This window comes from Antechinus flavipes, chromosome 5 (genome assembly GCF_016432865.1).
Source record: "Antechinus flavipes isolate AdamAnt ecotype Samford, QLD, Australia chromosome 5, AdamAnt_v2, whole genome shotgun sequence".
Lineage (NCBI taxonomy): Eukaryota > Metazoa > Chordata > Mammalia > Dasyuromorphia > Dasyuridae > Antechinus > Antechinus flavipes.
The window spans coordinates 100,610,417-100,682,505 of NC_067402.1; the positions used below are offsets into that span (position 1 = coordinate 100,610,417).

At 36.1% G+C, this 72,089-nt stretch overlaps 6 gene segments (V, D, J or C); all 6 read right to left on the reverse strand.

Moving 5' to 3' along the window:
• Positions 1-12,930: 12,930 nt before the first annotated feature.
• On the reverse strand, positions 12,931-13,679 carry LOC127538881 (T cell receptor beta variable 7-9-like). The segment is given in 2 exon segments: positions 12,931-13,474; positions 13,568-13,679. Coding segments are annotated over 2 exon segments (471 nt in total).
• An 825-nt stretch (positions 13,680-14,504) lies between these two features.
• LOC127538596 (T cell receptor beta variable 18-like) lies at positions 14,505-16,168 on the reverse strand. The segment is given in 3 exon segments: positions 14,505-14,570; positions 15,539-15,933; positions 16,049-16,168. Coding segments are annotated over 3 exon segments (537 nt in total).
• A 12,059-nt stretch (positions 16,169-28,227) lies between these two features.
• Positions 28,228-30,097, reverse strand: LOC127538882 (T cell receptor beta variable 18-like). The segment is given in 3 exon segments: positions 28,228-28,379; positions 29,043-29,444; positions 29,550-30,097. Coding segments are annotated over 3 exon segments (453 nt in total).
• An 894-nt stretch (positions 30,098-30,991) lies between these two features.
• LOC127538597 (T cell receptor beta variable 28-like) lies at positions 30,992-31,815 on the reverse strand. The segment is given in 2 exon segments: positions 30,992-31,311; positions 31,413-31,815. Coding segments are annotated over 2 exon segments (396 nt in total).
• A 20,627-nt stretch (positions 31,816-52,442) lies between these two features.
• Positions 52,443-53,379, reverse strand: LOC127538598 (T cell receptor beta variable 20-1-like). The segment is given in 2 exon segments: positions 52,443-52,804; positions 53,144-53,379. Coding segments are annotated over 2 exon segments (393 nt in total).
• Positions 53,380-70,369: 16,990 nt separating this feature from the next.
• LOC127538599 (T cell receptor beta variable 4-2-like) lies at positions 70,370-71,052 on the reverse strand. The segment is given in 2 exon segments: positions 70,370-70,677; positions 70,805-71,052. Coding segments are annotated over 2 exon segments (357 nt in total).
• Between the last annotated feature and the right edge of the window lie 1,037 nt (positions 71,053-72,089).

The following is a 72,089-nucleotide window of genomic DNA, read 5'->3' on the forward strand; positions in this document are numbered from 1 at the left end:
CTCATTTGTCTGGCTTCTGACATATACTGGCTGTGTGACCCTGGCCAAGTAATATGATTTCTTATCATTCCAAGCAATTATCTAACATTATAAACTGTAGATCACTTGCTAAGCTGCATTGGGGGGTGGGGGGTGTTCTCGAGGGCAGTTCCTCATACTAATTAAATCTCAGATTTTGACAAAAAAAATCCATCCAAATATGTTTGACTTGACTTTCTTAGAGATATTCTTTTCATCACAGAAATTGCCATTTCTATCATGTAGACTTCCGTCTCCTAATTTGGCAAAATGCCCGTTCCCTTAAAGTCCCTGTCAAACTAAGCCATACAGATAGACACACACACACACACTCTCTCTCTCTCTCTCTCAAGGACACAGTTTAAAATGACCTCCCTTTTCAAGAGCTGTGCTCTTAGGTAGCAAGCAACCAAAAAAAAAAAAAAACAAACAAACAAACAAACAAACAAACACAACTAACATCAGAGTCTAATTTCTGCTCCAGATCAAGTTGAAGAGAAAAAGAGGACTAGCTGGAATCAGTACCTGGAAATAAGCCCAAGCTGCCCTATTCAAATAGAAAAATGGAAAGCTGTTCTAAAGTCTGCACAAGATCAAGTGGAGTGAGGCATAAAAAAAGAATATATAAACTTGTTGGCTCAAAGATGGGTCAATAACATGGAGAGAATACTTGAAATATTAATAAAAATAACTGAGGGCCACTGCAGTAAGAATTTTAGCAATTCATTAATTCACTCAACATTTATTCATTCATTTAGCATTTATCAAATATCAATTACTTGCAAGGCACCACACTAAGCACTATGTCCCAAACAAAGATGCGATTAGAAGGAATCTATAAGACCTGAAGATGGGTGCTTTATTGTCATGGGATGATGAATCAATTATTAACAGATCGTGAATTTTTCAAAATAATTTGGAGGGTGAGAAAGTAGATATAGTTTACTAAAGCTACATCACAGCTTTATGGGCATCGAAGGGCACAGTGAATAGAATACTAGGTGGAATCAGAAAGAATCTTTTGAGTTCAATTCTAATTCCAAACATTTATTAGCTATATGATTCTAGGCAATCATTTAACCTCTGTGACCCTTAGATACTGGTCTAGAAAAAAGAGGAGGGGGCTACTAAATAGTCTCTGAAGTCCCATCTAAATCTTAGCTATAAATTTATAATCCCATGATTTTTTTAAAGTCATTGGCTAATAGCATTATTCTCTTCAATCAAAACCCAAAGTACCTGTCAAGGCTATTGAAGATGGCTGCTTTGGTCTGAGATTTCCATTATGGATCCTTAAAAAAATGGATAACAATACAACAATACAAGAGATATATCAAATTATGATAGGATTAAGCAAATAAAACTTTTTGCTTATTAATTGGGACCTGTGGGAAAAATCAAATGAAACCTTAAAACCAATGACAAAAATCTCCATAGAAAATTATTCAAAAGATTGGAATGATTAATTATCACTAGTATTATTTTTAAGTAAACAAATTTACACAAAGGATTCATTTTTGTCATTGTTGAAAAATGAAGAATCCATTATTTTAATATTATAATTACTATGTGTTGTTATATATGTATATTACAATTTGTATTTCCTTTAATACCAAATATCACTTATGAATGCACAAAGTATTTATCTTCATCTTACAGGACAAAATAACAGTAACAGAGACCCACAAATCTTCCATCTAGATTGCCAGGTAAACTAAAATATTACAATGTTCCCTAAAATAATAGAAGAAATGTTTCAAAGAGCACAAAAAAGAATCTAAAGAGATATGAGTAAATTCTGACATGTCAGGAGGTTGGAGGATGGAAAGATTTGACAGAGTAAAAAGGGAAGAATCATCAAATACTGGAAATTCAGATAGGGATGAGCTATTTTCATAGACGGTGGAGTAATAAGGATACAAATACAAAAGCAAAAACTGTTCCTGTCTTTAAGGAAGAAGATTACAGTAATGATGATGAAGAAGAAAATGATAAACATCTACTGCTGATAACATTATGAGAAAGTCTTGACCAAGGAAAAGCACTTTGGTTTAAGAACTTACAGAGTTGGTGAAGAAAGGATAAATTGACACACCCAATCCGGGAATAATTGTGCAATTGTTTTGATTGTGGTTTAAGATTCCAGAAATCAGAAGGGGGTGAGAATGTGGAAGGGAGTGATAATGCAATTGGTTAGGAGAAGATGACTAGAGATTAGGGAGTGAAGTGAAACATGTAGCTGTGGCTTTGCTAAAACAATGGTCTCAACAATGAAGTCACCAATAATATAGACTTGAGCAGATTTCCCAAGTAATAACTTACACAATATGTGACTAAACAACTAGCTAAATATTTATCAACTTTACCAACACTAGTTTCCATCTTAACTGGGTGTTAGAGTGTTCTTTTCAACTGTAATGCTATTGTGTTCTTTCACCCAGGGCAGTGATCCTCATGCTTGTTGAAAACTCTCTTTAACTTCCTCAAAGCCTTGACTTTGAGTTATGTGACCCCTAGGAAAAAGGTAGGAGGAGTATAGACTTTAAGGTTGAGTAAGTCTAATTCAGAAGGAAGTCAGTTCCCATCAGTCAGAGAAACTAGTATTCTTCATGAAGATTTATCAGATTTCCACTGGGGCCTTATGCAAATGATATTTGGGGATAAAAATATGAAGACAGCCTGAGTTTGGAGGATCAGTATTAGTTCTGGCTTTTTCTTACACAAATGACTTATTCCAGTCTCCAACATATTCTAAGATAAAGAATTCTTTCTATATTTATGAAAAGACTTTACTTTTACATTTCAGTGTTACTGACTTTTCCCCTTCTGACATTCAACATAATTGACATCTAAAATGGTATGCCTTCATCTTTTCATTTGTCCCTTTCCCATTTTTTACTGTAAGTTATTTGGTTAAATAATCAGAATGGAATTATTGAAACTATGTTATGGTATCTTTTAATAAGAACACTAGTCCCCTCATGCAGATATTATATTTATGTCTTGATAGAATAGAAAAAAATCTTTACTTCCTGGATTCAAATTGCTAACATAGCTAACATTTAGTGCTTTCATTTTATAACATAACTCCCCTTTATCAAATACACTGTAACAAAGTCTCAAGACATAATTCCTAGCTCTAATTTTGAAGACTCCTGCAATATGTCTGTGGAGTACATTTTCTTCACTAACATAAGTATTACTGTATTGTTATTTTGTAATACAATTCACTTTCTGTAACCCTCAGCTTCTTAAACTGTGGTTTGTGATCCTATATGGGGTTTCAAAACTGAACATTGGGCTCTGGAAACTGATTTATTATCAGTAAATGCTTGATTTAGATACTGTATATTCAAGGTTATGCAAAAATTTTCTCGGGTGAAAAGGGTTGCGAGTGGAAAAAAAATTAAGAAGCCCTGGCTAACCTATTTTTACTTTTAGCTCTGGGTTTCTTAATATTTCGGATGTTTCATTTCTAAATAATTTTTATTATTAGGTTTAACTGATAATTTACCTTTGTTTCATCACTCTTGGGCTTTCCCAGTTCCCATACTGCACATTGAAAGAGTACTATAATTAGATAATGACTTTTTTAAACAGGAAGTTCCTACTGCTGAGAAGGGCATTTCAGCAATCTTATCATATCTTGATTGAGAAAGAATACTGAGATCTCTTTGCTTGTGATATTATGTTTATCAAAAATCTTTGGGTCAGTTAGATGGTGCAGTGTTTAGCATACCAGTCCTAAAATCATGAGAACCTGAGTTCAAATCTGACATCAGATACGTAACACTTAATAGATAGGTGACCCTGGGCAAGTCCTTAACTTTCCCTCATCCTTCCTCCCCTCCCCCCCAAAAAAAAGAATAGAAAAGAAAGAGAAAATTTTTCAACATTTGCTTGATCTGTAGTCTCATAAACATAGATATCCTGCTCTCATAGCTCAGATGGAAATCTTTTTATTTTGTGTGTTATTGACCATTTTCTACCATAATTTTGTGGGCTAGAGCCTCCCAGCTAGATCTTTAATATTCCATAAGTCATCCTTATTATGCATCGGTTGCTTATGTTGAATATAAGGTCTGATCCTAACAAGTTAGGACACATTTTCTTAAAGGTATATAAACTATCTTCAAGTTTCAATTTGTTCAGCAGACTTAGGCTCAGGGTTTTTATGTCGCTTCCTGATTTGGGTGATACAAAAAGAGTCAAGATATTAGGGTCTGAAGTCCTTGCTGTACCTCCACACTAACAGTATGAGCAGGATAGAAGAATCTGCTGAGTTTAATCATCTATGTCCCTGATAAATACCCTTTCATTTCTATGATTGCCTTTCCTCTGTTTTGCTTAGATGAACTTCCTTTTATTGATGGTTAGATGGACTGTGAATGTTTCATTCTATTCCAGTCATAAAATTGATCCACCAGACTGGCCTTTTCCATTCTGTCCTATTATAGTGTGTATGTGCTATCTTTTGCTATTGCTACATCATATATTTAATGGATGATATCTATTATATCACATCTTACAAGCAATTTTCTCCTGTACTGCCTTGTGTAAAATAAGATATTTGTACTTTTCTACTGTGGCAGTTAGATGACAGAACATGGAGTGTAAGATCCAGAGCTACTCAGACTCATGTTACTTACATATTACTCATAAGACTACTTACTAGCTAGTTGACACTGTCTTTGAACTCATAAACATGAGTTACAAATATGAGTATGATTTATAAATATGAGAATTCACACTTACTATGTGAGCTTGGGAAAGCCACTTAATCCTGGTGTCCTTGTCTATAAAATGAACCAGAAAAGTAAATGGCAAACCATTCATTACAGTATCTTACCAAGGAAACCCCAAATGGGGTCACAAAGAATCAGACACATTGAACAACAATTTTCATCTATCTTCCTCCATGACATTCTGCAAATAAATTTATGTTTTTAACTAATTTGGCAAAAAGACTGTTTTGATGTTAGTTAGACAAAGTAGTAGAAATAGTACTGGATCTAGAATCAAGAAGATCTGAATTCAAAATCACTCTCAGATTCTCACTATCTGCGTGACTCTGGGCAAGTAACTTTAATCTATCTTTACCTTAGTTTCCTCATCTGTAAAATTGAGATAATAATAGAATTTATCTTGTTGAGAAGAAAATTGACATTATGTGTAAAATACTTTATAAATCTTAAAATTCTATAAATGTGTTTGTTATCATCAGCATTTTCAGACTGGGGCTTTTTCAGGATTCTTTGACCTGTTCATTGAGACAATTATCTTATATCAGTTCAAAACTTTTGTCAGAAAAAGTTGTTTTTTCCTTTGTTCATTTTCCATTTTCTCTATAAATCATTTAGTTTGATGAGTCAGGCTGGAGCTATTGAAATTCAATATGGTATCTCATAATAAAGAGCAAACAGTTCCCTGTGTAGGTACTATCTCTATGACTAAGAAAATCAAAACTATATTCTTTTTTTACATTCTTTTTTAATACTATTTTATTTTTCCAAATACACACAAAGATAGTTTTCAATATTCATCTTTGCAAAACCTTGTGTTCTAATTTTTCCCCTTTTCTTCATCCCTCCCTAAGACAGCAGGCAAACTGATGTAGGTTAAACATGTGCAATTCTTCTAAAAATATTTATATATTGACATAGACATAGTACTGATACAGGTAAGACAAAAACAGAGGAAGAAAATTATAGACCAATCTCACCAATGAATATTGATGCAAAAATCTTAATTAAAATATTAGCAAAGAAATTACAGAAAATCATCCCCAGGATAATACAAAATGACCAAATAGGATTCATACCAGGAATGCAGGACTGGCTCAATGTTAGGAAAACTATTAGCATAATTGACTTTATCGATAACCAAATTTAAAAAACCATATGATTATCTCAATAGATGCAGAAAAAGCATTTGATAAAATCCAACATCCATTCCTATTAAAAACACTAGAAAATATAGGAATAAACAGGCTTTTCCTTAAAATAGTCAGTAGCATCTATTTAAAATCATCAGTTAGCATCATATGTAATGAGGATAAATTGGAACTATTCCCAACAAAATCAGGAGTGAAACAAGGTTGCCCATTATCACCATTACTATTCAATATTATATTAGAAATACTAGCTTTGGCAATAAGAGAAGAAAAGGAATTTAAAGGAATTAGAGTAGGTAATAAAGAAACCAAATTATCCCTTTTTGCAGATGATAGGATGATATACTTAGAGAACCCTAGAGAATCAACTAAAAAGCTATTAGAAATAATCCACAATTTTAGAAAAGTTGCAGGATACAAAATAAATCCACATAAATCATCAGAATTTTTATAAATCACAAACAAAACCCAACAGCAAGAGATACAAAGAGAAATTCAACTTAAAATAATTGTCTATAGGATAAAATATTTGGGAATCTATCTGCCAAGGGAAAGTTAGGAACTATATGAGCAAAACTAGAAAGCACTTTACAAACAAATAAAGTAAAATCTAGACAATTGGAAAAATACCAAGTAGTTGGATATAGTTGAGTAAATATAATAAAGATGACAATACTATCTAAATTAATCTACTTATTTAGTGCTATACTAATCAAACTCCCAAGAAACTATTTTATGGATCTAGAAATAATAACAAAATTCATCTATTTAGCTGTACCAGATCTAAAACTATATTATAAAGCAGAGGTCATCAAAACCACTTAGTACTGGCTAAGAAATAGAACAGTCGATCAGTGGAATAAGTTAGAGTCCCAGAACAAAATAATCAATGACTATAGCAATCTAGTGTTTGATAAACCCAAAGACCCCAGTTTGGGGGATAAGAATTTCCTGTTTGACAAAAACTGCTGGGAAAATTGGAAACTAATATGGCAGAACAAGGCATTCATCCACACATAACAGCGTATACTAAGATAAGGTCATAATGGGCTCATGATCTAGATATAAAGAATAATTATAAACAAATTAGAAGAATATAGGATAGTTTATCTCTCAGATCTGCAGAGGAAGAAGCAATCGGGGACCAAAAAAAGAACTAGAGATCATTATTGATCACAAAATAGATAATTTTGATTATATTAAGTTAAAAAGCTTTTGTACAAACAAAACTAATGCTGACAAGATGAAAAGGGAAGCAATAAACTGGGAAAAATATTTTTACATTCAAAAGTTTTGATAAAGGCCTAATTTCTAAAATATATATAGAATTGACTTAAATTTATAAGAAATAATTCAAGCCATTCTCCAATTGATAAATGGTCAAAGGATATGAACAGACAATTTTTAGGTAAAGAAATTGAAACTGTTTGTAGTCATATGAAAAGATACTCAAATGACAATTGATCAGAGAAATGCAAATTAAGACAACTCTGAGATACCACTACACACCTGTCAGATTGGCCAAACTGACAGGAAAAGGTAATGACAAATGTTGGAGGAGATGTGGGAAAAGTGGAACACTGATACATTGTTGTTGGAACTGTGAATGGATCCACCCATTCTGGAGAGCGATTTGAAACTATGCTAAAAAAAAAAAAAAAAAAAAAAAAAAAAAAACCCTATACCCTTTGAGCTAGCAGTGTTTCTACTGGAATTATATCCCAGAGAGATCTTAAAGGAGGAAAAGGGATCTACATGTGCAAAAATGTTTGTGGCAGCCCTTTTCATTAGTTATTATGGTATATGAATGCTTTGGAATATTGTTCTATAAGAAATGATCAGGAAGATGATTTTAGAAAAGCCTGGAGATGAACTGATGTTAAGTGAAACGAGCAGAACCAGAAGATCATTGTACATGGCAGTATCAATATTATATGATGATCAATTCTGATGAATGTGACTCTTTCCAACAATGAGATGATTGATGGCTAGTTCCAATGATCTTATGATGAAGGGCGCCATTGACACCTAGAGAGAGGACTGTGAGAACTGAATGTAGATCACAACATAACATTCTCACTCTTTTTGTTCACCATATACATTTGCATTCACCATATACAATGTATACTTTTGCACATATTTTACCCTCCATAACTTCAATTATTATAATTTTTTGAGGATAGAGATTGCCACCTTTCCCCTAACACAAGCATTATCATTGGCACATAATAGGCACTTAATGTGATTTTTAACATTGAATTTTCATTTTTAGTTGTACTGAAAATATCAGTGAAGATTGATGAATGCTATCATATGAAACTAATGAATTCCTTGCAGCTTCACTTGTGGAACAGATTTATTCCTGCCTCAGATCTTTCGCTACCACAATTGGGTGCTTCAATAGAAAGGACATAAAATGCAGAAACTCTGAGTTCAAAATCTGCCTCAAAAGTTTGCTAGTAGTCTAACCATCTTTAAATTTTTCTAATATTATTTCTTATGTCTTAGGGCTATTGTGAGAATCAAATGACACTGACTATGTAGAAAGTACTTTACAAATTGTAAAGTACTGATTAATTCTTGGTTGTTATCATACACCCTGAGCTTTCTAAGTCATTCCAGGTATAAGAGTGATTATCATCTAATATTATACCTGGAACTTTAAGAGTTAATGACTAGCTTCTTCATTCATGGTAGGCATCTGCAGCTGCAACCTCAGGTTTTCCTGTAAGGAGAGATGTTGAGGCTCCTGAAGAGACCGTTGGGAGTCTGGGGAAATGAAAAAATGTATGAACATTTACATACAGAGATGAGATGACTCTTTAACACGGTGTATAAACTGCTAGCACAGAATAACAAGGCTGAGTCCTCTGGTTCCAGGGAGTGAATTTTCAAGCTGGAGAAGGACTGTTTGGGCCATTTAGTTGAATATCTCTTCAAGAACAATAACTGTGCCTCCTCCACCATTTCATTGTTCCTCAAGTAAAAGAGAAATTCCAGCTCTTGACCTTGAGTCTGACGGTACCAGAACAGGGCAGTGTGTGAAGGAATGGGATCACATCTCAGGGTCACATTCTGGTCCTTCCTTGTGACCAAGTGCCTGGGGATCTGGGTGACTCTCACAGCTGTAAGGCCTGTGGGAATAAACGAAATCCTTAAGATAGAACCCAGTTAGAACCAACTTAGAGACAAGTCCAGAATAAGAATTTCTCATAACTTGAAACTCATCCACTCCCATTAGGCTAATGGCCACCCAGTAGAGGAATCTGATGCTCATGGAAGAGTCATGGCAGGAAGGGACCATCTCATCAGTTCAAACCACCAGTCTTCAGAAAATGGAATAAAGTAAGTTGTGTGGCTAACTTTTTCTCACTGATGATTTTTGTCAGTGACATCACGCTATCATTCAACATCCATAGCCTAGCGAGTTCCCTCTATATCTGGAGAGGTACATTTCCTGCTCAGAATCAGAGGCCTTGTTGCAAGTGCTGATATGTGAACCCCAGAAGTTGAGTTTTATTAAGCTCTGCATTCTGATTCTGGTTCACTAAGGGGACATAACTGAGAGTACTATAGTGCTCATATAAATTTGATTGTAGTGAACCTATAGCTGAAAACTTGTCTGGTATCTTCTTCTTCTTTATCTTCCATCATCCATAAGGCTTTGGAGACTGGAAGTCCTGCAGGTTCTTCCATCCCCACCCCACCTCACCCCCATTGCATGAGGCTATAATGATGATACAAATGTCATCTATACCTTTATCTAAGTCATTGATGAAAATTTTTAAAAACTCAGACCCAAACACAGAGCCCCAGGGAATTCTAACAGAAATCTCCTCATGAATTGACATCGAACCATAAATGACTGATAGATCATGGATGATACCATGTGCTGAATTTCCCAAAGTGATGCTGAAAGTATGGTGAATGCTAAGAGAGTCTCTGTACCTAGCACTAACAGTGCACACTGGCAAAGACATTTACCATCTTATCATAGCTAGTATCTGTACATGTAGTGTAGAGGACGGAAACTCCAAAAAGGTATGCTTGAATCAGACAGCAGAATACTTAAGGCTAATTACCTATTCGTTGTGAAATAATGGCTCTCTATATATATTTAGATGAAGTGGTGATGTGATGGCTCTCTTCACCATTGGTGCAGGCTCAGTGTGATGTAACAAACACAAATTGCACATGCAAGTAGTGATATAACAAACAATATAAATCAACATGGTGTTGTAAAAGATTTCCAGAAGTCCTAGATAGAGAGCATGTAAATAACAATCACACATACGCCTCCTTCCACAACCAAGAGATAGTCCAAAACCAATCTATTGTCCATTACTTCATGTGTCAGGGAATCCAATGATTCCTGCAGATTTTGAAGTCCTGCAACAGTGTTATCATTTCTCAGAAAATCCAATAATTTCTGAAGGTTTTCAAGTCCTACAACAATCTTATCATGTCTCAGGGATTCCAGTGATTCTTGAGGGTTTTGAAGTCCTGCATCAGTGTCATTAACAATTTTTGCTGACCATGAGTCAATCGCCATAAGTGCCATGCTCTTTCAGTGATGGGCACAATCAGAGATGGAACCACCTCATGTTTCTTGGGTCTTCTCCTTAGTTTCAAAGGTCTGCTTTTTTTTTGTTTTCAAAATTAATGGAAATGTTATTTCTTAATGCTTGGATTATGGTGATTAATGATTGTGACAGGAGTGGTATATAATAAAAATCACAATACCGGGACTATTTGAACAACAGATTTGCAAAGAAAAGATACTCCAGACTCCAGAATCCAGGATACATCTTTGGCAAGCCGCATGGCAGCTTGCCTGCCTCCTTCACTTCTCCCCCTAAAGACCAACAACTTTGATTAATCCTAACTTTGACTGATCCTGAGGTCCTCCAGGGAGCTAGACCGGACATTACATTACAGTTTGCAAATTCCTTGATCTGTTATCTCATGTGGGCCTCACAATAACTTTGGGAGGTGGGTGCTATTATCATAGTCCCCATTTTATAGAAAAGGAAGCTGAGGCAGGGAGAGGTCTCTATTAAAATGCTTCAGAGCTCTATGCTTGGATCTATGTTGACATTTTTCATCAAGGACTTGGATATAGGTATAGATGACCTTTAGATCAACTGGTTAAGGGGAATAGCTTGAGAATTGGATGGTAAGAGTTGAAAGATTCTGAAAGGCTAAAACACTGGGTTGAATCTGATAAGATGAAATTTAATGTCATAAACATAACCCAAGTATTTGTTCTTCAGTTGTTTCCAACTCTTTGAAGTTTGATTTGGGGTTTTCTTAGCAAAGATATTGGAACAGTTTGTCATTTACTTCACCAGCTCATTTTACAAAAGAGAAACTGAGGCAAACAGGATTAAGCAACTTGCCCAAAGTCACACAGCTAGTGAATGGTTGGGAAAGGATTTGAATTTGGTAAGATGAGTCCTCCTGACTCTAGGTCCAGTGTTCTATCCCCCTAGCACTACCTAGCTATCCTGAAAAGTGATCTACACCCTATTAAATTCTTCAAAACAATCAGGACCTCTTCTTTCTCTTTAAACTGTCTTGCACAGCACATGCTTTACACAAATTTTATCCTCCATACCTCAACCATTAGATTATAAATTTTGAGGAAAGAAACTGTGACATTTTCTCCTAACAAAAGAACAATGCTTGGAACATAGAATATTCTTGAGATATGATTTTTAATTGAATTTTCTGTTTGAATTGAATTAAAAATACCAGTGGAGATTGATAAATGGTTGGTTGATTAGTTAAATTAAGTAAATTAATGGTTGATAAATGATGTTATAGTTATTTAATGAATTCTTTGCAGTTCCACTTTGGAAACAGATTTATCTCTCCCAGCCCCAACTCTTTGAGTACCACGCTAGATACTTTAGGAAAAAGGTCATGAAGTCCATAAACTCTAAGTTCAAAATTTGCCCTATATGCCTGCTAGTCATACCCTCTTTAAACTTCTCTCAGCCTCAGTTTCCTTTGCTAGAAGATAAAGGTAATGATCCTTTTGTTTCATGGTTGTGAGAATCAAATGAGATAGTCTGTGTAATGTACTTTGCTGCTGAATAATTATGGGCTGTTATCATGTACCCTAAGCTGTCTGAGCCATTCCACGATTTATTGTCATCTAACATTTTCCACCCTGGAACTTTAAGTGTTAGTGACTTCACATATGAAAAAATGCTTCACAAATTAAAAAATGAAAAAAAAATCATTATTGATTAGAAAAAATACAAATTAAAATAACTCTGAGGTATCACCTCTCAGATTGACAGAAAAGGAAAATGGTAAATGTTGGAAAAGATTTGGAAAAATTGGAACATTACTGTATTTCTGGTAAAACTGATGACTGATCCATTCCTTCTGGAGAGCAACTTGGAATTATATAACTAAAGGGTTAGAATACTGTGCACACTCTTTGATCTAGCAATAACACTACTAAGTCTGTATCCCAAAGAAATCATTAAAAAGGGGAAATGACCTACATGTACAAAAATGTTTATAGCAGTTCTCTTTGGGGGGAAAGAATTGAAAAGTGAGGGGATGACCATCAATTAGAAAATGACTGAACAAATTGTGGTGTATGAATGTAATGGAGCACTATTGTGCCATTAGAAATTATGAACTCAGTGGTCTTAGAAAACTATGAATAGACATCTATGAAATCATGAAGAATAAAATGAGCAGGACTATGAGAAGAAAATTTTGTTTGAAGAACCACTTTAAGCGAATAAGTCATTTTGATTATTATAAATACTCAAGTTAACTACAAAAGATGCAATCTGCATAGAGAAAGAACTGACACATATTCAAGTGTGTATAGAATGATTTTTCTTATGTGCATATTTGTGTCTAATAGTAGCCATTTCTTGGGTGTTGAAGGAGAAAAAAGGAAAAAAGAAAGGAACTTTCATGATGACTTTATCATATATTTAAATGGAATAGCAAGCTATACATAATAGATTTGCAGTTTCATATGCAATCTTTCTTTTCTAATTATACTATGTTATGGAAATGCTTGTTTAATTTTATGAATAAAAATTTAAATAAAATTTTTAAAAATAATGACTATCTTCGTCATTCAAGATAGATATCTGCAGCTGCAACCTTACGTCTTTCTGTAAAGAGAGAAAAGTTAAGGTTTCCTGGGGAGACTGTTGGGAGTCTGGGGAAATGACAAAATGTATAAGGATTTGCATACAGAGATGAGATGACTCTGTAACACTGTGTATAAACTGCTAGCACAGAATAACAAGGCTGAATCCTCTGGCTCCAGGGAGTGAATTTTCAGGCTGGAGAAAGACTGTTTGGGCCATTTAGTTGAATATCTCTTCACAAACAATAACTCTGATTTCAGCATTTCTGCATTGTTCTGGAAAAAGAAGAGAAACTCCAGCTCTCGACTTTGAGTCTGACGGTACCAGAACAGGGAAGTGTGTGAAGGAATGGGATCACATCTCAGGGTCACATTCTGGCCCTTCCTTGTGACCAGGTGCCTGGGGATCTGGGTGACTCCTACAGCTGTAAGGCCTGTGGAAAGAGACAAAATCCCTGAGGTAGAATCCAGTTATAACCAACTTGGAGAGAAGTCCAGAATAAGGATTTCCCATAATTGAAACTCACCCACTCCCATTTGACTAATGGCCACCCAGTAGAGGAGTCTGACACTCATGGAAGAGTCATGGCAGGAAAGGACCATCTCATCAGTTCAAACCACCAGTCTTCAGAAAATGGAAAAAAGTAAGTTGTGTGACTAACTTTTTCTCACTGATGACTTTTATCTGTGACATCACTCTATCATTCACCACCCAGAGCCCAGAGAGCTCCCTCCATATCTGGAGAAGTACATCTCCTGCTCAGAATGGGAGGCCTTATTCCAAGTACTGACACCTGAATCTCAGAAGCTAAGAGCTCCATTAGACTCTGGGTTCTGATTCTGATTCACTAAAGGAACTTAACTGAGAGTATTATAGTGCTAACATAAGTTTCATTGTACTGAACCTGTGGCAACTTGTCTGGTATCTCCTACTTCTCCATCCTCCATCATCCATAAGGCTTTGGAGTCTGGAAGTCCAGCAGGTTTTTCCATCCCCACTCCACCCCACCTCCATTGCAAAAGAATATAATGATTATTGATACAAATGCCATCTATACCTTTATCCAAGTCATTGATGAAAATTTTAAAAAACTCAAGACTCAAACATAAAGCCCCAGGAAATTCCACCAGAAATCTTCTCATGAATGGACATCAAACCATAAATGACTGATAAATCATAGATGATTCCATATGCTGAATTTCCCAACGTGATGCTGAAGGTATGGTGGAGAGTGTCTGTACCTAGCACCATTGCATCTGGCAAAGACATTTACCATCCTTTCAATAATAGCAAGCATCTGTACCTTATTTTATAGTTTACAAATTACATGATCTGTTTTCTCATGTGGTTCCCACAATAACTTGGGGAAATAGACACTATTATAATGAACCCTATTTTACAGAAAAGGAAGGTGAAACTAAGAGAGGTCTGTGTTAGAATACCTCAGAGCTCCATGCTTGGGACTATGCTTGTTGACATTTTTCATCAATGATGTGGATATAGATATAGATGATCTTTGGATCAAATTGCTAAATGACACAAAGCTAAGAGGGATAATTTGCCCATTGGGTGACAGAGTCAAAGTTCAAAAAGATTTTGAAAGGTTAGAACTCTGGACTATATCTGATAAAATGAAATTTAATGCCATAAGTATAACTCAAATGCTTGGGCTTAAAAAAGTTCACTGGCTAAAATGGAACCAGATAATTCATCTTAAAAAAAAAAAAGCTGAGTATTAGTGAACTGCAAGTCATATTTTATGGCAGCTAAAAAGGCCCATTGTGGTCTTGGGTTGTATTAAAAGAAAGAATTCTCTGGTAGTCCAGAATAACTAGAATACTGAATTCAGTTCTAGGTAACATTTTAGAAAGGTAATTTATAAACTGAAGATTATTCTGAAGGAAAGAGAAGGTTATAAGCATTTATATAGTATCTATTGTATACAAGTTTCTTTTGTCTAATATAGTTCCTAGAATATAGTAGGCAAGTAATAAATGGCAAGTTATAAATGCTTAAAAGGCTAACTAGGTACACAATAGATAAGTGTGCCAGGTTGGGAATCTGGGAGCCTCCTTTTCCTGAATTTAAATCTGGTCTCAGAAACTACAATCTGTGTGATCCTAAGAAAATCATTTAATCCTGTTTGCCTCATTTTCCTCATCTATAAAAATGATCTGAAGAAGGAAACGGCAAACCACCATAGCAGCTTTGCCAAAAGAAACCCCAAATGGGATCACAAAAAATTGGAAATGACTGAACAACAGCATGCTTTCTGTCTTGAATTCTGAAAACCTTTTCCTCAGTGAATTGGAAGTAGTTTCTTTTTTCAAAAATTTGTTTCTGTGCTTATATTTAACCACTTAAAAAAAAAAAAAGCAAGATTGCCTGCCATCTTCCTCAAAGTGTAGATTAATTCTGAGAACCTCCCAGTTCTTGTTAACCTCCCCACTTTTTTTATTTCCCCACCTCCACAAAGCCCCTGGAACTTGAGACCAACCTTAACCCCTCCCTGCTTCTCCCCAAATCTTTTCTTTCCTATTTTCTGAGCAGGGTACTGTTTGTGTATAGAGAAGAACTGAATCTGTAGCTCTGTGTCTAAGCTACTAGCACAGAAATACACAGCAGAGTCCCCAGGTTCTGAGGGTTGGATCTTCAGGATGCCAGGTAACCCTTGGGACCATTCAGTTGAGAATCTATGCTTGGGCATCCCTGAATCATCTAAAATTTGTTCATTTCTTCTGTAAATTAGAAATTTTAATTCTTTATTCAGGACCTGTTGATACCAGTAAATATATGTATGTCCTTCGATGAGGTTGCAGCTCAGCGTTACGGTTTTTCCACTTCCCTTGACTAAGAAATTTGGGTGCTGGATAACTCCAGTATCCATGTGGCCTGTAGGGAAAAGAGACAAAAGATAAGAGGGAAACTGATGTAGACATCAGAAAAAGGTTTGGCCTAGGCTATAGAAAATTCAAAACAGATTTGCCCATCTGTATCTGGGACTCACCTACACCCATGAGACAAATGGCAACACAGCAGAGGAGACCAGTGCCCACTGTCAAATTGTGCCAGGAATTGGGCATCTTCCTGACTCAGATCTATTGCCTTTAGGCATGTAAATAGACAGGACTATGTGGCACATGACACATAAATTATTTGTGATGTCACTTCTCTAAAAGCTCTCACTGAATAGCCTGAATAGGTGGGTGTGCCCTCCATAAGATAAGGGAGTGGTTTAAAATAGACTTGCCTCTAGATATTATCTTCCATTCTCAGACCCATGGATGTGAACTTTGTTGAACACAGGAATATTTCTTTTTGACCTCACCATTATTCTCCAATCACAATCTTTCTTAGGCTTTCAACACTATAGACACTCTTAAGTCTGGGAGACTTATAAGTGCCTAAAAGAGATGGAGTTCATCAGTGAAATACAATAGGAAGTGAAACTAATCTTTTACTGGTATAAAGAACATTACACTAAAACTCTTTCTGCCAATACAAGTTGTCACATTTTTTGCAGTTTACAGTAGACCACTGAAAGGTTAGATGGCTAGTGAAGGATCATATGACAAGAATATTTCTAAAAAACAGAGACACTTGAATTCCATTCCAAAATTGGCTCTTTATTCTCTATGTCATTCTTGTTACATCAATGGAAGGCTATTATTGTTACTGTTTACCTCTAGAAATATTTAGAGAATTCTACTTCATTGGGTTTGGGTGTAGGGTATATAGGCTGAGGTAGTACTATAAGACTGACAGAGTATATGGTCCCTATAAAAGGTGAAGACTTTTCAATGAGAAAAAAATTTTAATATATTCTATTTTAATTATTCACTACTTCCCAAATAAATTTAGATCTTATTGAAGAACCAGCTGTATATATTGATTCTTGCTTATGAAACTGAGAACTATTTGTGTAGGTAGGAAGCTTTAAAATTCTCAAGGATCTTTCCATTTGATGAGTAGTTGAATGCAGACATGAATACAAGGTCCAGATGAGTAGTGTCTAACTTTTACCTAGAGCAGAGCCAGAAACATCTTCCTGTTCTTCTTCACAGTACCCCAGAATGAAGTAGAAGCATAGTACCATCTAGTGGCCAATATGACAGTCATCCTTAGGATTTATCTTTGCTCCAGCCATGTTTTATAGGGAGCTAAAGATCAGAAGGTGCATCTAAATAGAGTAGTTTTTCTTTAATTTTTTATGTGTGTGTATATATATATATATATATATATATATATATACACACAGACACACACATATCCCTTTTGAATCAACTATATCCTTCCAAAGTAACAAGTTTATCATCCCATCGTATTTCATCATATCTATGAAATCATTTTTTATGTTGATAACATATTTTTCTGAGTATTAAAAATATTTTTAAGTGCCCTTTTTTCTTGTCTATCACTATTTACTCACCTAACTCCATGCTTCTACCCCAAGCAGAAGTCCTCCCTGGTAATGAAAATAGCACTACATCTTAAGAATTCACATGAGGAAATCCAACCTTAAGTTGGAAGGAGAAAACATGGTGGAGAGAATTCATATGAAGATCAATGGAGGGAGAAATGGAAGTAATATTGTTTTGGGAATATACAATAGATCTTCTATAAATAAAAAGAAATAGGTCACAAGACAGAAATGGAGGCATAATATACCCAAACTTTTACTGGAACTTTTTATTTACTAAAAGCAGTCCCATAAGCCAGTCTTGATAGCTTCATCCTTCTAAAAAGTTGAGGACGTTATAAGGTCAACTGTTATTCTGGACCTGTTTGTAATTAAAAAGGATAAAGTGGTTGCTGAAGTAGAAACCATAGAAATATTTTGGAGTGACTTTTGGCTTTTTGATTTCTTATAATTCTGTAACTATTACTTTTCTTACTTCACTCTACTTCTTGTTCAGTCTTATTCTATAATCTACTGCTTCAACAATTTGTTTTCATGATCTTTGAATCCCTTTTACCTTTATCCTTCTATTACCCCTGTTCTGATAATATCTAATCCTGGTTCCTGCAAACTCCTTTCCCCTGCTCCTGATTTTGGGCTATGAAACTCTGAAGGAAGAAATAATACTTCCTGATCCCACTACACCTTTATGTTATTTGAATCTGAATTGCTTTATGAATATCTTTTTGTCAGCCTCATTGATTTTCTATTACATTCCTTACGACTCTACTCTAAATTTTTTAGTCAAGGCTCAGCTCTTTCCTTAGCCCTCATTCTTAGAAGATAGCTCACTTTCTATTTTACTGAGATTAAAATCACTTGGTCTGGATTACCTAAATCTAATATTTTCTTAATATATCATGTATATTATCCTCCTTTCTTCCATTTTCATAGAATAAGAAAGCTCATCATTCTACAAGTATTTTCACCCCTAGATCTTCCTATTTCATTTATGATCCCAATCCATCAAACAACCCCTTTTTCCTGAATACTTTCAGTATTTTTCTTTAAAAAAAAAAATCCCCTACTCTATACAAGGTAATTACCTATAACATCCAATCTGGATAGGTAAATACATTCTTTCTTATCTCTTCAGTTACATACCCATTAAGCTCACGCCTCTTTTAAAATCAAGAAAAACAAAAGTTCAGCAAGACCAGCCAACAATGAGTTGAATCTTGACCATGTATATATAATTCTGTACCTAAAATCCCCATAAATCTCTGAAAATGTCTTTCATCATCTGTACACCATAGACAACACTGATTATTATAATTAGATTTTATTTTAGTGATCTTTTCATGTATATTATTTTAGCATCTATTATTTTCTTATTTCTGCTTATTTCAACTCATCTAAGCTTGTCTTATAATATTTCTTGGAATTCCTCAGTTTCTTATGTTGCAATAAATATTCCATTAGCCGTTGCCTCATTCATGAATAATCACCTGGCTTCAGATTTTGTGTTATTATATGTTCTGCTGTGAATATTTAAGTATAAATGTAACTGTCATTATTGTTTTTATCTTTTTTGTGGAAGGGAGGGTAGTTATATATACTGTAGTAGATCTCTAGGTCAAAGCTTCTTAAATTGTGGGTCTCAACTCCATATGAGATCATGAAACTGAATGGACGGGTCATGAAATTATTTATTATCAATAAACATTTTCTTTGCATGCCTTTTTCATATACCTATATATCTGGTATCATGTAAAAATTTCTCAGGAGAAAAGGAGTGAAAAAAGTTTAAGAAGCATCATTCTAGGTCAGAGTATATTAAGAGGTTTTTTTTTTCTCACAAAATTTAAAATAGTTTTCTAGAAGAGATGAACTAGTTTACAGCTCTATCGATAGTATATTTATACATCTGTATTCTCATAGCTTCTCTAATACTATTTCTGTCTTTTGTCATCTCTGCTTATTTGTTGAGTGTGAAGTAGAATCTCAGAACTGCTTCGTTTGGAATTAATTTTATCATTATTATATATTTAGAGAAATATTTCATTAGGGTTTTGGTAGTTTGCAATCATTCTTTTAGAAATTGTTCATATATACACATATATATATTTATATCTTTTACCATTTATTTATTGGGGAATTACATAATGTTTGTTTCTTGAGCTTTCTTTTATAAGGTATATTTATGTTAAATTCCTAGGAGTACTTTATAATCTTTCTGAAGAGTCTTTTGTAAGTGGTCTTTTTTCATCAGATGAATTAAGATTTTCTGCCCCCAACTCACCTGCTGATTCTACAATTTACTTTGTTATCTCAGACAAAACTGCTATTTGCCTGCTTTTTCAGGGTTCCCAGATAGGCCAGCTGTGGGAAGAGAAAGAGAAATGGTTTTTGCTCTAATGTCTCAATCAAGTCACATTCTGTGTCACTGGCACTGCAGAAATAGATGCCACTGTCTTTGGGATCCAAATCAATTACTTCAAGCGTAGAAGATTTTCTATCTGGGCGATTGATGAGAAACTTAGTTTCATCAAACTCCTTCTCATAGCTGGCTGTGGTGCCCTCATTGGCAGTAGCAATCAGTACCAAGCTCTGTTGGGGAAGCTGACGATACCAGTACATGAAAGTTAATTGACTGTCAATTTGATGACAATGGATCAATGCAGAAGATCCTTTCTTCCAGATATCTCTGCTTGATTGCTGAGCTATGAGAGCCCCAAGACCAGAACCTTGAGAGATAAAGAACAACATCAATTATTGCAGGCATCTAAACTAGCAATCAAACAAATATCCATAATGGAATTTTTTTTCTCTTCACTATCATTGTCATTTCTCTAGTATCCCTCAAACCCTGTTTTCTCTCTTTTGTTGATAGCCTGGCCATCCAAATCTCCCTTACCACCCAATTGCCCTCCCTTAATGCTCTCTGGCTCTCATATAGAACATGCACTTCACCCCATCATGACTCCATCCCCAGATCTCCAAGATTTCTGGCACATACTGGGTCCTAGAAGGAACAGAAGACTCAGCATCTTCAGGAAGATTGCACTCCTTTCTCAAAGGAGAGACTATGATGAATTGAAACTCCGGTTCTTTTCTCTTGGTAAATTTTACCCAATGTTCTCTTCTGCTCTCTAGTGGAGGTCTCTCACCAGTTTACTCAGCATCGCCATAATTATAACTCAACTTGTATCAATTCTTCCTTTTGTTGCAGCTATTCAGAATCAGGAAGGTCAGTATTTTCTCCATAAATCCAGAATAACTTCCCCTTCTTCAAATACTACATATCTCACTAAATTGCTACTGCAGTCAATGACGTAGTATTTATAAATCTTTTTCTTGACATAAATCCCATATAAATCAGTCATATTTTTTCACATTTTCATAATATAAGTCCTCAAGGGGCTGGTTTTTTCCTGGTCTTTGTATTATCAGTGCACATAGTAGGTGCTTGTTGATTGACCACTTTTCATAAAGTAATCATGTCCAGAGCATAATAGGTACGTCTAGTAAGAGAATTCTCCCTACCTGGAGGTCGAGGAGATAGAGACAGAAACAGACCTATACACACACGGAGAACTTGGATTCATTTGGATTCATTGGATTCACTGGATTCATGTGTTTGCATTTATATAGCATTTTAAGGTTTACAAAGTACCTTATAAATACTCTGCTATTTTATTCACACAACAACCCTGGGTAATATATGTTGTCTCTCTCCTCATTTTACAAGTTAAAAACTAAGGCAGATAAAAAATTAGTCCCTTGTTCAGGGTTACATAGCCAATCAGTATCTAAATTGGACTTGAACTCAGGTCTCCTCAACACAGGTCCAACACTCTATCTACTATGCCATCCAGATACCTTTCTATCCTCCATTACTCCTACTTCTAGTCATTTGTGGCATTTCAATGCCCAGCAGAGTCCCTTGTTCATAGCAAGTACTTAATTATCATTTGTGAATTGAATAATCCTAGATTAATCAATAATCCATAATCAGACTTTTTATTGCACCTGGGACAAGTAGCAGTGTCTAGGAGAGGAGCAGATTGTAGGTTTAATTGGGGTTTGACCATGAGGAAGATAAGCTTACTTGCTAAGGAGGATTAAGTCTCCCTGTTGTCAATGACACAAGGTAGACTAGGTGGGCAAAGTCATGGGCAGTGTTGTTAGGCATCTTTTAAACATTCCCCACTGATCAAAGATAGAGTCACCCCTCCCTAATGTGGCTCTGGGTGTAGTGATGGACATTTATTCAGTGGCTTCTAGAAGACTGACCTGAGCATGTGTTAGGAATAAATTTGTGTAAAGAAGTTGGGATAAAGGGGGAGAGTGGAGAGGGAGAAGATGCAGGAGAGGATATTCTTTAAGCATAATCACAAATAAAAAGCATTTGGTGGTTAAAATATACTGAGAGCTGGCTCTGCCACCCCTGACAGAGTAGTCCACAATCCTAGCACCTAACACCTTTTGTAGAGGATGATGCAAAAGTTTCATAGGACCAGAGATTTAGAGTGGGTAGACACTTTGGTTGTCATATAATAAACAATCAACATCCCACATTTAAGAGTTAATGCTCTACCCCACTCTCAAAAGGCTACTGAGCTTGAAGCTATAACCCTACTTCCTCTTCCAGGGAGGGAGGAACTGGGAGGAGCCCTGTCTGGGACTAGGAAGAGTGTGGAGGGAAAAGAAAGAAAATTTGTGTACAGAAAAGAGTTGACTCTACAATGCTGTGGATAGATGCCAGCACAGAGATAGACAGCAGAGTCCCAAGGCTTGTGGATTGGATCTTCAGTGTTGATGGTGATGCTTTAGGCCAATCTATAAGGAATTTATGTTTTGGCAATCCAGTAATATCAAAAGCCTTGTTGTTCTGGAAATATGCCAGTGACTCTATTTCTTTCTCTAGGATCTGTCGGTACCAGTAAAGACCAAAGTGTCCATAAAGAGAGACACAGGCCAATGTCACTGTCTGTCTTGCTTTTGTAATAAGCAATTTGGGGACCTGGATGATCCCAGAATTTGTAAATCCTGCATGAGAAAGAGATAGAAGCATTGAGTCAGGGAAAGGAATGTCAATAACTGATAAGTGTAGGGTTTCCAGTGTCCTCAGACCTCACTTGCTCCCAGTAGAAAAATGGAAACCAATGAAAGAACCTGATGCCCATGTCAGAGACAAAGCAAGAATGGATCATCTCACAAGCTCAGGGGTCTGGTATCTGGAAGTAGAGATCTGAGATCACCAGCTTCAATGAGCGGGATTTCTCTCTGATGTCATTATCTCTGTCACTTCCACTTCCAGAGAAGAGCACTCTCTATGGAACAAGGTAGGGAAACTTCAATCCTTTTGCAAACACAAATGGTATCAGTCTCTGGACTCTGTGATTATATGAATACATTAAGACTCTAAGCAATTCATCAAGGCTCAATTCATTCCATCTCTTTCAAGAGCCAGTTCAGTATTTAGCACTGTGTAGATGTAGATTATTCTTAATTTACTCTGTTTCTATTGTCTTTCTAAATCACTTTACATTTGTTATTGTTATATATTTACTTTTAGGATACAAAGCTTCAGGGCATCCCTCCAATAATTAAGTGAGGAAGAAGTTAGGAGTTCTAAACACAACTACTACAAAGAAAACTACAGAGATTAACTTCAGAAGTCAGGAAGTATTGTCTCAGTGGAATTTTAGACAAATATAAAAAAAAGAATTGAAAGTGTTCATCTTTAAAGTGATTAATGGGAAAATGAAGAAATAATTAAACTTAAATTAATGAATAGGAAAATATCTAATTGTAATCAGAAAAAATGTTATTTTAATTTGTAAAGATCTATAAAAATGAGCTAAATTAATTACATATGTTTATATTCTTAAAACTTATTCTACAAAAATCACCTTTTTAAATTTATTGCATCCAAAATATATTAATTAAGTGATTGTTTCATCGAAAGCACTGGGAATACAACAATAAAATAAGACATGTGCCTTCAAAGTTTTCACAATACAGTGATCTTTTATTTTTTCTCTTTGAATAAAAGTTTTATTTTGAAAAAAATATACTCAGAAATCCCAGGATATGATTTTCTAAGACCTGTTGAAGAGATAATGATACTTCTATTTCAAATCCATTTTAGAAATAGATTTTTGTGAACACTGGACAAAATACAGTAGGAGAGAGCTACTAATGCCATATGAGTGATTCAAAGAAGAATTAGACACACTCTGTCTTTATGGAGTTTATTAGGGTAAGTAACATGAGTAGAGATTTTATACACCATAATATAATAGAGAATCTGTATTTTTCACTCTTGGAGTTTGAGTCTCTTTTGTAGGATTATTTGTGGAAATGAAAGCTATTTCTGGGAGTAGGCCTAGGTTGGAGCTATTAAAATAGTTATTAAGACAAGTGACAAGTAGTGACTTTTTCATCAAATGTCCAAGATTTTGATAAATCCTTTGGCAAAGTCTCTTGTAAAATCTGCTTTTCGTGCAGAGATGATGTGCACTATTTTATTAGAGATGTAATTTCTGTAAATTTAGGAAAATTTGGAGAAAAGACAAGAGTAACTTCTTGGATTTTGTTTTTAAGGTCTTTCTTTCTCTTTCCATTTTTGACTTCTCTGGCAAGATAAAAATTATTGCTTGACAGCTGTTTCTGATAACTTATCAGATATTTATTCTATTGCTTTAAATTTGCAAACCTCTATTAAGCCTCACCTGATCTGTTTTTAATATCAGCACTGCCACTCTCACAGATCAGTGGTATGTGTGAAGCTTAGATGTGACCAGATAACTCTGACATTGAGATATGATTGCATTGTTGGGATCTTCTAAGATTTTCCTTCAATTGCCTCATAATTTCTTCCTTGTGCAGCTTTAGAAGCAGTTTCTTTTTTGAACCATTCAATTTTTTCCTATGTTCAATTTCACCAATTTTATTTTTTTGATCATCAATTACTTTGCTGGATATAGCTTTGACATCTTGACAACTTTTGATTTTGCAGGTGTTTGTTGCTCTCAACTTTAACTATCTCAAGATTTTTTGGAGTTTCGTCAATTTCCTCATTTGTGCTTATTTCCCTTTATCTTTGTAAAATACAGTTTCTTGAATTTCTCTTGTGGTTTGTCTTTTGTGCCTCAATTTAAGATCATGTTTCTTATTTTCTCCTACAGTAAGAGCACCCACTTATCCTGCGATAGCTAGATAGAATTTATGATTTGGAAGCAATCTTTAATGTTTAAATTTAACTGGTTTGTTGTTCAGTTATTTGTTTTGTCTGAGTCTTTATGATAATTTTGAGTTTTCTTGGAAAAATAATGGAATGGTTTGCCATTTTCTTCTCCAGATCATTTTACAAACAAGGAAACTGAGGCAAAGAGTTAAGTGCTTTGCCCAGGGCCAGACATCTAGTAAGTGTCTGAGGCCTAATTTGAACACAATTCTTCCCAATTATAGATATATACTGCACCACTTAACTTCTGTCATTAGCTAAATTAGTAAAGAATTATTTTTGAGGAAATTTAGAGAGATGACTCCTAACATAATTACTCTAAATAAACATATCTGGTTATCTTTTCCACTCTTTTTCTGCTTATACTTAAGAGCACTAGTAGAGGACCTTTCATGAGCAAACAAAATTAATAAAAAAATTCTCAACTCCAAAAGACAATTTTAATTGTACTAAGAGAACTTGAAATAAGATTTTATTACCGAGAGTTACTATGAGGAGAAGCAATAATCTTCAAGTCATTGTCACCAAAATAAGAAAATAATCAGAAAAAAAAACTATTCAGAAACTATTGGATTCTCAAATTAAAGTTCCAGTATTACAATCCAGTATTGGATTGTAATTTTGCAAAGTAATTCATGGTAACCCATCAGAAATCATCTGATTACTTCTTCAATGATGACTTAGGCCCTGGGGCTCCCTCAAGTCCTCTGAGTTGTCAATGAGAAATCCCAGAAAAGAGTTCCCATTGTCATTTCCAAGCAACATACCCTGGAATTTAAGAGTCTATATTGAATCTTCAGGATAGAATATAATCCTTCAAGTCATTCAACTGAGAACAGAATCAACCCAATCTCACGTAGAGCTCTTTTATTCAAGAGATACTGTCTCCTCCCCTTTTCTTTGACTTATCAGGAACAAAGATGGCCAGAAATGAAGGGACATATTTCAGGACCACTGCCTATCCCTTCTCTGTGATCAGGTGCCTAAGAAATTCAGTGAGCCCAAAACTCATAAGGCCTGTGGAAGAAGAGAGAATCTGAGAAACATGGTAAAGAAAATGATAAATACTTATATTTACCAAGTCCATGTTGGAGACTTCTCAATAGTACAAAGCTCATCTGTACCCAAGAAGCAGATGGGACTTCCAGAAGAAGGATCTGATACCTCATAAAGGCAGGAAGAGTCCAACTAACCTTCATGATTACCTAATCTAAGACTATCATGATGAAGACCACCATCACCCCTTTTATAGGGAAGAAGCTAAGATCCAGAGAAGAAAGTTATGTTTGCCTTTGTCCCATAATTTGTAAGAGTATTTGAAACACACCTTTTCTAGCCCCAACAAGTCTTTTGGGTAATCAATCTGCATCTCCTTAACTCTCATTGATTATTCCTTTTCCATTTTCTATTTCCAAGCAAATACACATGCAATTCTTCTATATGACATCTCCTCAAATACTTAAAAGATAGTTGTTGTATGCTCCTGAAGTTTTCAGCTGATTCCCTCAACTTAATCAGTGCTCCTATGACCTTGTGTTAATTTAGTTTGTGTCTCCTGATCATATGTAAGATCCTTACATTCAAATATATCATTATTGTAAATTGTATTAAATCCCAGAATTTGAGCCAGTCCCATAGACAGAATTAGAATAGTTTGCCTATTGTATTCATCAAGATGAATGTTTTCCTTTTACTCTGCATTTCAAGAAAAAAGAACAATCATGACAAAACATTTATTGCACCTATAATTCAACATCTAAAAAAACCAATTTTGCCTTTCTTTATTTGTTAACAAACAGTTCTGCCTAGAAGAATCTGCCTAACAAATAGATATCTTTACTAAAGACTGAATTTATAGGAAGTAGACTTCAAATGAAATAAAATCGGTTTGGATTCTGCACTGGGGAGGAAGGCTTGATCAAGAAAAATGATTGCACAGCTTGACACTTCAGAGTTTTAAGAAGAAAAGATATAAAATGACCATCTTGAATAGTGCAGAGAAAACTATTTGGAAGCAAAGGGCTGATGATACTTCAGTTCCTTCTTTTATAATATAAAAGAGGTGTACTAGATAGTCTCTGACATTTCTTATAGCTCTAAATTGTATACAATCTGTAAAAATGGAAATGTAAGGGTTTTGATGTAACGAGACAATTCATTGAAAATATTTCATTGCCCTTACATGTAGAAAGAAACTAAAAAGTCACTGAAGGGATGGCCACCTCTCTTGTTTGAGCCAGGGAGTTGGCTCTGTCTACTATGTCCCAGACCAGGAGACACTCAGTGGGGAGAGCCCTTTACTCTTGACAGATTGAAGCAAGAGAGAAATTCCTGCTTGCTTGAATATCATACTTTCTGAAATCTGAGGTGAAGATATTTAAGGCTTTCTCAATCAATGAAAAAATTTTGTAATACTTGGTGTTGATCCAAATAACAGTCATCATTGATACTGCCCTGTTCTATTGCTTATAAATGGTCCTTATAATTGAAATGGACATTCTATGTAGAACCCCTTTATTTTCCAGAATGGAAACTGCATTTCAGAGAGGCTAAAACAATTACCCAAAGTCATATGGATAATAAGCATCAATTTTTATTTGAATTCCAGTATTAATTCCCTGATCATAGTTATCATTGTTGTTGTTTAGTTAATTAGTTAGTTCAACCCTTTATGACTGCATTTGGAGTTTTCTTGGCGAAGATATTGGAGTGGTTTGTCATTTCCTTCTCCAGCTCATTTTACAAATGAGGAAACTGAGGTAACAGAGTTAAGTGACCTGCCCAGAAACACAAAACTAATAAGTTTCTGAAGTCAGATATGAACTTAGGAAAATGAATCTTCCTGACTCCGGGCCACCTAATTATTAGCATTTAATTAGCACTTTAAGGTTTGCAAAAGATTTTACATATATTAACATATTTTATCCTCACAACAACTTTGGGAACTAGGTACTATTATTATCCTCATTTTATGGATGAGGAAACTGAAGTGGACACAGGTTAAGTAACGTGGCCAAAATCATATAACTAATAAGTATCTGAGGCAGGATTTGAGCAGTCTATCTGATTTTAAGCTCATTATTCTAGCCACTGCACAGCTTAGATGCCTTAAATACATGTAACCTCTACTACCATCTTCTGAAGATTGCTTTGACTCTTAACAATTCTATGATTTTATGATTATGTGAGTATGGTCCCAATTTATAGATGGGAAAACTGAGATTCAAATGGGTGAATTGATGTATTCAAAGTCTTATGAATAGTATGTGTTGTGTAGGAAATATTCTCCAAATAATTCTTTCCCTAAGAGCTATAGCTGCTCCCCATGGAGCATTTTTATATTACTAGATTTCATTATGCTAATGCACATAGGGAATTATAATTTTATATTACTGATTTCATTATGCTAATGCACATAGGGAATTATAATTTTATATTACTGATTTCATTATGCTAATGCACATAGGGAATTATAATTTTTATAACTCTAGTCATTCGCAAGAAAAGAAAACTTTCCAGAAGAACAAAAGATAAAGCAGAAGCCAAACATCCAGGTGGAAGAACCATTCAGTATCTGTTAGAGATGATTACAGTAGGAGTCTCTTTGGTTTTTGGATTAAAGTCTCATTAGTTTTTGATGCCTTCTGTGACAATGGCTGGGGAGTATAAGTTGCTGTGGAACTCCTGTGAGGAAAAACAAAGGAGATAAAGGGATGCTTTTCATGAAGTGATTAATTCTTACAGTTTATATTTAACCCTTTAAAAGATTTGGGATCAGAGTCCTGGAATTCAAATCTTGACTTGCAAACTTACTATCCAGCAGGCCTTACACAAATCACTTCATCTTTCTGAGCCTCACTTTACTTGGGTGTAAAAAGAGAGAGCTGGGCTATCTGATTGCTGATGAAGTTTACAATTCTAAATCTATGACTTTGTTATTGAAGATCATCTGTCTCTATCTCTAATACTCTTTGTTGAGGCTGTTGTATAGTTATTTTCCAGTTATAGTTAATTCTTCATGATGGCATATAGGGTTTTCTTGGCAGAAATACTAAAGTTATTTGCCATTTTCTTTTCCAGCTCATTTTGCAGATAAGAAAACTGAAGCAAACTGGGTTAAGTGACTTAACCACGATCACACCGCTAGTAAGTATCTGAGATCAGATTTGAACTCAAGAAGATTAGTGGTCTTCCTGACTCTAGACTAGTGCTCTGTCTAACTGGTCGTTTCACTAACACTAACACTAACTGCCTAACACTCTGCTGAATCCCAAACCTTTCCATTTCCTTTACTTCCCACTCTAACTCCCCTGGAACCCGGTAGCACAACCTAGTTTAGATACCTACAATTTTTTCTTAATGATTTGTCCCCATCCATATAGATATGTTTTTTCTGTTTCCTGAGCTGGTGAAGATTTGTACATAGACAGGTGTTAGTTTGCAGCACTGTGGTTAAGCTGCTGGCACAGAAATAAAGGGCTGAATCCTCTATTTCTACAGGTTCGATGTTCAGACTACAAGGTAAGCCCCTGGGCCACTCAGTGAAAAATAAGGGCTTGGATATTCCTGAACTATGGATGACTTGTTTATCATCACGATATTCCAACAATTTCAATTTTTGTCCTGTGAGCCATTGATACCAGTACACATAATTATGTCCTTTCATCGGATCACATCTCAGAACCACCTTTTGTTTCCTCTCTTTGACCAGGCTTCTTGGGGTCTGAAAAATTCCAGCATCTGCAAAGCCTGTGGAGTAAGGAGACAGAGATCTAGAGGTTCTAAAGGAGGAAAGTTGGAAGCCAGGTCTGGCAAGTTCAAGATAACGATTTCCCACTTGTGCTCAAGACTCACCTTCCTTCAGGACACAAATGACCAGATAGTAGAAGAGTTTGGTATCCATAGTGGTGACAAGAAAGGCATGAGGTATCGCCCGGCTTCTAGAATATAGCTATTATCTGAGGCTTCCTAGTTCTCCAATTGGTTGTGTTTCTCTGTGACGTGATATTACCCATAGACCCCCATACACATTTAGGTGTTTTATATCTCACAGAGAAATGGAGGAGAGATACTTTCTCAATACATTATAACGCATTCTTCTCATGGTTGCCTAAAATGTACACCCTTTTTCCTTTCTGTGCTAATAAATATTTTAGTGACTTTCCAGGATCTATGAAAATAAACTTTAAACTTCTTAACAAGTAGCTATCTGCCCCAAATTTTGTCCTAATCTGCCTCTCCATCTCTATACCAGACTCACTTTCCTGACCTTTATTTCCTTGTCCTTCTGTATATTCTTTATAAGCTTGTCTATAGTATTTTGTATAAAAGAGAAAGGGCTTTACTGAGAAATATTTTGTTTACATGGTCTTCCTTTTCTCTTCCCTAGTTTTCTTTTTCAGAGAGAAATTACAATTCCACTCCCCTCATCTTCAATTCTTACCCTTACTCCATCTTTTTTTAACTCTTTTATCCAAACGAGTTAAGTGGAAAGGCTCTTCTGTAATGGGAATAGTAACACGTAGGTCCTCACCCTACCAATATGTAGCTTATTCATGATCTTAGACATTTTGGTGTCTTTTAAGGCTTCCATTTTTTCATGTTTGCAAAAGGAACAGGTCACAATAGACAGATAATATTTAGAATCCCGCAAAGCTCTAAATTTATGATTCACTGATCTAGCAGGCTCTTTTGTCTTTGAAATTCTATAGTTCTGAGAATCACAAACTCTGCCCTTTTATTTTATTTGATCTAATATTAGATTATGCTCCTCCCTTAGCACTTTTGCCCTTTCTTCATCTGCCTTCCCTACTTGTTCAATCATTTTTCAGTCATGTTTGACCCTTCATGATGCCATTTAGGGTTTTCTTGGCAAAGATATTGGAGTAATTTGCCATTTCTTTCTCCAACTCATTTTACTGATAAGGAAACTAAGGCAAACAGGGATAAAGGTCACAAAGTTAGTAAGTGTCTGAGACTAGATTTGACCTCAAATTAGTTTTCCTGATTCCAAACCTGGTATTCTATTGCCTGGCTTTCCATCTCAGATCCACAGCCATTCCTAATCACCATACTCATTCATATCAAAACTTAGAATGACCTTATCAAGAGCCACTTTTGACTCAACACCTGGTTCTCAATTATGTTCCATGTGACTCACCCATGTTTTTAGGGACTAATGCTTAAATTCTTTCTGTAAAGGAAGTTACTGTGACCACAAACCAACTTGCATGGAGAAGACTCCTTACAAGACAGTGTTGTTGGGCATAAATTAAGAGTGAGGTTTATGTTCCCACTTAAGGTTCTTCTACAGCACTGTGTAAGCTGACTGAACAAAGATATGTAGCTGAGTCTTCCAAACTCAGGGAACTAATGTTAAGGTAACAGAAGTTCATGTTTGGCCGGGAGACTTGGAAATTTTCAGAGACGTCCTTTTCTTTGGTAACATCTGACAACTTAAAGTAACGGAGAAGTTGCTTTAGCTCCCGTCCTGGTTTATGTTGGTACCAGTACATATAATCATAATTATGATCCTGATCACATTTCAGTATTGCTACTTCTCCTGTGCCTTTGATCAGGTATCTTGGGGTTTGAAGAACACTGCAATCTGTCAAACCTGTGGTGGAAGGAGAGAGAAGCTTTAAGAGGAAAGCTAATATTGCAGCCAAAATAGAAAGGTTCAAAATTCATGACCTGTTCTTCTGGCTGAGGACTCACCTGTTCCCAGGAGGCAAATGGCCAGCCAGCCTAAGAGTCTAGTTTCCATGGTGGTCTCAGTACAGGAGGGAGACATCTCTGAAGTCTAGGGCTCTGGTACATTGGGGTGGAGCATCTGTGGGATTAAGGGCTCCAGGGCTCCTCTTGCTCATCAGGTGTGGCTTGTCTGTGGAGAGAGACCTAAGGTCTCTCTGAGACAAGACAGTTCTCTCCCTAAAAGAGGGACTTGCCAACCACTCAGAACAAGGATGAGGTATCTTGAAGCCTTTCTTTGTGGAGGGATCTGGCTGGTCCTCTTTCTTCATTAAGCTGGGTTCCTGGCTTCTAGACAAAACATCCCTCATTCCTCCCCCATTTCTTGCCTTTTCTCATTGATATGTAAGTTATTTGAGGTCAGGAGTTGGTCTTTTTTTGCTTGTATTTATGTCACTGGTACACAGAGAGCACTTAATTAATACATATTTCCTTCTATACTTCTGAGGTTCTTTCTAATTTTAGATTTGTGAACAAAGATTGAGAACATGGATGAGTTTATATCTGAATGAACCATTTCTTTTTTTGCACAAATTTGTTATTGTCCAGTCATATCCAACTCTTCATGACTCCTTTCTTGATAAAGATATTAAAGTGGTTTATCATTTCTTTCTCCAACTCATTTTATAGATTAGGGATCTGAGGCAAAGAGGATTAAGTTACTTGCCCAGGTCGCAAAGCTAGAAATTGTCTGAGGCCAGATTGAACTTGCATATTTTGGACCCCAAGCTTGCTGTTTTATCTAATGTACCACCTCATTGCTTTGCACAAATAAAAACTCAGGATAATATTCAAAGTCTGTTGTGAATATCTATTGATATCAAAATTTCTCTCTGTATCCCTTTTCTTTCTGCTCCCAGAGATCCTTCCCTTATAACAATGAATTTTCTTTTAAAAAATAAAAGGAGGGCAGATAGCTGGTATAGTAGATAGAGCATCAACCCTGAACTAAGGAAGATCTGAGTTCAAATCTGGTCTCAGACACTTAACCCTTCTTAGCTGTGTGATCCTGGGCAAGTCACTTAACCCCAATTGCCTCAGCAAAAAGAGAAAAAGAGAGAGAGAGAGAGAAACAATTTAGTAAAACTGGACATTGCATACAAATGTGTGTATTATATATTATGTTATGTGCATTATATGCAATGGTTTACCCCACCACTTCCCAAAAACACATTCTTGGACAAAGGATTGGGGGAAGATTCCATACCTTTATTCTTTGCAATTTACAAAGACTCAGGCTTCTTAAAGAAATAACCTGCTTAAAAGTAACGGAGAAATCTTTGGGTTTGGTAGAGTTTTATCACTAAAATGATAATAAATAATCAGAGGCTGGTGGGAAAAGCCAGGAATAAAGTACATTTTCTTGATTTCATAGGGGAAGAAGAAAGGTAGTATGTTGAATAACTAGAGAGACAGCCCTGCCAGTCAGGAATTACTGGGCTTAAGTTTAGCCTTTGACACATGCTGTCTAGGTGGTCCTTCATCTCTTGATGTCCCCAAACAATTCACTAAGACTTTGAAATGCTGGTCAGCAGCTAATATGAATTGGCAGAAAATTTTCTCATTGGAAAGTTCCTATATAGGTTCTATAGAGGACCAATTTTTTTAAATGGGAGAAAGGAAGGATTGAAGAATGTTGCATATATGAAGTTTTAAAAGCAACATTGTAAGACTCCAAATACACAGAGTTAAATTTTTAAAAAACACCTGGAAAGTCTTCTAGCTCAGGAGCATCATAAATAAAAGTTTCCCTGACCAAAGGGAGAGATGTTTGCCTTCATTCAAGGCAGAGAACATATTGCTACATTCTGCTAGAAAGGATTATTGAGCTTAGGAAACTTGTATTGACACTTTAACTGTTTCTTAAGAGTTGAAGAAATTTGTGCCTAATACAACCAGACTATGGTAATCAGAATTAAACTGATTAAGAATCCAGTGTGGAGACTAGGGTCTTCCTACAAAATGCCTCTTATAGCTTCAGAAGGAAAATAGAATTGAAGCTCTAAACTATAAACTAGATACCTCCTCTCTCTTCCTCCATCAAATCTCTCTCTCTCTCTTTCTCTCTTTCTCTCTCTCTCTCTCTCTCTCTCTCTCTCTCTCTCTCTCTCTCTCTCTCTCTCTCTCTCTCCTCTTTCCCATTCCTCTCTCAGCTGCAGTCATAGACCTGCCCTGGAGATGGGCTGAGCTTCTTAAAAGCCACAATGTCCCTGAGAATAGAGTTTGGTTGTTAGGGATGCATAAGGTTTGTAACAAGAGAACAGGTGACTCTGCAGTACTGTGAGCCCCAGAGCTTACTCTGCCACTGGCACAGAGATAGATAGCCGAGTCCCTCAAACTTGCAGATGAGATATCAAGATAACAAAGGGAAGTAGTTGGTCGACTGCCTTGGAAGTTGTCCGGAGTGCTGTTTATCCGTGCCATGTATTTGTTATGAAAGAAAAGTATCATCTTTGGTTCTTGCCCTATTTCTTGATGGTACCAGTACATATTGTCTTCTTCCTCATCCTGCTCACATCTCAGTACCACAGGCTGCTTGACCTCTGTAACCAGGTATCTGGGGGTTTGGGCAACTTTGCCATTTGTGAAACCTGTGATGGAAGGAGACAGAAGTTAGAAAACCGTGAGGAAAATCTTCCAAACTGGGTCCTGGCAAGTACGGGTCAGGCGTTTTCTCTCACTGCCCCAGACTCACCTACTCTGAGGAGACAAACAGCCACAAAGCAGAAAAGACTGGAGCCCATGATTGGATCAGAGCTGCAACTGGGATTTACCTATGTAGGCTATGGTCTGTCATTTGGCATTTCATGTATGAAGGCTGGGCCACTCAGACTCTCTTATCCCCACTGGATGGTTTCTAGGTAACAATGATGTCACTGGCCTTGTTAATCTCCCCTCCCCAAATCGCATCCATCTAAGCAATACTTGGAAATGTACTCCATATCATTCTCTTCCTAGAGAGCAGCATGGGACTAAACAGGTCTTTATAACTCCTGACACATAATAATAGCTTAATTAAATGATTGTTGATTTGGTTAATCAATCTATAAACATTTATTAAATGCCTACTATGTTTCAGGCACTGTAATAATCTCTGTGGTTACAAAAAGAGGCAAAAGACAACTTTTGCCTTCAAGAAGTTCACAATCTAAAAGAAAAACCACATAAACCAAGAGATACAAACTAGCTTTATGCAGGATGAAAAGGAAATAATGAAGAGAGGGAAATCACTATAATCAAGAGGGATTGGAAAAGGCTTCCTATAAAAGATGAGATTTTAGTTGGGAATTAAAGGACTTCAAATTAAAGGACCTGAGTTCTGTTCAGTGTAAGAAGGGTCTCAGGTTACTCCATCTGCCTGCATCATGTCACATACAGATATATCTGTATTGATATGACTCATTTTATCTCTTCAACATCTTTGTTCATCTTTCCTGCTCAAGACTTACACAATTTCCTGAACTCAATACCTTGTCTTATCCTTTTTAGTAGCTCATCATAGATTCCATTTTAGCCCCATCTAGAATGTGGCCAATTAGATCTTCTTATCATCTTCTCTCTCACTTAGATATCCACAGAGATTCCATGGATATCCCAATCATCTATGACTGAAGTTGAAAACTGCTTGCAGAGACAAATCACCGAAGTTAACCTCCAGAACCAGATATTTATCTTTTTTTCCCTTCACTCTCCAAAGATCATCTTCTTGCTTTTTTACAAAATCCTCTGGATTCTAGAGGCAAATGAGACTCAACTCTGTCTGTCCTAGCTCCATCACTACCTAGCTGCTTCTCTTTTCCACCATTCATTTTATCTACCATAAAGAATTCTTTGCTGTCCTATGTCAGCCCCTTTTTCAGTAGTGGGTGGGCAGGAGACAGGAATTATAGGAGGGTGTTTGTCTTTTGTGTTGATTGTATTTATTTTTTGATCCCTGAATTAATTTTAGAGTTCCTAAAACATGAACCTTTACTACTGGGGGCTCTTTTTTGTTTCCTTTCCCCTCTCACCTGATTCCCTTCCCCCCCTCAGACTGTCTCCCCTGGAGGACAATCTCAGTCTCTTCTGCATTTTCAGTGGAGCCACAGAGCCTCCTAGAGGGACAAAGTTGACAAGTCTTTAATGCTTCTTTCTGGTTGGGTTTCCAGGAACAAAAAACCTCTTGGTTACATTTTGACTTGTCTGGATGCTTTTCTGTCAGCCCTTCCTCCCTGCCCTTTTGAATTAAGCCTCAGAATGTTTTACTAATTCTGCCAAAGTCTCCAATTACTATCCACAAACCTTCTTCCCAGTTATCTCTTGCTCGGCTTCTTTATTTTACAAATTCTTTTCCTTTATGTGCATATCTTGACTTCACAGGATTCAGTAAAATGAGAAACTGTCACTAAGATGTTCCTCAAGTCAGTTGTGTAGGGTAAGATTCTCACAGACAGTCCTGCCTCCCAGGCCAGCAGGATGATTGTCTTGAGGAAGGCAAAGAGAGAGCTAGCTATACTTTTTCCCACCCATTCTACCGTGATACTTTGAGTTTGTTATTTGTTACATTTCTACTAGCCTGTGTTATATGCTTATGTAAATTATGTGTAATGCCTCCCATATTGATGGATTTATGTATACCATGTATATCTGTTTCAAATTCTGGCCCATATTGATGGATTTATGTGTACCTGTTTCAAGTGAGCTCCTTCAGAAACCTGCTAATCTGATTTGACGTCCTATTTCCTTTGGTGTTTTCATCTCCCTACCTGAGGTGTCAGGGAAGGCATGATCACCTTTTTGGGAGATTCTCACCTCCTTGAGAAGTCAGGGAGATCATGACCACCCTATGTCCTAAAACAAAAGAAAGGGGGAGATGTTGGAATCTTTACAAACTGCTAACTCATTAGAGTTGATGTTTTGGGCCAGAACCTGAAACAGATATACATGGTATACATAAATCCATCAACATGGGAGGCATTACACATAATTAACATAAGCATATAACACAGGCTAGTAGTAATGTATCAATAACATGAATCAACAGTTTGAATAAAAAGGAATAAATGCAATTGGGTAAGCATAGCAAAAAGAACTTTGGGGGAAAATGGGCATTGTGTCTTTTGCTCTCATTGTTTCAACTCTGATTTTTGAACTTGCCAATATAGACAAAAAGCCTCAGTTCTGATGTTTCAGAAAGAAACAAAAAAGCAGAGAAATTTAAGAAGTAACATATGGAAGATAGATAGATGGATAGTTATATTTACATATATGTGTATATATGTATGTATATATACATATATGCATATACACTGTAGAAAGAATGCATTATTATATTGTTTGGAAAAAATACTTTATCATTTAAATCCAATTTTGTGTCTTTGTACCCAAAAAGTCATCAGACTTCAGTAACTCTGTAGAAATGCCAGAGATGGCTATAAGGAATTTCTTCCAGGTCCTGGATTTACCAAAGCATTCTTGTTTTGGGAGCCCACTTGTTTGGAAATGCATTCAAACTTGTGTTTTGAATTCTCTTCGGGTGGTCTTTGTGCAGTACCTTTGTCAGATGATTCCTATGGGACTCATGTGCAGAAATCTTTGTCAAAATCCTAGATAACAGAAATCTTTCAAAACTTGAAGTAAGAGAGGGGAAAGCCACACCTACTTTCTGATTTTCTGCCTCTGTCAAATGACTCGTTAAATTTCTTTTTAAAGCTATTTCAAGTTTTGGGGGTTTATTTTTTTAGAATAACATTATAGATGCACATACACACATACCTACACACACATGCTGGAATTTGACAGTTTCAATTGCAATCATCTTTTGATATTCTGTTGTGTGCATGAAAAAGTCAATTTTTTTTTATTTTTAAGATTAATTTTTTAAAAAGGAAAATATCTTCAGATTGGAAGTTCAGACACCTGAGTTCTAATGTTCACATTTCCATTAAGTGGCAGTGACATTTTGAGCAAGTCACTTTATTCTTCTAGCCCATAAGTCCCCTCATCTGTAAGACATAATTTAACTAAAATTATTCCCTTTAGAATTGCCAATTATTTCTGAATTGGCAAATCTAATGTCTTTTTTCTCAATTATCATCCTTCCTAATCTCTCTGCAACCTTTGACACTATGAGCTGCCCTCTTGTCCAAGATATTCTCTTCTCTAAGGGATTTTAGGACATTGTTCTCTCTGGTTCCCCTGTTGTCTCTCTGACTGATCCATCACAATGTCTTTGGCTATGTTTTTATACAGGTTTTTCCCAATAACTATGGGGCTCTCTTTCTTCTCTCCTTATTCTATCTTGATTGTCAAGGTCAGAGGTGCAAAATGACAACAGTGTACTAGATATGTGTGTAACTGTGCTTCAAGTGTCAAACTTCCTTCTCAGACTTTTCCAAAGTCCTTTCAGAGAACTCAGTTTCAAAGAACCACAACTCCTTCTAGGGGCAAACAAGATAAATTCATCAGACTTGTAGCCCTTATCTCCTTCCCCAGTCTTCCAATTCTTATCAAAGCAAAACTGAACATTAAAAGAACTAACTAGTTTAGGCCAGGGATGTGTGAAGCACCAATCAAAGCACCCACCAGGAGGTGGACAACACTGACCATCATCTATTGTAATGAAGAGTGCTTTATTACATTTCACTGGATTTGTATGAATTCGTTCCTGAATTCATTCAGTGAACATTTTTAGTAAACTCAAGGAGAAAGTGCTTTCCTAGGTGATAAAGATGATAAAAAGAATGAGTTCTCTACTGTGCAAAAGCTTAAGGTATGGTTAGGGAGATAAGACATGTACACAAATAAGTCAGTATATATATATCTGTAATACCATGAGTATAGGAAAGGGAAAAAAAAGCTTGGCTATGTCAGGAAGGTTGGGTCCCATTTCTGATATACATACATTTATGCATACATACACACTTCTACATATGGGTGTATATGTATGTGTATGTATATATACATATATTATATATATATATATAGTATATATAATATGTATATATGTGTGTGTGTACGTGTATGGATATGTGTACGTGTATGTTTCTAAACACTGCTCTCATGTTTTCCCAGTCACTAAAGGAGTGAAGTAAGGTTATGTGCTTGCTCCCATGCTTCAGTAATGCTGTCAAATGCCTTCAATGAAAACAAATACATAATCAAGGTCAGCTACCACACTGATGAAAAATTATTTAATTTGAAAAGGCTGCAAGCCAAGACTAAAGTAGAGGGAGATTTGGTTTTTGCTCCCAGATGAATATGCACTCAATGCAGGCTCTGAAACTGAGATGCAACAAAATATGGATCCATTCCCTTCTGCTTATGCTAATTTTGACCTAACAAATTAATACCCCCTCCAAAAAAAGCCACAGGTGCTTCTCCAGCTAGCATCACATCATCCATACATGGGCCATTTAGCAAATGGACACATTGTATGTATCCTTCAACATTCTAGGATTTTGCATTCACAGATTTTGTTATTTGTGGGTTGACCAATAAATTTTTGGAGATATGCAGCATACTACAAAAATTTTTTAAACTTAATAAGTCATAACTGCATAAATACTATATATTATTCATCTATTTTATAATTTACTACAATACATTTATATACATTTATACATATATGTATACATACATATATACATTAAATGCATTTATATAAATATATATTCATTATAAACAGTTAAATTCTATTAAAAGTTTCAGTGCATTAAAGAACTATGGGAAATGTATTCTCTTTGGAAATATCTCTGTCATCTTATTCATGTGATTTTATCCATCAGTGATAGTTGAACCTTATGCTTTTAATAGGAGAAGGAAATATATGAAGAAGTTGCTGCAGCTACATTCAAGACTTCCAAAACCTTGTATGCTATGCAAGATACTAATCTCACATAGAAATTGCAATGTTTTGTGGGTATAGTAAGTTGTGTAGTTTTGTATAAATAAATATACTCAAAATTATTAAAAATAAAGGGGTTTTGGAAGGTCTAGAGTGATTCGTGGTTTTTTACATTCAGAAAGGTCCCATAACTGTAATCATGGTAAATATTGAGAGATGATTCTGTGTGTGTGTGTGTGTGTGTGTGTGTGTGTGTGTGCTGGGCAAAAGTACTTCATCTCTTCTGCTTTCTAGCAACTCTCTCAATATCATAATTTACACTGTTCAACAAAGTCCCCATTAGTATCTCCCTATATATGATATATATATATCATATAACTGGCTTTTAAAAGTATGCATTATTATTATTCAACAAATATTTATTAAGGACATGTTATGCACATGTACTATCATATATGTTTCTTTCTTTATTATAATGACAAGTAAGATAGGTCATAAAGTCTAAATGTTAAGCAGGACACTATTAAATTGGCCTACCTTGGAATCCACAATGAACAAGGATTGAAATCTAGCTACAAGGAGTTTAGTATATGGAGTAAATTGCAAAAGGTTGACTGCTTTAAAAAGTCCCCGTAGCAATAAAAAAAATGGGCTTAGTTAGTGATGGGTTGAGGGAAGATTGGAAGATAAGGGTGCTATGATCAGATAGATTGGTAAGGAAGTTTAAACATTGGAAGTGAAGCAGCAGTGTTTTGTAAAATAGCCCAGTTTAGGATATTCTTGAAGTATATCTAAAGTAGAACAGAGAGAAGTTCTATAAAGCCAACAAAATAAGCAAGCCCAGGAATGATGAGATTGGGTTATCAGATGGGTTACCAAAGACAAAATTGGAACCAGTGAGTATGATAGTGAGGGACAGTATGTAGAGAAACAGTATGATCTGGTGTAGAAGAAATCTAGGAAGATAAAAGCAAGGTCAATGGCAAGAAGGAACAATGGATAGCTTCAGTCATTATAAGAGAAGATACAGAGAAAGATACAGGGAGAGAATCCAGAACAGGCTTTAGTGTATCATCAAGAACCCTATTCTCTATCCTTATTTCATAGAGTCAAGGGGAGAGGAGAAATGTAAAACCTCCAAAGAAATAGTCAAAGAGTAGATGTGTTGTCTTCAGGAGAGAGCCAAATTTCACTTAAAGCAAGGAAGTTAAAGTAAAAAGAATATAAGAGAAGATGGATTAAGATACACGGCCGTTTGCCCACAAAATATATCAAAATCAAAAATGTAGTATGCCACAAAGAACAGTACAAAAACAATAGAAGAAAAATGAAGCTATCACAAGAAGCACATGTGTGGGACAGGAAAGAATGAGAGGGCAGTTGTAAAGATTCAAAGAGAAGGAGTTAGTCTGAAAGTTTTGTGATTACAACAATTGGATTGGATAATTGGGTGTTGATGGAAGCATTGGTTTAAGAGACAGAAAAGAGGCATATTAAAGAAAAATAGAAATTCTAAAATGAAGAATGCATTGAAACTGAATGGACCATTTCCAAATCTCCCTGTCTTGAAAAAATCCTAATCGAACCTTACCAATTCCAATCAATTCAATAAACATTTATTAAATGTCAGGAACTGTGCTGAATGCTGGAGATACAAATAAGAAAAAGAAAGCTTGCTCCTGTTTTCGAGGAGTTTATAATCTAATGAGAGAAGACAATACACAAGAGAAAGCTAATATGAGAAAAGAGACATTAATTTAGGGATGGGGATCCTCCAGCTCCCAGACTGCATAAGACCCATGAAATTGTTTTCATTATTAATGTTAGGTAATGATGATCTAAAAGATAGGTAGAACAGCTTTCCACTACTTGACTTCTTTAAGCTGATAATTTTGTATGGCCCACAGAATGATATTATAAACATCTAAATGGCTCTTGGCAGAAAAATGGCTGCCCACCCCTGCACTAGGGGGTACCAGAAATTCCAGAGTCTTTCATTTCTTGCCCAAGATTTCATTATAACAGCAGATTTCTTTGGTCACCTAGAAACAACATATTCTTTATCCTCCATTGGCTTTCTTTTTTTAAAAAAATAACTGAAAGTTACACTTTGTCTTACCTCCTCCACCCCTACCTGCCTAAAGCTTCTGCACAGCATCAATTCAATAGTACCAGAAGGTTTATTAACACTCTCATCCCATTCACTTGTCCTTTCTTTGCCATCTGGATTTTGATGAATTTTCCAGAGAGTAATTCACCTCATTTAATAATTTCATCAATCCTTTCTGCCTCACCTGCTCAGTCTCATAGAACTCCTCAACCTCAGTACTTTATCCAAACATGGAGCCCAATTTAGTTCTAGCTAACATGCTTCTGCCAGTTCTTGAAGGGTTAATGCCCTATCCCCCTTCTCTCTCTACACAGAGCAGGTGCAGCCACAAACCCACCCTGGAGATGGGTTGAGCTCTTTAAAAGCCACATCCAGTGTTCCTGAGAGTAGCCGTTGGTTGTTGGGGATACAGAAGGTTTGTGCCAAGAAAAGAAATGACTCTTCAGTTCAGTGGTCCCGCCAACAGCACAGGGATATGTGGCTGAATTCCTCAAACCTGGGGATTTGATGTTAAGGTAACAGAAGGAACTACTTGGTGGACTGCCAGGAAGTTATCAGGAATGCTGTTTATCCATGTTTCATGCTCCTTATAATAGTAGAACATTATCTTTGATTCTTGCTCCACTTCCTGTTGATTCCAATTCACACTGCCTTCTTCTAGATCCTGCTCACATCTCAGTACCACAGGCTGCCTGGCCACTGTAACCAGATATCTGGGGGTTTGGCTAACTTTGCCATCTGTGAAATAGGTGATGGAATGAGACAGCAGTTAGGGGATTAGCAGGAAACCATGAGGAAAAAGTTCCAAACTGGGTCCTGGCAGTTCTCTCATTGCCGCAGACTCACCTATTCTGAGGAGAAAAATAACCACATAGCAGAAAACACTGAAGCCCATGGTGGAATCAGAGCAGCAACTGATGTGTACCTAGGTGGACTATGGCGGTCATTTGGTATTTTACGTGTTATGGACAGGACACTGGGAATCTCTTGTCCCTATTGGATGGTTTCCATCAATGATATCACTGGCTTTATTTATCTTCCCTTCCTAAACCCCACCCACTTAAGCAATACTTATCATTCCTATTTCTTGTTTCATTCTCTTCCTAGAGCTAAACTGATCTTTACAGCCCCTAATACATAGTAAGAGCTTAATTAAATGATTGTTAATTGACTGATTAATCAATCAACAAACATTAAGTGTCTGCTATATGTTCCAGGCACATTAATAATTTCTGTGGATACATAAAGAAGCAAAAGACAATTCTTGCCCTTAGGGAATGCACAGTCCTCCTTACAGGAGGACTTTTTTTTCCCCCTGCCAAGGGTTATTTGGATATTTATAACATCATTTCTGGGTCATACATACAAATTATCAACTTGTGGAACTCAAGTAGTGGAAGACAATTGTACCTACCTTTCAGCTCATCATAGTCCATGGTTGATTATGCAAATGATTTCACAAACTTTTTATAACCTAGGAGGTTCCCCACCCCTGTTCTAAAGGGAGAGATAACATAAGCAATCTGTATACAGGATGAATAGGAAATAATTAAGAGAGAAATTACTATAACCTAAAGAGATTGGAAAAGGCTTCCTTCTTACCTTTTGGTAAGACTTTGGCTGGGAATTAAAGGATTCCAAATTTGGACTGAGTTTTGTTCAATGTGAGAAGAGTCCCATTCCTTAGTAACTAATGGGGTTACTTCATCTATCTGCATCATGTCACACACAGATATAACTGTATTGATATGATTCTTCCATTTCATCTCTTTCCCATCTTTGTTCATTTTTCCTGCTCAACATTTATATGATTTCCTGAACTCAATATCTTATCTTATACTGTTTGATAGTTCATCATAAATCCCGTTTTATCCCCATATAGAATGTGACCAATAAGACCTTCTTATCATCTCCCCTCTCACTCAGAAGTCCACATAGATTTCATGAACAACCTAGTCATTCATGTCTGAAGTTGAGAACTGCTCACAGGGACAAATGACCAAAGTTAACCTCCAGAACCAGAAATTTATCTGGTTTCCCTTTTCTCCAAAGCTTCTCTTCTTGCTCTCTCAAAATCCTGTGGATTCTAAAGACAAAGGAGACTCAATTCTGTCTGTTCTATTTTTGTCATTACCCAATTCTTTCTCTTTCCCATCATCCACTTTATCTACCACAAAGAATCCTTTGCTGTCCTCTGCCAGCCTCTTTTAGTAGTGGGTGGGCAGGAGATAGAAATTATAGAAGGGTGCTTTTCTTTTGTATGGATTGCATTTTTTTCATCCCTGAATTGATATTAGAGTTCCTGAGAGCATGAACCTTTACCACCACGGGCTCTTTTTTGTTTCCTTCTCCCCCTCCCACCAGACTGTCTCCCTTGGGGGGGCAATCCCAGTCCCTTCTACATTTTCAGTGAAACCACAGAGCCTCCTAGTGAGACAAAGTTGACAGGTCTTTCATGCTCCTTTCTGGGTGGGTTTCTAGAAACAAAAACTCTTGGTAGTATTCTGACTTGCCTGGATGCTTTTCTGCCAGCCTTTCCTCCCTGCCCATCTAAGCTAAATCTCAGAATGTCTTTATTAGTTCTGCCAGATTCTCCCACCCCTACTCACTTCCCAGTCACCTTTTGCTCAGCTGCTTGATTTTACAACTCCTCTTCCTTTATCATTTCTCCTTCCATAGATAAGAAGTGTCACATCTTGACTTCACAGAATTTAGTAAAATGAAAAACTGTCACTAAAATGTTCCCAAAGTCAGTTATGTAGGGGAAGACTCTGACAGACTGACCCAAACAGCCCAAGCCAGCAGGATGGTTGTCTTGAAGAAAGAAAAGCCACACTTCCCTACATTAAAAACCCAACCCCATCCCCAGGGCCATATTGGATGGGGGATGATTTTAGGAGCTATAGAAGAAGCTTGAATTCAAATCACTAGATGCCACTTAGACTATATTTTCTGTAACTATTGCCTCCTATTTTTAGAGGAATCAAATCTGATTTCTTCCTCTCCATCTCACATTGTACTCACAGCAGCTGGTGGCTTGGGGAATAGAGTGTTCTACACAGAGTCAGCAAGACCTGAATTAAAATCTAGCCCCAGACACTTACCTATCAGTTGTTTGACCCAAAGCTCATCACTTTATCCCTGTTTTTTTTTTTTATCAGTTTCCTCTCCTAAAAAATGGCAATAATCATAGCACCTACTTTACAGGGTTGTTGTCCAAGATCAAATGAGATCTTTTTTAAAGCACTTAACACTGTCCCTGATACACAGAAAATGTTACATAAATGTTTATTCCAGTTATCTCAACCATTGCTCTGGTTTGCTTTCATTGTTAGGAATTGTCAAGGCTTGTCCATAGTAGAGTAGGGTGAGCAAAAGGAAGAATGCAGCTTCTCCCTGAGGTTTTTGATCCAAGTCCCTTGATATGTGGACAAAAGCTGGAAATATAGAGGCTACTGTCAGTGACAATAGTCATTGTTAGGGGAGAGGGTTTTACATACAATTGACTAACACAGAGCCCAGTCCTATCAAAGCTTTCTGACAGATGGCTTAGGAGTCACACTTGGAGCTGGAAAGGGACTTAGAGGTAATCTAGTTAACTACATTAAACTCAAATAGAATAGGGACTAATAATCTTTGCATTAGGATCTCTCTGTTGGCTACACAATGACTTAGAAAACCATACATTAACATTGTCTATGTTGTGTGTGTGTTTTATTTATCTTGTTAAACATTTCCAATTACATTTTAATCCACTTAAAACTGCCTTTGGGTCATTTATATGCCCCAGGAGGCCCAGAGGACATGTGCTTGACACTTCTGATCTAATCCAACCTCTTCACATTAGTTAAATGTGATGAAAAAATCTACCTAAAGTCACCCAAGTAATAAAAGGGTAGGAATTGAATCCAGGCTCATTGATTCCAAAATGCAGAAAAATCTTTTCATGCTCCTTTCCTATCTTCTTCCCATGATATTAATAATCTTACCCCTCTTTATTTTCACTGCTATCACCATAGTAAAAGCTTTTTGTTATTGTCCCTTTTGGACCAATACTAAAGAGTAGATTACTGCCAAAAACCTAAGCAAATGGAAACCTTTCTCAGCTATTGTTTATCAGATGAGTTTAAGGAGCCAAATCCCTCTCCTATTTCAAAAGAACTCCATCCTGGGATCTTTTTGTTCCATAGGAAATGGGGAGAGGGGAGGAGGGATGAAAGAAATTTAAATAATTCCTTTCCTTCAATTATAAATCAGATTACCTAATTTTATATCCTGGTTTATATCTTCTTAATTGTGTTGTTTTAATTCAGGGGTCCTCAAACTACAGCCAGCCGGCCAGATACAGCCGCTGAGGATGATTATCCCCCTCACCCAAGGCTATGAAGTTTCTTTATTCAAAGGCCCACAAAACAAAGTTTTTGTTTTTACTATAGTCTGGTCCTCCAACAGTCTGAGGGACAATGAATTGGTCCCCTATTTCAAAAGTTTGAGGACCCCTGAATAGAAATCAGTTTTCACTTGTATTTAGGATCCAGTACCGAGTTGAGATGTGGTTCTGAATTGTTATATAATTGGCATGCCTTGCTTAATAAATTGATATTCTCAGAAGCTCAAACTTTTGTTCCTCAATTATTTCAGATCTCACCCAACACACAACATAATATCATGGCACTTCCTAAGGATATGGAGTGATAGGTAGGTCGGTAGTTTTTGATAGAAGTTACATAAGATCCTCTTTAAATATTGTTTTGTCTTGAAATATTTGTCAGCCTTTTTCTTATATGTTCCATTGAGTTGGTCAAACTCAACTCTTCTGTAGTCAGATTTCTAGCAATATTTGACGTCTCGTAGAAAGCATACTGAAGCTTAAACTGACCTTGAGTATTTTTAATTAAATTATTTTTTCCTACTTAGCAAAAATTTATTTTCTTTTTTCTTCTCCATTCCCCCTTCCCACCATTGAACAAACAAGGTTTTTTAAAAAAAGAAACTAAGCATTATGACAAATATGAATTAGTAAATATATATAATAAAGAGAAGCAAATCCTGTCATATGTTCAAAATTGTATGCCTTGTTCTGCATTTTGAATTCATCACCTCTCTGACAGAAAATTGTTTTATTTTTAGTCCTCTGGAAGTGTGATTTGCCTTCTAAAGTTCTTTAATGTAATGGTATAAATGTTATACAATGCTGTCGTTATATAAATTGTTCTCTTGGAGTTGCTCACTTCACTCTGCATAACTTCATACAAGTCATCAGTTTTCTCTGAAAGTATTCATTTTGCTTTGGGCATAATAGTATTCTATTATATTCATATTTACAATTTGTTCAGTTATTTCACAATTGATGGGCATCCTTTTAATTTATGGGTTTCTATCACTATAAAAAGAGCTGCTACAAATATTTGCACAAATGTATCCTCTTTCTTTTACCTCTTTGGGATATTCTTAATTGTGGTATTACTAAGTCACAATTTAGTGATATGGGGGACATGGTTCCAAATTGTTTTTCTGAATGACGACCAATTCACAATTCTACCAACAGTGCATGAATGTGTCTTTTTTCCAGAAGCCCTTAAGCATCTGTAATTTTCTTTTTTGGTCACATTTGTCAATATAGAAGGAACCTCAGAGTTACTTTAATTTTTATTTTTGCATGAATCATGAATTATTTGAAACATTTTTATATAGTTGCAGATAGCTTGGATTTCTTATTTTATCAAATTGTTTGTTCATATCCCTTCATCATTTATCATAAGGGAATGGATCCTCTTCTTATAAATGTGAGTTAATACATTAGAAATAAGACCATTATCAGGGAAACTTGATGCAACCTACCCTAGTATTTAATGTTATGGTAAGTATTATAAAAGTGATTTGTAAAACAAATGAGTTCTCATGGAGATGGTGGTAGGACTTTTCTGAAAATCCCAATTTTTTCTTTTCTTGAAAGAGACAGCTGGACATCAGCAAAATTATTCTCTCTCTTAGAAAGCATGAAGAAGCACTGCATGAATTAAGAATTCTAACACTAAACTTTACTCCAAATTAAAACAGAATGAAAAGAAACTAAGTCCTTCAAAATAAATCACTGACTCAACACACATTTTAAAAATGCCTCCTTTAAGCCAGATAATGTGTTGGGTGTTGGAGACAAAACAGAAAAATGAGACCATCACATCAAAAAGCTTGCATTTGACTGGAAGGAGGAACAGAGCATACAACATGTTCATAGCTGAGTAAATACAGATACAAAATACATGCAAAACAGTAAATTGTTGGGGTCACTGATAGCTGGCAGAATCAAGAAAGGCCTCTTATTATAGTTAGCCCTTGAGCTGAGCCTCTTAGGGAGCTGGAAGCTCTAAAAGTAGGGGGAAGGAAAGCAAGTATTTTAGGCATAGGATATACAACCTGTTTAAAGGCAAAGAGCAAGGAAGTGAAATCCCACTAAGCAGACTATATGTGAAATATGTGAAGAGGAATAATGTATAATATATGTAGCTATCTGTCAGATTGTAAAGAGCTTTAAATGCTTGAGAAGCTTTTGTAGTGTATTTTATAATAAATATTAAAACATTTTGAATTACTTGAGATCAGTCTGTAATTTTCAGAAAAGGGTCTGACAGAATATAATCTATAGAATGTCATCCAAGGCTATCTTTCTCTATTTCTGAGTAATTGTGCATGTCTCTGGGGAAAATATTTTAAACTTTTTAACTCTCTTTTTATTCAATTATATAATCAAATATAGCATTGAAATAAATGTTTGCAAGGCCAACTTGAAATAGAAAAAGATATGACAAAGCAAAGAACATTTCAAGTGCATTTTACAAAGTCAAATTTAGATCTAATGTAAGGAAAAACTTAGACCTACCTAAAAATGTAATGTGTCACTTCAAGGATTATTGGATTTCCTCTTACCAGATATCTTCAAACAGAATCTGTGTGGACCTTTCCAGGTATATAGTAGAAAGGAGTATTATGTGATCTCAGGTTGCTTTAAATTTTAAGATACTGTAATGCTAATTTGAAACTATGTCCAAAGAGCTATAAAATTGTGCGTACCCTTTGTTTTTTTTTTAATTTTTTAATTTAAATTTATTTTTATAGCTTTTTATTTACAAAACATATGCATGGATAATCTTTCAACACTGACCCTTGCAAAACCTTCTGTTCCAAATTTTCCCCTCCTTTCCCCCACCCCCTCCCTTAGATTGCAGTTTATCCAACATATGTTAAATGTGTTAAAATATATATTAAATCCTATATATGTATACATATTTATACAGTTATCTTACTGCACAAGAATAAATGATAAAGCTATAACTAGCAATTCTGGGTCCTAGAGCAAGCACTTCAAAATCCATCAGTAGGCAAAAAGCATGAGAGATACCCTGTAGTCACTTTTTAAAGACAAATTCAGGCAGGCAAGGGAGTCCTCAGATCTCAGGACCCAAAAGATCAATGCAGCTGAAACTGAACTTGGTCAAATGACTTGTCCACACAAGTAGGAAATAATAAATTTGATATTCAAACATAAGTGTTCAGACTCACTTCTCTAGATGACTCAATGAATTCAAAATTGGCTTTTTGCTCTCTATTCAGAATGAACAGGTTTTCTTTATGTTGTTAGATCAGATTTGGTTATTCAAACCACTCTCGTTTTCTGAGAGTGTTTTGTACACTCTCTGGAAGACAAAATAAGAAGTTTTATAACTTCTGTCCAATTATTGCTATGGAGCTAATTTTCAACCCAACACTTTCTGAATTCCATAGTTCTCTGGTGATTTCTTAAGCCAAAGTCCACATCCTTCTAACTCAGAGGTAAGTCGAATGAACTTCTGTTTGAGGGAAAGAAAATATTAAATGAACTTCAATGAAGTATTTACAGTATTTAAAGATTATTTCAAAATCTTGTCCTTTGGCTTACTGGAGAAGTATAAGTAATAAAGACTGAATCTTGCGGGGAAAGCTGAAAACTATTTTTTAAAGTTCTTTACATGTTTGGAAAATGTGAGATTTTTCAAAAGTTTTCACCATGGAAAAATATTCCTTCTGATCTGAAACTGAGTGAGGATTTGAAAAGATCAAACAATCTTTAAATATGCCTTAAACATGCTTTAAATCACAGTCAAAGGGCATTTGCACAATATGCAATCATCTTTCTTTCTCCCAAAATGTCACTTAAAGAAAAGGGCATGAAAGACCTCTGAACTGTCATGTCTATAGCTAAGTTTTGGGACAACACATTCAGAAAACAAAACAAAACAAAAAACAGAGGAACTGCAAAGGCAGTTACCTGAATTGGAAAGTGAGCTTTAATCCGGGAGATTTAGGCACCAATACAAACTAGGACTGGGCTCCTCCCATTCAAAGGGAAAGATGGGAGGAACACAATCCTAGTTAAGGTCATTGGATCATAGGTCTACTGCACAGACCATCTAATCTAAATTCCTCTTTGATTTTTAATAAAAAATATATTACATTTATTAACATCATTTTAACAGACTTATTTATTAAGCAAATATTTCCACTAATGACACCATTCCTTGCTATTTTAGAAATAAACTATATAAAAATTTTGGCTCAATTTTTTAAATTTGCAAAATAAAGGTGTTCTTAGGAGAGATCAATTTATTTTTCCAAAATAAGCAATAGTTCAAGAAATAACCCATCTGTACAGAATTTTTCATTTTAAAATATTTTTTTTAATTTTTTATTTATTTTATTCTGAACTTAAAAAAATAAAAAGGCTTCCATAACATAGTAGAATAGAAGGGAGGAAAAAAAGATGATCATATATGGAACTAAAAATGTGTTATCTACAACTTGCCATTCCTTTTAGATATATAATAAATTTATCATGTAACTCTTTCCCTCCCCCTTTTTTTTCCAGGGGAGTTAGTGACTCCACCATCTGTAGAATTTGTTAAAAAGACAGGAAAAGGATGACTAAGTCAAGATAAAGTTTAGATTTAGCCTTCAGCAAAGTCAAGATGAGAGATTCTTGTGGGCTCAAGCCTTATCAGCTTTCAGCAAATATAGAGAGATAGATAGATAGATGATAGATAGATAGATAGATAGATAGATAGATAGATAGATAGATAGATAGATAGATAGATAGATATAATGAGGAATCTGATTCTCTGGAAAGATCCAGGAAGAAACGGATTGTTTTATTAAGGAACTTAATTACACTGTTTTCATATCCTGGTATTTGGGAGTTGAGATGGAGTTGAGTTCTAAATCTCTGGTCTCCAGATGCATAATCCATCAGGGAAGGAGATGACTGGCTGCCTCAGGAAGTATTGGGAATATTTTTATCCCTTTTAAGAGTTTGGTCCTAGAAATAGAGGAGTTGCCTTGATTTTTCCCTCTAGATCCTATTGGTACCAATTCACGGTATCATGTTTCTGATACTGGTCACATTTCAGGTTCATTGTCTGACCTGTTCCTGTAACTAGATATTTTGAGTCTGAATGAATTCATCAATCACAAAGCACACGAAGAAGATGAAAGAAGCTAGGAAGTTGATCCTGTATTGAGGGCTAGTAAGTTAAAGCTGTGAGCTAAAGTTTAAATCTGTAACCTCATTTCGAGATTTGCCATTTGTTCCTAGGATGCATCAGCTGCTAAGAGACAAGTGGTGATACAAGTGTGTCCATAGTGGGGCCTGAGCTTCATTGGGAAAACCCAGTTCAAGACTGTGTCATCTGAAGAGAAAGAGATGGAATTCCTTGTGACCACTGGATGGTTTCTAGCTGTGATGTCTTCTACCCTGCTGGTCTCCTATATACCAAGAGGATTTTCTTTAAAAAAAAAAAAAAAGCCACAGTTGATTTTTCCTTCTACAAAAAGTACCTGATCTTTACAGTTGTCTATATTGTCGTGATGGTAGAGGAGAATTGGACTAGGCAGGGGTGGATTGGGCTGGATTGATCTGAACTGGTTGTTAAAAAAAAAAATCCAGACTCTCTAATATCTTTATACATATATATATATATATATATCTGAAAGAGTTGTTCATTTTCCCCATGTTAACTACTTGTGCAATCAAATCTATGAACTCCCATGTTCTTCAACCCCCAAATACATCCAATTGAAAACTATCATATATAATAGTACATGACTGCTGATTAATAGAACACAAAGAGTTCTCCTTTGTGTTGCAGAAAGAGTTGCTCATCTGGTTTTCCTCTCCTGATTCTGACCTGATTTCCTCCCTTTCCTGAGAAACCCCTCATTTTCACACAATGGTTGCCAGCTGCCCAGACTGCTGCTCCTCTTTTTCCAGGATAACTCAACAAAGGAAGCATTCATAGCCTTTGGGTCATTAGAGGTAGAGATGGGAGGAACCTTAGAAGAAATCTAACATAACCCTTCATTTTATATATGAGCAAATTGAATGAAGAGAAACTAAATGATTTTCCCATGACTACATAGGTAATAAATAAAAAATGGATTCAGGATTTAAGCTCAGTATTTTTTATTCCAAATTCAGAGCTCTTTTTATTATATGTTATCCTGCCTCTGGCTTTAGAATAAGAATAAAAAGAGTTGGAGATCACTTTGCAAAGGTTAAAGAGCCTCCTTTTTGTCTTGCTAACATGGCTCATCTTCCTGAGTTCAAAATCTGACCTCAGATAGGATTAGCTATGTGACCCTTGACAACTAAATTTAATACCATTTACCTCAGTTTTATCATCTATAAAATGAGCTGGAGAAGAAAATGGGAAATCGCTCCAGTATCTCTGCCAAGAAAACCCTAAATGGGATCACAAAGAGTCAGACCTGACTGAAAAATGAAATATTTTCTACTCTCTGAGGCCTTGACCCATTCTCCCTACCAGAATCCTTTTTTTCAAATAGAATGAATCTGTATTGTGCTGGCCAACATATTAAACCAGTCTTTCTCATTATGATTGTATTTCCTACTAGTTAGATACCCCAGGTTGCACATCCTCTGTCTTGTTCCCACCCACCCCAGCCACTATTTCACTGGTTGTCTTGGCTGTGGTTTCCTTCTGCTCAAAAGTCCTGCTTTCTCCTTATGTGACTAAGAGAGGAAAAGCAAAGGTTCTTGTGGCAGACTTTGATGGAGTTCTCTCACTGTGTCACTAGTGCTGCAGAAATAAAGGCCACTATCTTCAGGACTCACACCAGTCACTGTCAAAGTGGAAGATTTTGACTCTAGTTGAGTAATAGGGAACTTGGTTTCATTAAATCCCTTCTCATAGGTGGCTGAGAAGCCCTGGTTTGTAATACCAATAAGCACCAAACCCTGCTGTGGAAGCTGCTGGTACCATAACATGGTGGTAAATTGACCCTCATTTTGATAGCAGTCAATCTTCACTGAGGTCCCACTCTTCCAGATCCCTCTGCTTGGCTTCTGAGAAACGAGCTCCCCAAGACCAGCACCTGATAGAACACAGAATGGAGAGATAAGAGAAAGCAGCCACTTCTGGACTCAGAGAAAGCTCTAACTGGGAAAATATGTTATTTTCCCTTTCTCCAACCACCATTTTTCCAACCCTTGCCTAGATCATGTCAGAAACCAATACCATTGTATTATCTTTCTCCCCAGCAGATGAGGTAGAATCTGCTCCTCATTGTACTTCATTTACTGCCTGAGCCAGTGCTTTAATACCCTTAGTACCCCTTCATGCCCTCTAAAGAGGAGCTATTCTCTCCCTTCTTTCCCTGGTACCTTCACTACTGCCTCCCCGTTCCCACACCAGTGGATTTCATAATACATACTAGGCCCCAAGAGCAACAGGAGGAGCAACATTTTTATTCTTGGTTTCAGTCTTTTGCTTTGGGGAGAGGCTGATGAAGAGGAGTTTCAGTATTTCTCTGCTTTCTTCTTCTCTCTTCTCTCTGCTTCTGGCCCCTCCTCTCCTCAAAATTCATTTTATAGAACCATGGAGTAGCTATGGTATGGCCTCTAGTGGAACTGTGGGACAATTTCACCTAAAAACCAGCTTCATTCACAAGAACTCTCTCCATCCCATCCCACATGTCTATATAGAACCCCAGAATATTGGTGTGGGAAAAAACCCATTAGATAAGGAAACCCAAACCCTTACAAGTTTAGTCAACTGCTCAAAGTCATTGTTTTTCTGGGTCTAAGATAGTGTCACATGTGGTTTATTGAACAGAGAGCTCCTACTCACTCACCTCTTTTCTCAGAATGACCAGATATGGTTCCTGGAATAGATTAATCCATGGATGTTCAAATCATGAACCTCAATTTACTCTAACCTGAGAATAAAACCTGATACTATTCCCTGGGAGAAAATGAAGAAGGCTGACAGCTTCTTCCCAGGGTCTCCTTTCCACAGTCATGGCCATAACCCAAATAAAAAGAGCAGCTGGTGGCCTAGTGGATAGAGTTGCGGGCCTGGGATCAGGAATACTCATATTCCTGAGTTCAAATCTGGTTTGAAAAAATTTATTATTTTTGTATGATATTAATAGCTCATTATTAAGTTAGGATCCAGGCTTTTATGTCAGTTAATCTCTAAAAAATACAACCCTCAGGGTACATGCTTTTCAATTTTTGGCCAGACCCTACCCAGCTAGGAGAACATACATTTGTTTAGAGTATTAAAAAAAAAATCAACCCTAGGCAAGTTCTTGCCCCAAGGAAATGAATTCCTGTCCTTGTAACCCTCCATTAAAGTTTAGAGTGACCTAGTTTATGAAGGAGAAAACCAAAAAAAAAGCCAGAGTGGTGTGGATACAAATGGATTCCCCTGTCCATATTAAAAGGCAGCTGGAGGCAGCTGAATATCATGATCCTAGTCCACAGATGAGGATTGATTTTTACTTACCAGGGGCATTCCATTTTACAGAGATATTTAAAGCATTCAGCATCTATATTGGGAGTCTAGTTTTCCAAGAGAAATCACTGATCATAAAATTATTATCTAACCTAATTAATAAATTGATTATTAATTACCCCAAAACTCTGTCTCTCAGGTTTTTCTTTAAACACAGCCTTCAGATATTTATTAGGTATGTGATTCTGGACAAGTCGTTTACTCCTGTTTGCCTCAATTTCCTCATCTGAAAGCTGGAAAAGGAAATGGCAAACCATTCCAGTATCTTTGCCAAGAAAACTCTAATCAGAGTCACAAAGCGTCAAACATGACTAAAAACCAACTGAACAACAATCTAAATAGAAGTCTTCAGTACTTCTTATCTAGGCAATTATAATAGCTTTGTAATTGTTCTGTCTTTGCTAGGGTTCTCTCTTTATAAACCTGATCCTCCAATTAGATACCAAAATAATTTTGAAGCACTAGTCTCTTCATGTCCTTATCCTATTTGTCACTTGTCCTTGTTGGCTCTTGATTACCTATAAAATAAAATGCAAACTTCCCTCCTTAAAATTAAAAGCCTTTCATTTTGCTGAAATTTCTCTTCTTTGTTCTTAAAACGGTAAGCTTTGGATTCTATCACCCACCTCTTACTTTGGCATAGATTGTCCCTTATATATTTTTAGAATTTTTTTTTTGCTTCTTGGAATTCTTAGCTTCCTTCAAGATTCAAATCAGTTCCAATCTTCCATAGGAAAACTTCCCTGATTCCTCATCTTCTTTCTCAAATTATCTTGCACTTTACCATATGTTAACATACCACCAGTATCATAGGGTGAAAACACATATTCTAGGAACACAGGGTCCATAGGCCACATTACAAACACATCTAAGAAAATTCACACCTCTGATGCTACACAGCTTCCAAATTCAGAATTTATTAAGTCTTCCAAAAATGCCATGAAGTACATTACTTTTTTTTTCCATAAGCAAGTGTCTTTTGCTAGTCTCTTGTTGCTTGTCTCTGCTATCATCTGCTGCATCTCCTTCCTCTATAAGGCACCATCTTCTTCTATAAGAGAAGTTCTTCAGCCTGATAGTCCCCAGTATCATCTTTAGTTCCATCATGTGTTATGCCTCTGAAAAGAATGTATCAAGGGCCACGTATGAGCTTCCTAACAACAGGGATTGGTGGATGGTGACTGAAGCTTGTAACCAGGGTTAAGATGATTCTGAAATGCTGTGTATTTGTTGTTGGCATGGAGATATGTGATTCCATCCACCAAACTCAGAGAGCTTATATGAAGACAACAGAGAGAAGTGCTTTTTCCCCTTTTCTAGATCATTGTTACAGTAATAAAGAATCCATTATGGTTTCTGCTTCAGATCCCAATAGTAGCAACATATATATATAAAGTGTGTGTGTGTGTGTGTGTGTGTGTGTAATTTATTCTGTTCACATTTCATTGTTACTTCCTACCCCTCTAAGCAGATATCTTGGAGATTTCTTGACTTCACTGTTAGTAGAATATGTAAAAATAGAAGACAGAATTTGAGAGACTGTCCTTGTAAAGAAACTTCATGCTGACACCCTGAAAAAAAACATATATGGAGCTGGGGTCTTCCAAACATAGGTCAAGAAGTTTCAGCCCTAGATTCATCCATTAACAGGAGATTAATTTGCAAGCGGACATCCTTAACTCAAAGGTTGTCCAGAAATTGGAGGGTTGGTGCTCTAGGGATCTCCTATCACCATTGGGCTATATCTATATGTGATAACAACTGGGAATCTAAAGCATCCTTTGACTTGGGCTTGCCTTGATTATTCTTCTCTTTTTATTCTTTGTTCTAAACAACTTTCTACAGAGATGTCTGGAATGGGCTGAAGAGAAGTTGGATGACTAGAAAGAGTAGTTCCATTCACTATACTTATCTGAAGTGGATGATACTATTCTTGCATCAATTATATGGCCACTTGGTCCTCACCGTACAAACTTCTCCCTTCAAAAGAAATTGTGTTAACAGGCTTGGAACTATTTGGTGAGGCAGAAATATTAGATACACACACACACACACACACACACACACACACACACACACACACCCCTCTGATCCACAATTTGATGGATATGTATTTTCCACTTCCCCATCCTAATCTCTTTTCTCATTCTTAGTAGCTTCTAAATTTCAATGGAACTACAATATATTCTAGTGTCTAATAAGCTTGAGTTTCATTTCCTATTTTGTTTTCTTAATTAGACTGGTTTTCCAAAACCTATGTAACTTTATAAGTCATAATTGGTTTATATCAGGATTTCATAAACGTTTTCCCATTCACAATCTTTTTGTCTAAGAAATTTTTACATTACCCCAGGTATATACCTATATATTAAAAAGATACACAAGTTTAACATTTCCTTATAATAAATCCTAAGTCCACAGTCCCCATATTCAGTTATGAGAATATGGAATCACAAACCATCATTTAAGAAGCTAGGGTTTATGCTACTCTGGTACAGCAATCCAAACTTGTCTAGGTTTAGATGAGTGAATTGCTTCTATTTAAATATTCACAGAATAGATAGGAATAGGAGTAGAGAGATATGTAAATAATCCCTTGATCAAGTATTTATTATCAATTCAATTTGTTTTCTTCTCAGTTCTTTCTGCCCTATGCAGAGATCTCTGGATTTCAATGGCATTACAGTGTCCCCTGGTGGTCAATGGGGTAGGATTCTCTTGTTCTAACTGTTCCATGGAGAGCTGTTGAAAAGATGAGTATTGAAGACATAAAATCAATTTCTCCTTTGTGTCCTGCCAGCAAATGGCACCAAAAGCCCAGAGAGAAGGGAACATATTGCCCTCTCGTATTATTTCATTGACTTCTTTTAGCTAAGCAGAGATATAGATCTTTTTATCTTCCTTAATCTCATGCTCTTTAGAACCAGACAACCTTGGCAACTATTTCCATAAAAGCTCCCTCATTATCTCTTTATGCTACCAGTCAAGGTTCCTCACATTTCCTTGGAACATGACCATGAGCTTAAACCTTTTACTTTTTTTCTCAAGTATGCCTTACATATAGGGCTTGACCTGACACATACTAAGTTCTTAATAAATGGTTGCTATGGAAACTGATGGAACCAGTTCATGAGGAAGAGTTGTTTCATCATTTATATAATAGCTGGTTTGTATTCCAACTTCACTCCTCCAGATTCCTCGGCATGCCCTTTCAGAGATGAAGGCGCAAGGCTAAGAAGATGGAGGAACAATTAGAGAGAGTAAGACATTTCTCTAACCTAGTCAAAGACCTGTCTCGTTAGCCTCTCCCCTAGAGATGCCCAATACTGTTACTCTGTCTTACGGGATAATAACATCCTGCTGAACAGGCAATTTGGAGGTTTTTAACCCTCTTCCTGAAGACACTAGAGATTCTAGTGAGGAGAATGAGAAAGTCTATAATGTCAGTGAGGATGGAGAGGAAAGAGGATGAGGTAAAAGTTTTGTGTGATTCATGTTGTGAAGAAATTTTCTAAAGATAATTCAGTGAGAAATGAGTCTTGTCAAAAGAATTCTGTCATATCTAAGAAAAAGCTGAAGACAGAGAGAAAGGAGGAGAGATCTTCTGTTGAAGCTGTTTTCACCTTTATTTTGTTAAAAGAATTTTTCAGAAGGGATTTTATTTAATTTTAATAAAAAAAACTAATTGGTGAGAAATTGTGCTTTCAGAAATGAAGATGTCATTTGAAATTTTAGTGATTTTCACTGTGGTAAACTGCTCAGCAAATAATAGGTATTTAATAAATGCTTACTAACTGATATTTCTCATAGCTAAAATAGTGTAAATATTTGTATTTTTTTAAAATGGCATAGTGGAATCCAAAAGATCCGAGTTCAAATCCAGCTTCAAACATATACCAATGTGGATTTTTTTTGCAGGAAGTGCAGGGTGGAGGAGAAAAAGCAGCAGCTGGGTGGCAAAACAGGTAGCGAGCATGCTGGGCCTTAAGCAAGAAATACTCCTCTCCATAACTTCAATTCTGGTTTCAGACACTTACTAGTTGTATGAATCTGCACAAGTCACTTAACCCCATTTGCCTGGGAGCTAAAGAAAGCAATGGAAACCACGCCTGTATTTTTGTCAAGAAAACCCTAAATGGCATCACAACAAGTCAGACACAAATAAAAATCATTGAACAACATCAAAATTTATGTTTTTATGTTGCCATTGATTTCATCATTTATATATTGCATATTTTGTAACTTTAGTAATTTTTTTAATCCTAGGAAATGATATTTAATATTTAGGGAAATGTTTGCATGTATCACTGGGGAAGGAAATTTCTCCAATTTATGGAAAAAAATAATATTTTATCAATTTTGGGGGATTTTATACTTAATTACTTGAGAGATAATTGAGACATAAATTGAAATTTCACTAATGAATTAGGATATAAACAGAGATACCCCTGGATTGCCTTAGAGTTCAGATTAAATATAGGAATGTATTAAGTAGTAAGCCAAGTGATACCATGCAGATGGGTATATTCTATATCAAATTCCATAACCTTTGATACACTTGAAATTTTCAGTACTTATCATTCCACACCCACTATTTCTCCAACCTTTCTTTACATAAATCCATCAATAATCATCACCATGTGTCTCCCAGACCTCTTGATTTCCCATTACACTCTCCCAGAGACCATGATACTACCTCTCCATTGTATTTTTAGTACCATTATATTTTTCTCTTAGCTTTTCAGGACTCATGGCATATTTTGGACCTTAGGAGCCATTATTCCTGGAGAAGATATCCTAAAGATACTAGAAATCTCAGATTTTGGGGTCTCCTTTTTTCTTGGATAATGAAGGTTTTCTTTTTATCCCGAGAAAGTATCTGTTCACCTCCTGATGGATCTCTGTGATAACTTTTCATTAGATTTTTACTCATTAGTTCTAACTATTCTAGCAATATTATAGAACCCAAAGATATGTAAGAAGAAAAGACTCTAGAGATCACAGTCCTCATTTGGAAAATGAGGAAATAAAATCTCTGAGAGAATAAATGAGGTGCCTAAAGTCATTTCCACCATGGACACACAACAGAGGGTCTTAACCACTATGTAACCCATCATATACTCCTTTGGCTATCTAATGAAACCAATGGATACTCATCAGAATAATATGATTTTTTTTAAACTGTAACTAAAATAAATTCCACATTTTAGTTAAAGGTTATTGAGAATAAAAATGTAATATTTTTTCTCATCAAGGTTTGCAGACTCAGTGAAACATATAATTCTTCACCCTTTTGTGTCAAATATTCCTTTGGTGGATGAAATCTATGGATACTTATCAGAATAATGGTTTTTAAATCATAATTGAAGGAAATTCTAAATTTATATTAGACATTACTGACAATAAATATGTAATAATTTTCCCCACCCAAGACCACCAACTCAATGAAATTTATAATGGAACTCTGTCTAGGGGATTTAAAAGAATATTACTAAGAAATAAAGACATTGCATTAATGCCCTGTCTTCTACAAAGAGTAACCGGTTCTTCCCTTGAAAAACTATTCTGTGGTTCTTAAAAACTGTGCTCTTGGATCTCAGAAAGAGTACTGTGGCCACTTCCTGGGAAATAGTGAAGGAAAATTGACAGCTGCTCTTTATTGACTTTTATGCTCAGCAGCAGAACTTTCAACCCATTAGAACAAAATGGACGGGTTAAGACACAAGGCTACTCCTCTTCCCTAGGGAATAGGAAAACATGAAACTTGGAAAGTGCCATGCATAAGACTCCTGAGAATTAGAGAGTTTGTAGAGGAATTAAGAGGGTTCATCCACAGAGAGGATGCAGGACTGTGGTTTTAATTTCATACTGGCACAAAGATATGTTGCTGGCAGAGGTAACAGAGAGTGGTATTTCATTAGAAGGAAAGGTGATGTGTATGTCTTTATCCTTTGAAATGTCCTTGTTGTAGAAAAAGAAGCTTTTTTGGTCCTTGATCTATGCTTTTTTGGTACTACCGTGTTTCCCCAATAATAAGACCTATCCCAAAAATAAGCCCTCCCCTTACTGTGTAAGATTCTTCTAAAATAAGCCCTCCCCCGAAAATAAGCCCTATTGAGATTGCTACTGTAATGAAGGTGATCCCCTGCGCTACACCCTACATTATGGTACCCTCTGTATGCACCGTTCCCTCCCTCCCCCCACCCCCCACCGGTGAAACACACGCCGCTCTCCGAGCTACATCCAATCAGAGCTGCAGCAGTGAGTGCGTCATCTTGTTCTTCCCCAGTGATTTGCTTGCTGGCACCATTGAGAGCAGTGCCGCGGAGGAGAGCTGAGGCAGGACAACATAAAAACCTAGTATGTAAGCGGGAGTGAGGGGGCATGATGGAGGATAAAAGGGGCATGATGGAGGATAAAAGAAGAACTCAGCCAGCACTCACCACGCTAAAGAAATGAAGAACTTCCTTGCAGAGAGAAGAACAGATCAAGTAATGATTCCTGCAGGAATGACTGCCTATCTCCACACCCTTGATATTGCAATAAAAAAGCCATTCAAGGACCATTTGCGCATGGAAGTCAATGACTACATTGAAAATAGAATGGAAAGAAATCAGCGTGGAAACTTTGTGAAGCCCTGTCTGCAAGAAGTTGTGACTTGGGTGAAGAAGTCATGGGATAAAATTACTGACAGCTGTGTCGCCAAAGCACTACGAGCAGGTTACCTGGACAAGACATGTTCATTTAAAGAGAGCTATATTGCTGGACATGACAGATTGGGTCCACTTCTTCTGAAGGAAATAGAGGCGCAAGACATCCAGGATGGAATTCAGGGTATGGACACTTATGACGATGTTGTTGAAGAAGATGACATGATCATTATTGAATAAAGGTACTTTTTTTGTTCACATTTACCTGTTTATTAAAATTGCTGTCAATGTTCATTAAAATAAGCCCTCCCCTGAAAATAAGCCCTCTGGTGTTTTTTCTATCCAAAAAAATAAGACAGTGTCTTATTATCGGGGAAACATGATAGAACATAAGGTTATCTTCTTGATTTTGGTCACATCTCAAGGTTACCACCTGTCCTGCTCCTACAGAAATCTTGGGATCTCTTGATTTCACCAACAATTGAGCCTATGAAAAAGAACAAAGAGAAGAAAGAATATTTATCTGAGAAGGCACTTAACACTGAAGTTTAAAGAAAATGTTTTGAGCAGAATCCTGATCAGAATAGATCAGGAACTATAGATCTAGCACTCACCAACTACTACCAATGTTGCCAGTGATGTTTCTCCCCCATTCCTTTGCTTAGCATCATCACCACTTCCTCCCAGCTCCCCAGAATGTATGGTACATACTGGGCCCAGAAGCAATAGAAGGATTAGCATCTTCTATTACTGATCTCTCTTCTTTCTGAAGAAAAAAGAGATTGAGAATGGCAATCCCAAAACTTCTCTTTTCCCTACTCTCCTTCTATAGAATGATGATGAAATTTCTATATTATCCCAGGGAATCATCAGCTTGTCCTCTGCTGGAACATTATGACAACTTCACCAAGGTTGTCCCAACATTCATTGGAACTACCTAATAAGATATTCTAGGTAGTATTGAAGAACCCTAAAATATTGAAACAAGGTGCTAATTATACTTGTTTATTTTTAATCACTATAATTAAGGTGATACCTAAAAGTGGTCTAATCATTGCTTAATATGAAGTGCCAATAGCATAATTTTTCTAATCATTGATTCAATGATTTGGAAAATTTCCACAGGGGAATCCTCCAACTCACACTTAAGATTACATATAAAATCTTGATCACATAAATATTTTCTGTTGATTTAACAAGACAAAATAATTTACCACTTGGGAGTAATTATTTTTCTACTCTTCTAATCACTGAATATAATAAGTGAATTGACTAAAAATTATGCTATCCTTCCTTCTTAACCTTTTTACTAATATGGAATATATTTTAGTCAATTCTGGTTGAGACATGAACTAAGTAGGGAAAAGATTCAAAATGACTAAACTTGCAATGATTGATTTGAAATCTAGTTTTATAAGTAGAAAAATTGGGGGAGGGGGGGAAAGTCTTAATTACTTGCTTAATTACTAACAGGAAGGAACCATAGATATTACTCTCTACATTTCTCTAAAGAGAAAAATTAAGGCTCCAATAGATTATATGAGTTGCCCAAAGTTGTTCCCTTTTTGAGTTTAAGTGAATATTCTGAATGATTCAAAGAACCCAGAGACTTTGCACTTCCAATGTTCCATGAAAAGGGAGAGAATTCTGTTCTTTGTATTACCAGTCTACACTCCAAACCTCATATTTCTGTGAATGTAGTATCTAATTGTAAGACAGGATATAAATATTGTTGTTGACAATGATCCTTCATTTTAAAAGAATATAAATGACATCACAAACCAATGTCTTGACTTACCAGTAAATTGGACTTAAGCCAGCAGAATTTCACAAAGTTGCCAACCTGAATCATTAAAGTCAAGTGGCAGTACAAAAATCAATATGACTGGTCATGGCCTTGGATGCAATGGATGATCTGTGTACCAAGATCTATACATTCTACAGCACATGCTTCAGTAGTCAAATTGTTGGAACAAACGTTTTCATCCAGCTATTCTACCAGGAGAATTCTTCACATACTTGGGGAAGACATCCTCTGACTGGTCTATGGGTCTGAGACTAGTTGGTTATCCTCAACCCAGTTTAGCCCATTTGTCAAGACAGTTTTGTTGGGACATAGTTGCTGCATATGCTATAACTATTTGAAATCTCAGGTGAGCTGGTGATAGATTATTACTAAAGATGGATGAGCTGCCATGAAAAGGACTTAACTAGTCCTCACATCATAAGTGGTGTTCTTCCCTGAACATCCCCATATACCTCACAAATACATTCGTTGTAAGGATCTGGAGGAAAAGAATAATAATTTGGGGGTAGATTTGGTTAAAGATGTCCTTTCCTAGAAGAGATTTTGAAACAGGGTTTAAAGTCAGGAAAAAGCCCATTCCCTTCAATCACCAAGTCAGAAACTTTTTTCAAAGAATCTAAGAGTTAATTGGGGAAGGTATCTCTTTTCATTGGAAGAAAGGTACAAAGACTTTCTTTCAGGTGCCAGTTCCACATCTTCTCATCCTGACAGAGTTTTCTCCAAAGTAGCCCCATAACTATCTGTCAAAATTCATTGCCATCTGCAAATATGCCATTTTACAAGGTAATTTACCACTGAACTAAAATATTTAATAATAATAGAACAATGAGAAATCTCTAGAGAACTCCACTAAAGACTTCTTTCCAAGCTGTCACTGACCCATTAATGTGTACTCCGTGAGTCTGGTTACTAAATCAATTTTAAGTATATCTGATTGTATTATCTAAAATAATCTGTTAGATTTTCCATAAGCATAACATGAGAAAATTTGCATGATCTCTACAACATTTGTCAGATTTACTTAAACCATTATTTTTTATCTCAACTACCAATGCTGGATGAAGATTAGAACCATTTTGGAAGTAAATAAAAAATACATATTTCCTAGAAAACCAGGGAATGAAGGATCTGACTTGAAAACAAATTGTATTTAAGATGAAGGCAGAAATATCTAGAAGTATGTAAGACAATTGTCCTCAGGTGGACAAAAAGTGTTCTGCACACTAGAAATTAACTAAGTCTAGAATTTTGGTATGGGACTGCTGATGGCTTTGTGATAATAAGTTTGAAGATAGCATAAAATTTCTCTTCTCAATGATAAAATTGAGTCAAATTATTGTCTCTCTTGACTGTATTCTTACAAGTTTCTGTTCACCCATTCTACATTAGCCAAATTCTCTCTCTTCTTTCTGATTGTTGCTCTAGAATACAGAGATTAATCATGAAATCATAGAGTTAGAAATGAAAAGGATCTGTGATCCATTTTGATCTGATCCAACCTTCCTCATTTTATAGCTGATGAACTTGTGGCTCAGAGAACTATAAATGACTAGTCCAAGATCATATAAACCATAAGTGGCAGAGTCAAGATTTGAACCCAGCTTCTTTGACTCCAAGCCTAGTGTTCTTTCCCTTATATCAGAATGTTTCTCTCTCTAAAAATCTCTTTTTAAATGCACACAATACCTTAAGTGATTTGCCAAGGATCACATAGTTAGCAGTTGTAGGATTGATGTGAGATTGCATCCCAGGTCTTCTTGTCTCCAAGTACAAATCTCTAAATGTATAATAGCCTGTAACTGACTTTTTAAAAATAAATAATATTGACTTTTTTGTGCTATGAGTGACTGCCCTTGTGTACTTCATGATGCTGATGAGTCCTGATATCTCCAATCATTTTCTCTTTGCATTTTCCAACAGCAGGTACAGCAATGGTAGATTTCAAACTCCACACTTGGAAGAAGAACTCACCTGGGTGAAATCACAGTTCCACTGGAGAATCATTGCAAACATGGAGAACTGACATGAAATTATTTTTATTCTATAAAATTCCTTTAGTTCTACTCATGCAGTGGAATTTGCAGTTGATTTCTGTATCCAATGCTTATCTTAATCCTTATGTCACCTCATGTTATACTTTATCTCAAAAATTAACTCGTGTCTGTGTGTGTGTGTGTGTGTGTGTGTGTGTGTGTGTGTGTGTGTAAGAGAGAGAGAGAGAGAGAGAGAGAGAGAGAGAGAGAGAAAGAGAGAGAGAGAGAGAGAGAGAGAGAGAGAGAGAGAGAGAGAGAGAGAGAGAGATGAACCCCTTTGGCAGTCGGGTGAAGTTTGTGGATCCCCTCTCAAAAAAATGTTTTTAAATCCATAGTACAATATATACAAGATTACAAGGGAATCTGATTTACTGAAATATAGTTGCCAAGCTATATATTTAAAACAAAAACCCAAGTTCACAGAATCCATGTTAAAAAACTGCTGCAGTTTCCTGTATAAGATTGCTAGAAATTTATGCACAGGAAAGAGAACACTTTGCAGCACTGTGGTTGAACTGCTGGCACAGAAGTAGATGCCTGAGTCTCCAGGCTCTGTGGGTTGTATTGACAGCACACAGAGTAAGTTTTGGGAACAGTTTGCTGAGAATCGAGGTTTGTGCATCCCTGAATCTTCCATGACAGTGCTGCTTTGGAAATAAATCAAAAATTTAATCTCTTTTTTTAAAAGCTGTTGGTACCAATAAACCCAAGTCTGTCCTTTGATAGGGTCACAGTTAAATGTCACATTTTCTCCTTTCCTTGTGACCAGGTTTTTTGGGGTCTGGATAACTCCAACATCCATTAAACCTGTGGGAATAGAGATAGAATTAGAGAGACTGAAATTAAGGAAGACTTCTGTTTGAGAGAAAGCTAGAGGTTAATAAATTCAGAGTAAGAATTTCCCATCTGTCCCCAGAATTTACCTGTTCTCAAAAGAATAATGACCATATAGTAAAGGAACTGGGTATTCATGATGGGGTCAAAGCAGGTAGAGTCACATGTAATAGTGCTGAACTACTCCTAACCTAAACGACTTGTTAATAAACCGTGTTGGTCATCTTAAAATCTTCCCTCTCCATTTTAAGATGCCTTGATCTGTGCTATCACTCTCTCCAGAGACTCCCCGTTCAAGGGTTACTTTCTTAAATAGAACAGAAACACCTCATATGAAGAGGAAGAACCGCCCTTTCAAAGTTTAGTATGTGAGTTGCTTAGTGGCCAAGTGGCTCTTGAGTATGGATTGGATAACAGATTAAAAAAGAAAGTATTACTTTGCTATATTGTTCAAAGCATTTTTGCTGTCTAAATTGAAACACACAAAAACATAAGAAAAACTTCTAAAAAGCTCAGTTTCTGGACTTCTATCATATAGAAATATGTGTGTGATATATGTATGTGATATATGTATATGCATATATATATTTATATGTTATACATACACAGACATACATATACACACACACAGAAATACATATGTATTCCTGAAATCTGGAGACAGTGTATGTGCACAAATTTTCAGATATTATATATATAATTATATATGTACATGTAATATCCATATTTTGTTACATCAATTTTATTTGTTTTGTTTTCTTCCAAAGATGATGGCCTTGAACTATACAGCTAGTGAAACTCTGAGAGATTAGAAATGACTATAAAAATAATTCAAATAGATTCAGGGGAAAGAAAAAAGTTATTTTTTTTTTAAGAGGGAAAGCCACACACATACACACAGAGGCAGAGAGAGACAAATAGAGAGATAAGAGACAGAGATTTCCAAAGTGGCCAAGAAAGAGAAATACAGAAAAAAGTCAGAGATGCCTCAGATAAATATAGATATATCTATATATCAAGATATAGGCATATTTACCTAGTAATAACATAGACATGGATATTAATGTAGATGACAGGTATAAATATAAAAAGTAAAGATGGTTTATAGCTATAGGTAGATAATAAAGAAATTTCTCATTGAGATATTTCTTTGCATATAAAGATTTTATCCTGTGCCATTCCACTTAGATTTTCCCTGGAAATTATCTAAAGAGACATAGAGCGTGGGCATAGGACTTGTATATTTCCAAATGATCTCTTCTATTCTCTTCTTTTCCTATGTATTTCATTCCTTGTCTCATACCCCAAAAGCTCTCTCAAATATAACTTTCTAATATGTCTTTTCCCCCATCTTTTACTTCTACACCATTCTACGCTCAGCTTTGTAGAAATAATCAAAAAGACTTTTGCTATGTTGGAGGAAGGAGGACTCAAGATCAAAGTTTCCAGTTCCTCCTGTGTTGCTAATGCTTCCTTGAGCCCTCTCTGCTTAGTAGAAATAAACAGCCAAAGCAAAGATCAGTCAGATCTACCAGTATTTTAATCATCTCTGAATCAGCAATGACAGTGTAGCTGCCACACTTGTACTTGAACTCCTCAAAACTTAATTAACATACATTTTGAGGTAATACCAGTATACTTAAGAAGATGAAATCAGAGGGATGCTATTTTATCAAGTACATAAGAAATCCATGCCGTGTATAATGAACAGAATTTTAATTGCACTCTGGGATTGTTTTTGAATAATTTCAAAGTTGAGATTGTAAAAATGATAGAAAAGATCATAGACAATATTGCTTCCTACTAACTCAAAAGATGATGGAATATATACCAGAAATCATATACTTCCTTGTATACATATTTTGGGGGATAGAGGAGCAGCAGCTGTAAATTTCTGTTCTCTCCTTTGTCTTCTTTCTCTCGAATCTATTTGTATTCTATTTTTGGAAATGGAACCTTAGGAGTTAAGCCCAGGAGTAGGACTGTGTCATCCCCAATGTGAAAAAGTCTCATCTGCCTCAGGAGACAAATGGTCACACAGGAATAGAAAATAGAACTTATGATGGTGTCCTGGAAGTGCCCTCTCATGAACCTGGGGCTCTAAGCTGTAAACTAGGATGAGAACTGAAGTCATATCCATTCCTAGAGGAAGCAAATCTACTAGTTTATATTTGACCAGCTCCAAAAACACTAGGGTCTTCTTCGTTGAGAAGCTGGTGTGTACTGTGTGCAGGTGAGTGGAGATGTTTTTCTAAGCCAGAGCTACAGCCAGTAACTGTTGCCTCTCAGAGTTTTGTGTTCAAATGGCCAAATTTGTATTTGGTTTATGATGGAGCAGCCATCTTATGCATTGTTCATCACTCAGAATGAGGTCACTTATTAGTTGTATTTTTCCTTTAACACTGAGGCTCCACCCACTCTTAAGTGGAGTAAGTCATTGATGTCACAGTTTTGACTGTCTCTAAAAACAATAGGATCCCCTATGGGCTATACTGAGGAGAGAGATATAAAATCTTTCCCTAAATCATGGATACACCTAGAGATTATTGCCTCCCTCAGAAAAAGATGGTCTTTTAAGAACTCTTTTCATTAACTTATACTTTAACATATTTAACATGTATTGGTCTACCTGCCATCTTGGGGAAGGGGTGGGAGGAAAGAAAGGGAAAAGTTGGAACAGAAGGTTTTGCAAGGGTCAATGCTGAAAAATTACCCATGCATATATCTTGTAAATAAAAAGCTATCATAAAAAAATTTTTAAATAAGAACTCTTTTCAACTTATTAACCAACCATGATTCATGATGAACATGCTGTCTACTTCTTGACAGAGAGGTGATGGACTCAGAGTACAGATTGAGATATTTATTTGTTTTGTTTGATTATTCATATTTCTCTTTATTTGAGAAACCTTTCTTAATGATCACATGAATCCCAATCCCTTTGCAATTTTCTAATTTTTTTTTTTGTTAACTGTAGGGTCTTTATAGACCCAGCACTGTCATGAAAGATCACACTGACTAGTGTACACCCAAGTATTCCAGTCTCTTCAACAAGTCTATTTCTAGTGAAGAAAAATGCATAGGACTATTACAATTGGAGAAAAATACACCTCATTTCTCTGCAGTTTGCTTTATTTTTATCTATTTTCATCCAATACCATTTAATTTTTAATTAAGTTTTCTGACAAACCTTTCTTCATGGCAAGAGATGCTTAGAATTAGTTAGTGCACTGTAAACACTTAATAAATATTTACTGACTAACTACTGATAGTCAAGAATGTATATATTTACTTTGGAAATTATATTTTGCAGTAATAATAAATACATTGTGTTTATTCTATTTCTGGTTTATAAAACAATATCTTGTGAGTTTGGTTAGTATGACTAATTTCCCAGATCCAAATTACGTGTGAGTTGGCTGATAAAGTTGAATTGCAGAGCTTTCAAAGATGAGATTAAAAACAATGAACTTGAGGAGTAAAGTCAGACTTGAGGAGCAGCTGTTACTTTTCACTTGACCAAAATTTTGTGTGGGACACTGAGGTTGATCTCAGTCCTAAGTGGGGTAAGTCAGGGATCTCATAGTGTTGACCACCTCCAAAAAACAGTGGGATCCTCATACAATGTAATTGGCTTATATGGATGGCAGAAGAACAAAAGCTTTTTCCTAGGCCATGAACATATCCAGACACTTTTGTCTCTCAGAAAAAAAAAAAAAAGGTCTTTTAAGAACTCTTATCAATTTATTAACCAACCATGATTCCAGAGTACTCATGAGGAAGCATGCTATCCACCTCCTGACAAAGAAGTGATGGACTCAAGATACAGATGGAGACATTTATTTGTTGAACATGGCCAATGTGGGAAATTGTTTTGTTTAATTAACATTTGTTACAATTTTTCTCCCAAATAGAGTTTGTGAATGGAGGAGGGAGCTAATAGGAAAAGGAAAGAGAATGTTATTAGTTGAAAGCAAAATTAAAACAAATGATAGAAATCAATTTTTAAAAAGGCATTATGTGATGTGGGTGTGATATGGTATGGGGAGGGTGTGTGTGTGTGTGTGTGTGTGTGTGTGTGTGTGTGTGTTCTGCATGGGGCAATCATCTATTTGGGCATTTTTTTTCAGAACTCCTTATAGGTTCTTCCTCTCCCCTTTACTTTCTGGAACCCTTATTCAATAGTTTCACATCCCTCATAAGCCTTACATATGCCATTGTCCTCACACTACCTTTGAATCCTTTTTGATTTGTTGCAAATATTCTTGTGCCCAGCGTTGTGCTGGTGGAGGGTTGGGGGGTCTAACCAGCCAATCCTAGTCTCAAGAAGTACATATCTGATGGAAAACAATATCATGGATTAGTATAATTGGGGAAACAAATTCATTGTTGCTCTGTAGTTCTTTTTGTATTTTTCCCAAATAATTTTAAATTATAATTATAATTTTTGAATAGGCTTCCCTTCTTGGGAAAGTAAAGTGAGAGCCAATAAGAGCATTCATTTCACCTCAGCAGCTATATTTCTCATTCTAGATGAAAGAAATGACTTTATTTTTAGCTTACTAATGGGTCCTTTTTGAGTTTAGGTAGCGTGACTACTTTTCTCAGAGCCTGATCATTTATGGGAAAATCGACAACATTGAATTTTTGACGTTGTGAAGATGAGCATGAGAACCCCCATACCCAGCTTCGCTGAGGTTCTTCCAAAAAGTGAGATGTTCTCCTTGTCTCCTAGACCAACATTTCATGTCCCATCTTTCCTCCTGCTGCTTCCTGTGGGGCGCCTGGGGAGGTTTGTGCACAGAGAATAGGTGATCTTACAATGCTGTGGCTTCACTGCTGGCGCAGAGATATGTAGCTGTGTCTTCTGGCTTTATGGATGTGATGTGAAGATGCGAGAGAGAATTTTCAGGACAGTCTGGGCTGAAGCGATAGGAGACAGTAGCATTCTCAATAAGTTGTTTATTGTTGTAGTAAAACATCATCTGAGGTCCCATCTTGGAGTCCTGTCGATACCAGAAGATAGCATTGTGACCCAAATTCTGCTTGCATGTCAGTTTCGCATTCTGTCCAGTCCTGGTGATTAGATTCCTTGGGGTTTGAGTCACACCAGCATCCAAGGGGACTACGGGAAAAGGTTTAAAAAAGAGAAGTCACTATATAGATCCTGAAAGTTAGTGTGATATTAAAGTTTTGAGCTAAGCCCCAGCAAAGGAAGAACTGAGTTATTCCCAAAGTCTAAGCAGTCCTACCTGTCCACAGGAAACAGCAGGTCACAAAATAAAGGAATCCAGTGCTCATGTTGATGTCAGGAGAGATTGGTAGCTTCTCTTCAGCATGGGCTCATTCTCCAGGATGCGCTAAGAGAAGTGCTGGGACACTGAGGTTACACCTACCCTGAGGGGGACTATCTGTGATGTTACAGTTTTGACCAAATTTTAAAAGCACTAGGATATTCCAAGTTGAAACGTTACTCTGCATTGGGTAAAGAGAAGTGAGGACCTCTTCTTGGTCAAAGGTGTTCCTAGGGATTGCTGCTTTCCACACAAAGGCATGTTCTTTGTGTTTAGTCAGATCATTTTTTTAAAAAAGAATCTTGTGCTTTACATTAATTAATAGTTATCTTTATGCATTTTTCATCAACCTGGAAAGGGACCAACATCTAGCTTCATTCTCTCTTTTCTTATCTTTTGAGAATTTATTTAAATTTTTTTCTACTGTGAAGCATTTCTCAAGTATTTCAAATGTCCCATGAGACCTAAATCTGCCAATTATTGTAGATATTCTTTCAATTAGTTTTCTTCTTTTTAAGGTTACATTCAATGATGCCTTTTGTTTTTATATCACAGACTTTTCTGAATACATTCTCTCTTTTTTCTCCTACCTAGCAAATCTTTCCTTGTCACAGAGGGAGAATAAAAGAAAGAAAAAAAGTCAAGTAATATATTATCCAATTCTGGCAACATGCTGATTTTTCTATAGTTATAACCCCACAAATGAAAGGAAAAGAATAAGTTTCTTCCTTTCTTTTCCATATCCAAGCATAGACACTATAATTACATGTTATTATTGTTTTGTATTGTTGTAGTCATCATATATATTGTTTTCGTGTTTCTATTTACTTCACTTTCCATTAATTTAGGCAAATCTTCCCATGTTTCTCTGATTTTTTTCATGGTCATTGTTTCTTCTGGTGAATTTGTTTACCACAACTTGTATATCCTTTTTCCAGTTTCTAGTTCTTTACTGCCACATAAAATGTTTTATTTCTTTGTTCAACATTTCTTTGTTGACTTCCTAAAATTATATGCCTAGCAGTGAGATTTCTGAATGAAAGAGTATGGACAATTTAGTCACATTTTTTTCAGCATAATTCTAAGTTGATTTCCAGAATGAATGGAACCATCAACCTTATATCAGCATGTTAGATGATCTCCAATATTGATTATTTACATTCTTTGTCATCTTTCCAATTTGTGGGAGAATAAAATGATTTTATAATATTTTTGCTTTAAGTATAAGTTGATTTGGAATAAT